This window comes from Dufourea novaeangliae, unplaced genomic scaffold (assembly GCF_001272555.1).
Source record: "Dufourea novaeangliae isolate 0120121106 unplaced genomic scaffold, ASM127255v1 scaffold50, whole genome shotgun sequence".
Classification (NCBI taxonomy): Eukaryota; Metazoa; Arthropoda; class Insecta; order Hymenoptera; family Halictidae; genus Dufourea; species Dufourea novaeangliae.
Genome location: NW_015373927.1, coordinates 503,328 through 575,416, shown reverse-complemented (window position 1 = coordinate 575,416; position 72,089 = coordinate 503,328). Strand labels below are relative to the sequence as shown.

Sequence of the window (72,089 nt, the reverse complement as noted above, 5' to 3'; positions counted from 1 at the left end):
TAAAAGTATTAAGTAAAATTGTATTAGAATTAAGCTGTTTAATGTTAATATTCTACTGTAACTAATAATCCTGTAACTTCAATTGAAGGTTCGGATGCAATAAGGGGACTATGTAGTCCTCGAGATTGTGAAAAATATTTTCACCGAAAAAACCAGCAAAATGAAGCTTATACATATATGATAGATTTTAACTATAGGTATCTGCTCACAATATACTCTTGCTTTTAATCAATCTCACATTTTTTTATTTTTAAGAATTATGTCCATCGCATCTTTCTATTCATAGTTTTGATGTTAAATAAAAATGTAAATAACTATTTTAAATTGTGTAATTTTATTTTCTGCAACCCACGTACATGGTATAAAATACGTAGAGAAAATCCTAGTTACGCCAATGGTGCTTACCCGTTGTATTAACTGTAGAGCGTTAAATTACATACACGTAAGTGACGTCTTCTTAATTTAATTAACAAGCACTAGTAAACACTTTGTGGAACTGAAAAGTAGGTAACATCCAACTGTAATAAATGTCAATATCTAAAACAAACTCTTTATTTAGGAGAGAAGATAGGGGTTGCCTCCTTTATTCCTTGGTGGTACTACTGTTAGATGGTTAAGGCCATGTCCTTGTCCATTTCCGTCTCTTCTCGCAGCAGGAAGAACTGCCTGGGGATGCTGAAGCGTTTAGGATGGTCATTGTGTCTCTCGGCGCGAGACGCTCATATACCCTAAAATTCCGCATAACGCAACGCCCTGAGGTTGACCATTTTTTTGCTTTCTTCGCGATCGGTGGTCCTGGTAACCGTCCGTTTCCTGACGCAGCAGGGTCGCGCAGAGTTGACGTCTCTACTATAGACAGGATAGGGAACGCCTCCTTCTGTGGACATCTCGATTATTGCACTTGACACGCGCCTTGGACACTTTTTCTCCCGTTGATCCGTTGATTCGAATCCGAATTGCGAGAGGACGAACCTGACGACACGAGGTGTTTCTGCGAATGGTTCAAACTTCAATCAGAACAATAACCATACATGTAAAATAGTGAGTGACATAATTCGGATAATTGAAGAATCACGTTTCTGCAGAATGGCAATGCAGATGGGCAAATTCATTATCTAGATCTAGATAAAGAGTTTCGAATAACGAATAAAAGACGAAATAGTACTTCGTTATTTTTAACTGATCGATCTGGCAGTCTACCTATGTATATGTTAATGTTTTCCTAATTTAACTACCTTAGTATAATCATTTTATTATTTCAGTGACGAATCTAAATTTAACATTTTGAATTCAGACAGAAGACTTGAGAAACATTGAACATTCTATTCTTTGTAACACGTAACATGGCAAACATCTAAAAGCTAACTAATTAGTAAATAACTTTTCTTATAACATTTCGAACTGTTTCCGATCCTACCTGTATATTATAATTAGCTTTTATCATTTCCGCCAATCGTGAGGTACTTTTGTGCGGATTACCTACACCCAATTGTACGTAAAATGACACGTTTATACTGTGTGAGTTCAAATTGTGCGGACGGTTTTGTATATATTTTTTAATACTATCCAGAATCGAAAATCGAGATTGTTTTCCCCTTTTAAATAATTATTCTAATCGAGTGACTTTCTTTCCTCAATTTCACAATCAACTCAAGAATCGCAATTGGCAAATCAATTTTGGGGAAAATTTTGATTTCGCCTTTGAAACTTTCCCCTGAGCCTTGTTTGTAATCATTCTGCGGAATTCTTAGACAATGTACGACGACATTCTTGACCGTAATTTTGGTAAGTTTAATATGGAAATAAACTTATTAACCAACTATGCGTCGGATTAAAACCAAATTTAATATAATCTTATAGGATACATAAACAATTGAATATACTATACCTATGCATGCTTTATTAATATTTATTTGAATCATACGACACAGGATTAAAATATTGGAAATGTAACTATGAAAAATTAATACGTGTGGAAACAGATAAGTAAAAATATATTCTTAGAGATTTTCGAGTTGATTGTATAGGTACTTTCATCGTACAATCAATTCAGAAAGCAAGTTGAATAGAAAAGTAGAACTGTCCCTGAGAAGAAGATGACAACAGCTTAAGAATTGAGTATGAAAGATTCACCGAATGTATAACAATATTTCGAAAAAGCAGTCAGTCGCAAGAGTTGGTTCCCAGGATGTAGATATTCTTCGATTCAAAGGCAATCACATGGTATTCATGCCAGGCTCGCATGCAAATCTCGCTAACAAAGCTCTCTTTTTCTTTCTTAAAATCTCTTCAATAGGGTCATTCGATGATCCATCACCTCTATAGCAAGAAAGTCTTGAAAATCCCTCTATTGAAAATTTTACTCTGATTTCACTGTACTATACTTTACTTGTATCATTCTTCTATAATTAATTCTGCGCATACTCGGAATTTGTTAGACTAATTAAAGTAAATTAAAAGGTTGAGTGAAATTGACACATTAATGCTATGCATTATCACAAAACGTAAACGTTTATTGATTTTTTATATCCCAAAGAGCGTATATACCTACACCATTTGTTTGCCATTTTCAAAATTATTATTTTTTTTAGTAACATTTTTACATTTTCCGTCTGTATATCAAAGATTATTATTATTATTATTGTTGAATTTAATTTAGTTTTTGTGAAATTTCAGCGAAATTCTATATAAATTATTAAAATATTAATCTTAACATGCGAGATATGTCTTAATATGTACATATACATATAATTCATATTTGCCTGGCATATTAACATTTACACGCCTATTTAACATTCTATAGAATGTGTATTCTTAATTGAAGATAATAGGTAATTCAGTAGTGACTAGAATTGCGAAATTTCACAAAAACGTGTGTATGTAATTATACATATAAATTGTACGTTTAATTCTAAAATAAGCCACAACGTAGGTATGTATCAATGTATTTCCATTCCTTTCTCTAAGTGTTCTATAGTATTTATTTAGTTGTTCGTTTTATAGGCAATTTTAAGATCTGGAGAAACAATCATAAATAAACTCCAACACAAACCTAAGAATTTATTGCGATCTATGAATTTTACAACGCATTTTAATTTATTTGCATTGGCTCTAGACATTTTTAATGTGTAGAGCCAATTATTTATAATGAATAATTATAATTATCTTCTCTGTGACATCACGAAGTCGTATGCATAACAAACGAAGGAAAGTAATTTGTCAATGCAATGTCATTGTTGAAAGTAAACCGAACCGGAACCAATATATAATCAACCCTCCTCAGATGTGTTTCACATTTCGTCGGTAACTCGACAGATCCCTTAGATCTACGACCGGGGCCGTAGCTGGGACGACATTTTCCACCTTGCGTGAAAAACGAAACGCCTGGTTCTCTAGCAGTTTTTACAAATAGACTTCCTAGGAGGTGATTATACACCCAGAAGGTTAATCCTTCCGAGAGAAACCAACGGATACACTTTCCCTCCGTTAGCGTTTACTAACTCTTCCAACTAATTCCTTTCTTACTATTATTAGAGCTTGTACAACTATCTGACGACTTAATTCCAATATACGCGTAACATTGCTTCTGTAATGCTGTTTGTACATCAATCTTTAACATTTTCGAGATGGTGGCATATAATAACAATAAGATGCGACAACCTTAATATTACAGCAGTAGGTACCTATAATGTAAATTTAATATTTCAATTTCCACAATTTAAATTCTTTGTAATTTAAATAAGTATAACAGTTTGTAATTTAAATTTCTGTATTTGAAAAGTCAATTTTCAAAAATACTCACAAATATTTCAAAAATATTGCGTTCAAAATTTCCGTAGTATTAAAATTGTAATACACACGCGTTACTGAAATATTTATCCTAATAATATTTCTGGTATTACCCTCCTTAGAATTAAATTGTTAAGGTTCTTATTTAATGTGAACAAGAAGTTAAATTATTTATAAGTATATTATAAACATTTGACGAACTCTCACGAAAAAAATGTACAATTCCATTTTCTTAATAATCTATGTCTTGTCCAGCAATATTTTTAATATTCGATTGAAGACCCAATTCTATCGTTTGTTAATACTGTAAATTCATTGCTCCAATATTAAACTGATTGATTTTTAACATATCTTCCAACAGAAATTAATGGACATTCACTTGTTTATAATATTATTTTTACTGCTCCAGAACACTGTGAAATTTAACAGCACAGAAGTTTGAACTACACAGATTATTAATGTAATCTGAGTTTACCTGTGTAGTAGGTACTTCAACGCAAAGAACAAATGTATTAATTAATTTTTCAAAAATAACGTATATATCTATAATATAATTAAACTCCTTACAGATCTCAGGCTTGCAATTATTAAGCATACAGATATAATAAATGATAATACTAAATATCACAATCTATCGATTGTATCATTCCCACTCATTATACATGTAACATCAGTGCTAAAGATACGTATCAACAGTACTGTTCCTGTAAACATTAATCTTATATAATCGAAATGTATAATAATTAAAAAAAATTGATACAATTATATGATCAACCAATTTTTTTTATCATAATTATTGTATTGTTATACTATATTATATTACATACACATAAAATATAATATACCATAATATAAATGTAAAATACCACATAAAAATACCATAATATAAATAAATATATTAATGTAGTATGTATATAAATCGAATATAACAATACTATGTACATTATAATTGTTTGTATTTTATTATTATATTTGTATATAGGTACATGACTAATTAATTTTAGATTGTAATGAAATTAATTTTATTGATATATGTCCACTGGTTTTCAAAATGTGCCCCCATGAAATCTATCGAAAACAAAAAGAATAGAACAAAAAGATTGAAAGACGGAGAGATGGTATGCTTCTTTAAGCACACGAGTTTCGATATAAATAAATACTTCAGTCTCTTCACGCAGCCTAATTAGTTTACACAAGCCCATTCCAACGAATAAAGTGATATCATGTGACATGATTCGATCATTTCGTTTGCATATTTATTTTCGTTTAATTGGTCCTTCAAATTAATCTTAATACACGAATATATCCGTTAAATATAGTACCGATAATAGTACAGATTCCTAGTTTCTTATATTATCATTCAATATATCAAAATTATAATAATAAAAGTGTAAAATGAAGGAGAAAGACTAAAAAAGATATAAGGTTTTATTTCGTATAAAAATACAGATTGGAAGACACAGACAGTTCATAAAATCTCAAAACGGAGCATCTTTATCAGGTTAAACTGTTTTCGAATGTTCTTAAAAAATGTACAAACTCGTAAAATATTCTCGTAAATATTGATAATAAATACAACGAACATTAATAAGCATTTCAGTTATTACATTTTATTTAAATAAAAACAGCTTTGACGCGTTGTTTTTCTTTAATACTGACAGGGCATTGTTGTAATTAAACATGCGCAAACTCATTATCTAGATAAAAAGTTTCGAATAACAAATAAAAGATAAAAAAAACTATTTCGTCATTTCTAATTGTTTAAACGTGGAAATTTCAATTTTTATAATAAAATAATACTTCTTTATGAATGAATCGACATTCGTGGAACAATTATTTAATCTCATTGACTCTTTAAAGCTCAGAACGACACCCTTAGATACTGCTGCTTTTCACGGTGTATTATTCGAATAAAATTCTGCCCAACTCTGGTTGTAACTAAAGCAAAAAACAATAATGTAGCATATGGGTAAAATGATTCTTGGGATCATTTTATCCTAGTAGAGAGGGATCATATGACCCCAAAAAACCCAACTCATATTCACAGTGGTTGAATATAATATCAACTTATTAAATGCGGTAACGAAACATTAATTAACTTATTATTGAATTGTGGTTAAATCCGCGCAAGAAGCATCTGTCACATTAAACCGTTTATGCCAAAAGTTACACAACATTGAAAAAGACCTTATCTGAGATAAATTGTAGTAATTTTAAATTTTTCTTGTGGACAACAGACAGAGCACTGATATTCACATGGCACTTCGAGCAACGACTAGTGACGTGCGGGGAGAACTATGTAGTGTAGAACGACATTACGATATAGCACCACTAATAACCACAGGGCAGCCAGAAATCATTTCACCCCGAGGGATCGTTTTAGACACCTTTCCCCTAATTCTGGCCGTTTCTTCCTTATTTCTGTCCTTGACATTCATAGCCGTAAGGTCTTATATTACATATAACGTACGTTTTTCTCGAAACTGTTCAATTAAACGAGCACGCTCAATTTTTTGCTCCTTTCGATTTTGTAATAATTGTAAAAAACACTATTCCATGAAACGGTAATAGGAAATACTTTCCGGTCAAAGGTTTCAATTCAACAGAGGTGACAAATAATCACCTGCATACGGAAAATAACAAATTTTTGACAACCCCTTTACACTGGTTTGGACCGACTGGTAAAATGTTGTACATTATACAGGAATGTTTTCTATCTTTCTTTGATCTTTACTGACGCTTCATGGATAACATAGAACTTACTATAAGTACAACACGAAAAATATTACTTAACATAACGTTACATAACATTTGTATTTTTATTTTTTAACTAACTTTATAACTTTCTTATATAACAATGTTTCGTTATATAATGTAGACCCAGCTTTATACTGGCCTGCCCCCTTAAAGGACTCGTTTCTGAATGGTAGTTTTGAGAAAGTCCTGGTGACGAGTGACGCTTTTAGTGGTCGACGTCGGTGTGTGTCGCGTGCTCGCATTTCTCGTGGAGAGACCACGCGGTGAGCTTACACCCTCGTCGCATAATGTAAGCATCGGTCTCGTTAAGGGGATCAGCTGCGACGCATTGTCGGTGCTAACAAGCGCTAAATAGAGTACCGGGTGAAATCCTGCGGCGACACCGAATTCTCCGTGCCAGATAGACGTATTATAAATCGTTACCAGACAAACGACGGATTTAATTAACGAAATTTCTTTTCAGTAGCTTAGCTATTTCTTTGCAAAACGGAATCGAAGACTTTGGCACCGTTTTAACAAGTAAAATAGCTCATTAATGTGTATGTATATCTCTAACGTGTAACATGACGTACAAACGAATAGAATGAAATTTAACTTTTCAAAATACTATCAATAACAATGTTATTTATAATATTGTAGTAATAGAAGAAGAACTCAAATAAATATGCTTCGTAATTCAATAGAACGTCGGTTATCCAAGGTATCCTAATTAGGGTAATAAATTCGTTCTGATAAGCAATTTTTCGAATAATTCATGGTAACATGTATAGGAAAAAGTTGTTCAGAACGATGACCTTGACAATATATTTCAAGGTCGTTGAAATCAACGAGAATGAATATATTTTTGAACGAAGTTATCTTTATTATGTCTAACACACTTTCAACAATCTTACCTATTTTAAAGCATTTGTTCTTTTCAACCGAGTGGTCTTTTATCGGAAATAAAAATCAACGTAATAATTACGTAAATATAGTCAAGTATAAGTCATACATACTTCAGATTGTATGTATTCACAAACAATTACATTTCGTATAAGGAATTGTTTAACTTTATACAATAGGTGACATCTCCACGCTTCTGAATTTGTATTGTCCCTGTATCGCTCGTTACGAACTTAATAATACATATGTATATTCGTGCAGTAGCCCTTATTTGTCGGCGAAAAGAGGGAAATAAAAAGAAAAAAAAGGTGAAGAAAAAGCCACGGGGTGTCTCAGGCGTGTATCAACCCTGCAGTGCTACAGTATAAAAAGGGCGGCGGGGCAGGGGGGGCTGGAAGGAGAGCTGACAAAGGGAGGGTAGTTGTTAAGTTGTCCAACAGATGCCTCGCCACATGAATCCGCCATCTAAATACCTAACTTCCCCTCCCCCATACATTTGTACTTTCACTCCTACAAATTTAATTTCGCTCTGTATGACTGGACCCCTTACCGTCGAGGCTGGCGATACATACAATCTTACGATATTTATCCCACAAACGAAAATACTAGTAAACCTATTTATTCTTAGGCAACAAGCAGCATAATATGTGCGTAGAATATATTTTTGCAAAAATACAGAATTCATTGTTTACAGTCCATTTTACGTATTTATATATTTATATTGTGTAAAACATGTTATTTAGGGAAATATGTTCTACATTTTAAGAAACATATTGGAGTACTTCTAGTTCATACTCTATTTCGAAATATTGATTTGGGACAGAATGGCGAATGTTTTATGTTTTTAAGGTGAAGTTACGATTTTTGGTCAATAAAAAGAAATGCAACGGAAAAGAAGTCCTTCGTCCAAAGACTAGATAATTATTTAATATATATATACAACAATGGTCACCGCAAAGCATCTACTTATATGTATTTTGAGAGGATCTCCAGGAGATAGATGACAACATCGTTATTGATAAATATTTTTGGATACAAAAATTATAAGATACCCTCTAAAATACACAATTTCCAATAAGACAATATTTTTTGCAATCTCGAGAAAAAGTCTCCTGATTGAGCATAACCCCTTAAATAAATGAAGACTTTGGTATCCGAAAAGTGTTTCATTATCCAAACACTTGTGTCTCCTTATTAGTTCGGATACGAAAGGCCTCTACTCTATAAATTTCTTGTCTTCGATCCGGAAGGTGTTAAAATACCCCCTCACAGGGTACAAAGAAGGTTAAATAGAAAATAAGTGCCTGAGGCCTGTATAGATGGTCGAGGAAGAGTGTCGGACAGGTTAAAAGCGGCCCGAAAAGCGCATCACCTGGTGCCGTTTATTAAGACGTCATTTCCCGGACGGTGGTGTTAAAAACTTCCTGGTGATCCTTTACACTTCTCTGTCCACGATTCTGGGCACGCTTCGTGAAAGAAGAAGGCAAAAGGGAGAAGGGAGAGGAAAGGAGCAACCGAAGGTAGGAGACCCGTAAGAATAGAGGCGCGCACGCCCCATTTATATATATACAGCAGACAGCGCAAATCTGTTCGGCCTTTGAGCGATCTGTAACAAACGGACTTTTATGCCGCGTCGGATGGATGAAACTTCTTTTTCACCTGCCCTCCCGACAACAATCCTCATCGGGAAACCCGCCACTAACGAGCCTTTGAAGCAAAACCGTTCCTCCACACGGTGAATATCATTTTCGGCAGAGCCGATCGAGAGTGTACGTGACTTTGCGAGGGCAGGGGCCTGATCGACCCTTTTTACAACCCTGTATACTGGTCGTTCGTTTAACTCTCAACTAATTTGCGCCTCTCCTATAATCGTTTTTTACCGGCTACATAATTTGCTGTGTCCATCGATGGGTGTGCTATTGTATTAATGTCACGATTACGCATAAAAGGCTTATAAATTAGAAGAAATCGCTAATTGTGAGAAGGTCATTAACAAATTACTCGTATAAATAGCTGAATAGAAATTTATACAAAGTGATAGAAGAAATAATCTAAAATTTTAAAGCCTTATACAGTAAATCTCATAACTATAAAATTATCTTGAAATTTTCGATCCTTGTATTTTATACAGTGGACTATATTGCCACTAAGCATATTACCATACTAGGCACTTCCTCTTCACACGTACTTTCAAGCACTTAAATTTGCTCTCCCACAGGCGCTGAGGTTCAGGCTATGACGATAGGACTTACCATAAAGGGGGCTTTGGACTCATTGCCATTTTATTCCCCTATAACCCCGACCGTGGCAATATAGTGAGAGTCTAATGTATTATCGTGTATTGCAGTGTATTGGAAAGCAGTACTTCGCTACAAAGAGAATTTAAATAAAACTATGTAAAATATTCTTCATTGTTCCTCTTATATTCCTTTCGTTTAAATAGATATTGTGTTAAGTTACAGGACTCACTATTTTTACAAGATATTTACGTGCAAATTAGAAAGGTATTGTACATATATTTATATGTATGCGTAATGCGAATTTTACAGTATTCAAATGTTATTATCTTACAAATGTATGGGAGTACGAAAAAGTTATATAGGAAGAAATTATAGAAAATTTAACATTCTTTTAATGGTATTTGAACAAAATTTCAATAAAATGTACCATTTTTTAAAAATTTTTTGTAAACTCCAAAAATATCGACAAATTCAATAGTTTAAGGCCTGGTCTGCACGCTTTCCTGTTGTCCGATTGAAATAAATTTTTTCTGGGATCATGTTTTTATAAAATGGAATCGTACTAAGGGGTAGAGCAAAAGACATCGGATGTTGAAAATTAAGGGCCACGCTAGTATGCAAATGCTTTTTGTATTCACTGCAGGTAAGGAATTGACTATCTATCAACGGAAAACTTCATTTTGTTCCCCAAAATAGTATTATGAAAATACAAGATTTTCATTAATTACTTTAATTAACTGACATCAACTTCCTTGGCCGTTTCTAAGACATATTGGAATATTAAATTAAACATTGATCAAATTACGTTTACTTACATTACACTATTCTATAAAAACAAATTAATGCATGGAAAATTATATAGGTACTATATAACTTTATTTATCTTACAAAAAATCTTTCCAGTTTCGTACTAGACTTCAATCGACGTAATAAACCATAAAATCGAATTTCGTGACATGGATTTGATTTTCGGGGTTTCTGTGAACATGGCAGTCGTTCTCGAACTTCGGATCAAATTTTACGATCGATTTCCTGTTAGCCGGAAAATAACTAGACCGACGTTGATTTATTGGAAGTAGAAGAACGCTTGAAATGCCTCGTAAATAGCCAAGAAAGTCATAGAAAACACGTCGTAAACGTTCAAAGATTAACACATTGTGTTCTATTCCACGGATCATGTGAACTTTTCGTGTTTTCTTAAGCTGCGTCTACACTATTATGTATAACATAACACGTTATGTATATGGCAAAGTTATAGAACTTGTTAGAAAAACAGAAGAAAAATGTTACATAATATTTTTCGGGTTATATATGGAGCAAATTATATGTTATTCAACAATCTGTTATATAATATTGTTTCGCTGTATAGTGTAGGCGCAGCTCAGATTCGGTCCAAAACAAATACATATCGAACAGTCAAGTTTAGTAAAATTGTAACAAAAGCCTGTAGTAATCAAATAGTAGTCGTAATGGAATATTTGTTACATTCTGTATTTAGTAAAAGTGTTTGATCAAAAAATTAAACAATAGTTTAAAAATTAACAATAGAAGTTGTTCCTTTATGGGATATAAAAAAGTGTCACTGGCAGTGACTGAATTAAAATTCGGTAGTAGTCACAATGTAAGGTAAAATATTAATGAACATAATCTTTTTGTTCGGGAAATTAAGTATTTTGTAATACTACAACGTGCCCCTACGTACGCAGTTTTCCGTAATTTTTACGTTGCAATGAACATTGCATTATCTTAGGTAGGCATTTAGTAAACAGATCTGTATATCTATCACTGATAGACTATCAGTTTATTTCCTTGAGGTATAGTTAAATCTTCTAGTCTATTTCTTTGAAAAATACGTATCCAATAATTTTTTCCATTCTTAAGATATGTATAAATAAATAATTTAGTTACTATACAAGAATATTTTATCGAAAAATGTTAGAAATATAGACATTATTTGGGTTCAGTTCAGATTCTTAGAAAATCTAATGGCCACTGAGAAATTTTTCGAAGGGGTCACTACCTACTGAAATAAATGCTCGTTTCACGCCTTTATTCGGTCGAGAATGTTGTCTGATATGAGGTTTAAAATTCCCATTAAAATTTCCCAAACATTGAAATGTGGGTGGGCGTAGTGTCGTAAAAGTAATTCGAGAAGACGTATAGATTTTTTAGAGTTGTTCAGTTATCAACTTAACCGTCAATAAAAGTCTTATGATTAAGATAAAATGACCATACAAACGGCCAATGTAATTACGTTGAATTGTAAATGACCGATTATAAAAATAGGGGAGAAAACTAAAAGAAGTGCACTGTACTAAAACTACTAAAAGTATCACGAAGAACAAATAAAAATTAATGTTAAAAACTCTATTAAATAATTCACATTTGTGATAATGTCATTTTCTTCAAAATTGATTTTAGTTAGTCTCATGTTATTGATTTTCCAATTGTTAGACTTGCGATGCACAATTTGCTTCCGATCAATACATATGTAGGAAAGATCAATTATGAACATTTAATCCGGTTAAAATAAGCGAAGGTCATTTAATAAGAATACATAATATCTAAATATGAACTATGATACTTTCAGAATTGAAAATTATTATTTCCATTTTTCATTCTTTTATTGATTCAGAATCTAAATAATATTATTTTAGATATTAAAATCTAGTCTCTCAACAAAGAATTTCATTTTTGAATTCTTAGTTTGGTCGAAAAGTGAACATTTTTTTAAAATGAATATCGGTCGTTTAACTTTCAACGTCCGCTATTTTGTCTTAAACGATTTTTTCTTAAATGTTTCTATTAAAGACGAGATAAACTAATATGTTAAGTAGATTTTTTCCCTTTTTAAAAAGACCTTCCGGGAAATCATGCATAATCCTTAAACAAATCAATATTTTTGCATGAAAATTTAACAAAGTATTGTTTGAATGTACCTTTATTAAATATTTCCCTACAACCACAGATGACCCCCGTAAATTATAAATCGCACGATTACTGAATCACGTAGAACAACGTTGTACTTACGCTACCGATCACATTTTCGGCAACTGGATAGAATATTCTGCATAGAGGAACGCTGTGTCCACCAATACAGTTAATACCATAATCAACATGCCACGATAAAGAAAGCCGTGTAAACCGAGCGAAGGTGATTTTAATAGAAAAATAAAGGGGGAGACTCGTGGACGTTAACGACCTGGACAAGCACGCACCGTTGGCTCGCATCCTCTACTCGTGTCACTTGGATCGTGTGCCTATTTTAACTACCGTAAGAGCCGCGTGTCTCTCGTCCATCTTTTTACTGTTTTAACCACGGGGGACCGGAATATTGTTACGTCGGACACGTGCCCCTTTTTTCAAACTAACGTCATCGCAACGGATTTCTAACCAATTTGTAGCTACGAGGAGATCACGCTACGTTACTCTTCGGGAGATCGAAGTTCACACATGTTTGAACCAGTGAAAACAACATGCGAAGGGAACAGAGTAGGTAGATTCTTACGTTCTTAGTCACTAAAACCTACGAAGCGTTCGAAACAATTCGGCAGACATGAATGCATCGATACACGCGAACTTTCGAATAATAGTATGCACTTACTTTTCTGAGATTGATCTATAGAGGCTATAATGAAAATTCAATAAATACGTATCGAAGATTTATATTAGTTACATACATACTGAAACTTTCATTGAAATCGGTTAATACAGAAACGAGTAACAGGCATCGAAAGATGTAAGAATTTTTCGATATACTACAGCTGTAGGTCAAAAATCGCGAAAAACTGTGATTTTCAACACTTTTAATCGTATTTATCTCGTAGCAACGTTAACCGATTTTCATGAAATTTTCAACATGTATACATATAACTAACATTCGATATGTATTTATTAAATGTTCATTATAGCCTCAGTTTAAAAAGAGTTGTGAAAAACGACCTTTACTATTTTCTTCGCGATTCAGACCAATTGCAACTTTTTCAAATTTTTCTTACGCATTATTTAGTAAACTACATAATGTCTCTAACTTCACAAAAGAACTCGAGTCATTTGGACCAATTTTAAAAAGGTTGTTCCGTTCTAAAGGGTGTACGAATACTTTTGACACCCTCTGTATTCGGTCGTTCGATAAGTAATGTCGTATTTTTGAACATTCTTTTCTTATGAAAGTTACATGTATGATTTCACTTTATAACAAAATGTAATTTCCACCGTGATTTATAACTTTTTGCCATCCTAAGGGCAAATTTTCAATTCCCTTTCGACAAAGAGTCTTCTTGTTTTGAGTTTATGAACACTTGTATATCGTTTTTTTACTGCCTGTACGAAATTTTGAACACCATCTTTGGGCTTTTCTTACGTTTATTATATCATTACGGAACACATTACACAAGTTTTCATTTGCTTTTGTTGCATTATTGCCTTTTTCATATTCATAAAGTAAATAATGACGTAAATGTTCTTCGCTCTTATACAATACATTTCCCCGCAATGAATTATTATTTTAAACAATTTTTTCACTGTTGAAACTATAACACTTCAAAAAGTATACGTCTGCATTCAACGGAGGAAGCATTGCGACTAAAAACATGTGACAGAACTGTATCAGCACAACAAAAATGTAAACACAAAAAGTATACGACATTACTTATCGAACGACCCAATGCGTAAGAAAATATCAGTAACATTAAATGAAAGTAAAGACTAATTTAATTGTCACATTAATTGTTACCTCATTATAATTATAAGATCACATTATTTTTTATGTTTTATGTGATCTATATTGAAAACTATCCATTCTTTACCTGTAGAATTAAATCAACATACGTACATGAAAAATGATAATATAAAACCATACATATATTGGTGGACTAAATTATTATTGATTAGAATATAACGAACATTATTCACATTAATAATAACGAACATTATTGAATAAATGCTACTTTGAATGAACAATTTATTCCCACTGTCTGACCCAAACCGCCCCCCCCTCCATAAGGGAAGTATAGGTCAAACAACTAGTTTTAGAACTAGTATATTTTTAAAGACTGCTTTGGAATAATAAAATGAAATCGTGATGGAACATCGATGGTAAGACCTTAGGACCTTATTAATTATAATTCTTCAGATTTAAAGAGTGTTTCTCTTTCGTTTTAACCATTATTACAAATTAATTGAAAACTGACCGAAACTTTGTAACTACTTAGTCTACTGCAGTGTAATTTTAAACAAAACCCACCGTCATAACTTGCAGAAAAGAACAAAAGATGATCTTATTGTTACACAATCATTACGCCAAAGCTCACACCTCTCCCATTACTGTGCCTTCCAGTTTAGCCTCCGCGTGGGACGTAACTGAATAGAAAAAGAGCGTTCGATCACACGGATGAGTTATGAATACAGTGGACTCTAACTATATTGCCATGGTCGGGGTTGTAGGGGAGTAAAATGGCAATGAGTTCAGAGCCCCCTCCATGCAAAGTTCTATCGTCATAGTCTCGGCTTCAACGCCTGCGCAAAAGCTGGGTCGTCCTGGTACGCTTGCGTACGCAACGTGGTGGGAGAGCAAATTTATGTGCTCGCGTAGAAGTAGCAGTATAGTTAGAGTCCACTGTATACATATAATTGTCCCCTGAAAATGTATACATATAAGGTCAATGTCCCTATTTCCAATCATGTAAGAGTTTTGCTGTCGCAGAGATTGATTTTTATTATTTATTTATACGACAATCGACAGAAAAACATATTAGATACCAAATTTAAACTACCCCCTTTAAAAAACATTTTAACTTAATAATAGTTAATTTAATATGAAGTATAAAATGTCCCTTCTGTTTTCTGCTCAGCGAAAATTGGAAGTGCCAAAACTTCACACTTATCAAATTTATTTCTATTAAAATGCTGCCATCTATTGAACAGCGGGCTGTAGCATTTTGTACGGAAATACTGAACGAATTTAAATAATCTTTTGTATAACTAATTTATTATTTAACTTTTTACATTATATAAAAACTATACGTACTGAGCAGAAATCGGGACGTGATTAGAAATAGGGACATTGACCTCGGTAACACGTGACCCGAGATAAATTTTGTACACCGATAGACGCGGATACATCAAAATAGAGAAGAGAGAGAAACTTTCCCCCGCCTGACATTCACGTGTCCCCGACGTGGACGTCGGCGATGTCATTAAACTCCTCGTTACGGGGAGCCGAACCTAAACCAACTCGTACCGAGTATAACCGAACTACATAACACCGAGGGTACACGACCCAACGCCCCGACGGTACCAAGCTTTAAAACCAGACAGACTCGTCCCGATGATTGGTTACATTACCGATACGCGCGTCTCTCGTCACGGCGATGCTGTTACAGCAATCGCGGTGAAACTCTCTGTCCTGTCCTTTCCACGACGAAAACAACACCATGGAAACCCGTCTATGGACAACCTTACGAATTTACTCATCGTTTTTTTTTCTTCTTTTGTCGTTTACTTCAATCGTCGCCGCCGTCTTTATTTCATTTTTTTCGTCGACTTGGAACGAATGTTATTCTCTTCTCTGAAGTCTGAAACTTTTCTTAAGATGGTGGAACCAACCGTTTGATGGCCCCAAAACGGGCCTTTTCTTCAGACGCAAATTGTGAAGTGGTAAATAACGGTAGAATGAACTTTTTTTATATTTTTAATCGTTCTTCAAGGATTTTTAATATAGAAAAAGTCTGTAAACCAAATATATATGTCAGTCTAGAAAAGTTCTGACTGTTTTTTGCATCTATCGTTAAATTTTTATCCAAATCGTTGGAGCGGTTAGTGAAATTTTGTGTTCACCGTCATGAAAAAAAAATTCTTCTTGGGAAATCGCGTTTAGTTCACATGTTTAGTTGGCATTTCGTCAGTTTGTGGAATTTCGAAGTCTGGTTACGCCTCAAATACACGGAAAAGATGTAAAAATCGGAATATGTAAAAACTTTACAGGTGTCCTAATTCCTTAAATTTAATTTCTTAGGCAATGCATGCAAGCAAACTGAAACTTCCGTTTCTGTAACTAGGATAACGACATGAAGCCATTACTCGAGCGTAAAATGCGAATTTTTAGATTTACATAGGACGTAGTCCTTTGAAGAACGTATTTTTTATTCCCTCTGTACATTTAAGAAAAATTTGTTGTTTAATAACTGAACAAAGTAGATAAGCAATTTTTCAAAATATTTAGTTATGAAGGAAGTGCAACAAATATTAGTAACTGTTTACATATTTTCTTTATAGATTATTATGTTTCATAAATTTGTTAATATGAACTACAGACCAATATATTAATATTGTTCTATTTTTGCCACCGTTAAGCATTAAGAAATCAATTATACTGAATCAAATTATGACTACATCATTACGAGAAATGGATTTTTCACATAGTATTTTATGCAAACATTTTTCTGAACACCGAATAGTTTCTCAGATGTTTCGGGGAAATAATTTTTGTTTTTCTTAACTTTGGAATTGTTAAAATGATCGCGCTTCAAAAATATTTTTCAACGAACTTCATACGTAAATTTCATAATGATCGACAAGACAAGCATAAACGATGTCCCTAGCAAAATGGTCAAAGAATCATAAAAATCCCAAACACTCGAAATTTCCGTTTTAAATCTGAAGAAAGATTTTAGCAAACGCTAATGTTTATTTCACACTTATAAATCTAGTAAAACAAATATCTAGCAAAAGAAATTCACAGTGAAATTGCATTGATTCGTGGAAGAAAGAACATAATTACGAAAGAAAAATCAATTTCCTTGTCACAATGGGTACATCGAATGATAGACGAGGACACCATAGGGGAGGCGTGAAGTAAATACTCCCCTGCTCTCTCGGAAACCTTGGGAGTCTTGGGACTATTTATAATTGGTATATTTTTACGTAACTAGATAATTATAATTTTAAAATAAATTAACACTCTGAAACCAAACACCACCTCATTTCGCATCTATGTAATTATTAATAATAACGTTACACTTGATGGATAAAATATTATATAGCATTTTTCTTGCTGTTTTTCTAATAAGTTTTATAACTTTGTTATACATATGTATAACGTGTTATGTTATATAGTATAGACGCAACTTTATATGTATACGAAACTCTGTTTGAATGGTACAAATTCGCACTTGTGTGGTGTCAAAGGGTTGAATATCATAAGAAATCGAAATTGAATTTATCCAATCGACCTAAAACTGAAATCGAACTGTTTCTGAAAATTGAATTTGTTCCAAGTAACAAGTAAACAAGAAAACCAAGTGTACAGACAATCATGTACTATTATAGACATTAAATTCTAGTAATTAATATTAATTTAACACTGACATGTCTAATACAACGAGACACACAATAAAACAATATTATGTAATTGCAAAATAAATTCATAGTAAAATTGCATTGATTCGTAGAAGAAAGGACATAATTACGGAAGTAAAATGAATTTCCTTTTCACAAAGACTAGAATGATACACGAGGACACCATACGGAGGGAGTAAGGTATCCGATGCTCTCTCGGAAACCTTGGGAATTGACCGATCCGGATGTCACATTTTGTCTGTGCGGCATGTTCTCACCCTTGTTGTTAGGGTTTCGTGCCCCGTTTGCACTCGATACGCGCGCAACAGACGCACGTGCGTCAAACGTACATAATTCCCCTTCCAGCAACCCCCGTGTTGCCGGTCCCCCTTTGCTTTTCTTCTCCTCTCCTACTATTCTCTGCCCTCTTTCATCGAATGATTTGTCCCCGCGGCTTCCAAAGCAACATTGGTTACAACTTCATCCACGTATGATTACCATTCGTCATCCTTGACTATTGTTCGGCGACAATGAGATTAACCATTGGTAAGGGCAATTGCGGTTGCGCGTCTACATTATACTTGGTGATAACGATAGAGTTGTAGGCCACTCGTCAGGCTCTTTTGAATGCTTAAAACGACGCGTCGACTTCATTCGTACGAGAGGACCGGCTGCTATGTGTTACGTATCAAATCTATGGGAATGCATTGAATAGGTGCGTACGAACTGTACGATTTTTAGTAGCACTTTATAATTAATACAACATTCTAAATGTTAGTTTTAAATGAAAAAAGAAACGTACTATAGAAGAGAAATATGTACTTGTGTGGAGTCAAAGGGTTGAATATTATAAGAAATCGAAATTGAATTTATCCAATCGACCTAAAACTGAAATCGAACTGTGTCTGAAAATTGAATTTGTTCAAAGTAACAAGTAAACAAGAAAACCAAGTGTATAGACAATCATGTACTATTATAGACATTAAATTTTAGTAATTTTAAATATGTAGGTAATAATAGACTATTCTTCGACAACAGTATCGTCCGATAGAAATATTACAATTAATACAATATTGTATATGTTAGTTTTAAATGAAAAAAAAAAAAATGTATTTCCACGAATTTCGAATATTAGTAGCAACGATACGAATGTACATGTCTGTGTTTCATCGATAAACGTAAATAATCTCTCAGCTAATAAAATTTACTAAGAGATTACTTACGTTTATCGCTGAAACACAGGTACATTCATATCGTTGCTTGGGTTTTACTTAAAACATATATGTATATACATATGTAAGAATCTCTGGAACTTAAATTAAGTAATTTCTAAGATGCTGTCTGTCGAAACAAACAGTGCCAGTGTCATAATTTCATTTATAAAAATTTCTGCTTGTAGGTGAAATCGACACTTCAAATACAGCGATATAATATTCCTCGTGTATTTATATTATGTATTTATATGTACATAATATCTACTAAATATGTAATATATGTATACGTCAAAAACACAGAATACTATGGTATGGTACTATTATTCACACGAATTGAAAACAATTTTTTTCGAAATAGTAAACACACGCAACTTGATGTCCAAATTACTGATTGTAAAGCTGCGTCTACACTATGAGTATAACATGACATGTTATACAACAAAGTTATAAAACTTGTTAGAAAAACAGAAAGAAAAATGTTATATAACAATTTGTTGTGTAACACTGTTTTGCTATTCATATCGTGTAGACGCAGCTTAAAACAGAGTGCTTCGAGAAATTAGGAATTGCTTTTGGACGAATTACTTACGTCATCCTCTTGATTGTTTCTTTATTATTACTATACATTTTTGAATCTATATAATTGCAGCTGTAAAAATTTAATCTCGATATATATGTATTCAGAATTCTAATCGACCCACATATTTCTTGTTATCTCTCAAGTCCGCCAAATACATGCACTTACCGTGAACGTAAAGACTAAGTGTACACCTTAGAAAGGTGAGGTTCGTATAATAATTCTGTAGCACCCTACTATTGTAACATCATGGCAGTAATACAGTTGGCTATGATTTTCTTAACACTTTCGGGATTAATAGGCAACCAAAAAATTCAAGAAAATAAATTCGAAGCTATAGCCACAAAATGTTGTAAATATCGTTAAATATGGTGAATATATAATTATGATTTGGGGCAACATGGCAACCTCTGATGTAGGACAGCTGGGTTTTTATTCATAGTACATACTGTAGACAAATTTCGATGTTTAAATATTTTAAAATGAAATTCAGCTGTAAGTGCATTTATGGGCCTTCTAATCGGATCGGGACCCAAAATATACAGCCAAGGTAGTAAAAAATGATTTGCTGGGAAACACTTTCAATCGATTAAACCATCCCGCACAGTCACCACATCTCAATGTAACAGAGCATCTAAAGCGAAATGTTAGATACTAAATTGAGACAAATAAATATCTATGAATCCCATATTTTCCAAGTGTATACTCACTGTTGACTCTCACTGTATGTATTTAACAGACTTGGACGATCAGAAGAAATATCTGGATCGATCAGAATTCTAAATAACGAGTGCGCCAGCTTTGGCAAGCATTAACGTAATGTTTTCGCTGTAACGTTTTTTCAAAGAAAGACTGGACGAGACACGACCCTGTTTCCCTGGATCGGTGCTTTCGTGAAACAGCTGTTTCTATCGCTGTCGCGCCTCGTTACCGACCTTTTTTCTCCATCGTGAAACAAGAAGTTGGCATCAGAACGTCGTTATAACGCGAAGCGTCCACTTTTACACACAGCTCTCTATGGGCTTCACCCTCGTGCCCGCCCCTCCCGCCACCCTCGGGCCCGCCGCTGTCGTTCGTGGTCCTTGTGTGCTGCAAATAAAGCTCTCCTGGAAACAAACAGGGACAAACTACACTTCCAGTGGACAAATTGACACCCCTAACGGACATGTACGAAGCCGGTGCCGCCGTAACTCTCTTGTTTTCATGATTTCAACATGCTGATCCACTTTTCTCGGTTATTTAACCAGTTAACTGCGTTCGACCTGTATACACGTCAATTCAAAACTTTATTTCGGTGCGGTTGACGTATATACTCGTCGTGTAAAATAAAAAATTGCCATTTACTGCAAAAACTCAAAATTTCAGTATGAAGTAATAAAAATGTCATTTAGTTCCCTTTTTATTACCAGTTTGATTATTCTATTTGGTATATCGGTTATACCCTGTAGGTACAATGTATTGCTTTTTACAAACCGAGTTGACTATTTTCCCCAATGCATGTGGTACTCCCCGAACTGGTTTCTGTAAAATGTGTTGCTCGGAATTATTTTTTTCTTTAACTTTTCTTATTTTTTGACAATTTTCAAGTTTCTAATAACAATAACCTTTTAAACATTACATTGTTAATTTTTTATCGAATAAAAATGTAGTCCTTCATCGTTTTGCTTTACTTTTTTCGTCAAATTTATAACAGGAGCATTTTCCCTGCGATCGACGTATATACTCGTCATTGCTTGATTTTAATTACGCATCCCGTGAGGGATTTTCAAAATTAAATTCCGCAGTTAACTGGTTAAGGACCAAATGGCGCGCGCATACATATGTATGTATAATGTCTAATGTATTAGATAATTATAATTGGCGAGTTGAGAATCACAGTGGTATAAGACCAAATTTTGAAAATTTGAGATAATACTATGTATCTTTTAAATCTTAAAGGCATCATCTGTTTACCTAAAAATACGCCAAACAGAATGGTTTATACATTTGTCGTAATTGTGATACAGAGTAATCCTTAATTTGTTACAAATCCTCTATACTTTAAATAGTTTAATTTCTTTTTTACTTTTTTTTTAAATTCACAAACGTAAATATTTTACTTTCCTTTCATTTAGTATAATCTAGTTGAATATATATTTTGACTTTTTAAAATTAAAATTCTATTACTAACGACACCATTCAGTGTTATAAGTTATAGACTGCAGATTTTTATGCAAAATATAATTTTCTAAAGTATTTTATAAAAACAGGAGCAAATGTAGAAATTAATTTTTCCTCTTAAGTATGTTATTGGGTTCAGACTAAAATAGAAAAATCATTAGATCCGATGAAAATTTTCTCTTTTATTGTATTTCACAGAGCCCTATAGGCTATAAATGCATAAAATCCGCAATCTAAATAGTTAAAACCGAACCAGGGTAGATAGCTGTCGGTCGTGACATTTCCCTTGTTCCCATTTTTGATTGTTAATTTTGATACCACATATTAATTACAAAGCTAATCTGTTATGACGTCAATAATATCAGATAAGTATCTAAGCTTGGGGTATACTAAACACTTGTATTGTAACTGTAATTGACAAATTGTTACTACCCTATATGCCTCAATGCAGTAAACCCTTTTACCTATAATAATATTTGTTATGCACTGCACTCTTCTTATAAAGTAAGTTTTAAACCATTTGTTAAAAATATTCTTAATTAATAAACATACGTCGAGCTTTCAGATATTCTACGATATCCAAGCTGTATTTGATCCATACACCTTCTACGATACCACCAACTGAGCGTGATACGATATATGTATGTACTTATAAAGTGATAGTCACGTGGCAGACAGTGATACAATATCAGAGCGCGATTCGCCACGTGTCGCGCGACGTGAGTACTATAACAGCGCACTCGTTTTATTATAATTCGCTCACCCTTGTTCATGTCCCCAGCGATCATAATCGCATTTGGCTTCTGCCTTTCATAGAAAAATCACGTACAAACACAAATCACGTTACACACTCGTTCTCTGTACGGTAAAACAGCCCGAGGTACATTGGGAAAAAGTAGACCCCAACGCGTCAACCATTGTTTATAATTGTCTTCATTATTATTTTTGACAGGGGTTACTGATATCTATATATTTCGATTCTCGTCGGGGTGAAATCTGCATATATGATCTCGGTTGATGGGAATTCGAATTGATATTTTTCCAAAAAAAAATTCCACAAAGCCATCTAGGTACATTTTTTACTTTGCATGACGAAAATATTCTGAATGAAGTGAAATGTTTTTCTGTTTCAGTTCAGTTTATGGAACAATTTATAATACAACCGACAAATTTTTTAAATTATTTGTCGGTTACCATAAAATTTACTGCTAAAATAAACTGAAGTTCACCATTGGTTTCTTAATTCGTCATCATTTTAACGTATAATACCTGCCTAAGGCAATAGTTTATAATCAATTATTTTACAGAAACGGAAAATATGCGTAAAATTTTTTTCATATTTTTGTTCTATAATGTACCTAATTAAATTATTACGTAAAAGTTGTATTATTTTTGTTTAATACGTTGATTGTTAGACGTATACTGGAGTTACATGTTATCGTTGTTATTATGAATAAACCGACAACAAGGAAGACTTATTCTGTTCTGTCAAATGTAAAATAATAACTTCACCAATTTTACTTAATGTTTCTATTGTAGTTGTATACTTCACTGCACATCGCTGTATAATATAGATACATAAAGTGTTCAGTATTTGTTACTAGCTGCGGACATTTATAAAAAATGTATGTTTCTATGGATTAATTTATGAAAATAAAAATTCAATAGATACCTATATAAATAGTTTACTTGACACAAACGGAGATTATTAAATAATATTCATTTTAAAATATGAATATATTTATTTCCCCAACTAGATGTCTTCTTATGTTGAAAATAATATGTAAATATCATCAAGTTTTATTGAAGTCTATATTCTAGAATAATTTATTTTGTAAATGCAATATTTTATTGCATTTTACATGTTAAAATTTGCTATAAATGCATAAACATCCGCAGTCTACTTATAAACGTGACTACATATCCTATATGTATAAAGGGTATTAATTTTAACTCGAGAACCGAAATTATTACCGCTACTATTGAAAGTAAGAAAAAATGACCAAACAGTATGTATGGTGATAAAAAAATCCTGTGAAGGGCATTTTACGGTTTTTTCAAGGTCATCGTATTTTTTTGCACATTAACATGTATGTTTTATAACGCGATGTGGTAGTCGGCGTCAAGATGAGTTCAACGACCCACACGTCATGACCTTGAAGTGACCTTGAAGGCGAAGAAATCAGCTTCAGTTTCAAGAATACAGAAGTAAATAAGCGTAATAAGAAGTGAAAAAGATTTTATCACCGTCAGATGCACGCCTTAAAATCATGTACATCCTATTTAGTCATTTTTTCTTACTTTAAATAGTAACGGAAATAATTTAGATGTTCGTATTAACATTGACAACCTGTATAATCACGTTTATTGGCCGGAATTGCATTTGCACCGAAGATTTCTCGCCGAAAGTGAACAGAGAAGAAGGATACTAGTGCAAGGTTCTTCGAGCAATTTGTGCAAGGTCCTCATGAAAAGTGGTCGAAACGTCGAAACATAGAGAACGCGGCAGTGAAAGAGGCACCGGCAAGGAGAAAGCGCCAAATGGCCAACTCTACCTTCCGGCCACACGGAATTGACCCATAAATCCGTATTCCATGATTTACAGTCCTTACGAATAGCAGACCAAAGGAAACATTCGGCACGAATACTCGGTTGACTTTCAATGCTACTGCGGCCGCAGATTCCAAAAACATCGTAGAACCGCGGCAATTGCAACGCCGAATATTGGTTTGAACATGGTACGGTTCTACGGTCAATTCTTATGACTCTCCAGGATGGCCATCATAAATTTTACTTAATTTTTACCAAATGTTCCGGAGGATCGTTCCATGTCACTCATTCCGACCGAAGGAACGTGTATGTATACAGGGTGTCCCAACTAACTCTACCACCCTTAATTATTCCCTTGTTTGTCACGATACGAAAAAATGGTTCGGGAGAAAGTTAGTGTATATTAGGGGGAAATTAGGCTATGAGATTGAAGGTCATCTCAAGGTCATATTTTCTGACATTTCTCTAATGGTAACGTTTTTTTTTAAATGGAATGCCGTATTTTTTTGTTTGCCATTACAAAGAGGAGATCAAAACGTATCCAACAATGTATCACGGTATGACCTTGAGATGACCTTCGGCTGAAAATATCGCACGTAACTGGTTGAGGTGAAAGCTCACAGAAAATGAATTACAGAAACAAAGTAAACGCCATAATCGCATTATTTATTATTTTAGTGTATGTTCAAAGTGTTGTCACTCCATAGTGTTAGATATTATCAACTATAACATCATTATTACAAGAACCATACGTTAGTTTTGTAGTTATATGTAGAATAAAATGTTCATTTTAAATAAAACCATTTCGTCTTGAACGGTCTTTGTTTCAATTTTATGAAAATAGAATTTATAAAATATCTCTTTTGCATGAATGATAACTGTTAGAAAAAGCTATGTATATGGAGTAAAACTACTTAAACATACTTTTATATAGATATAGACATAAAGACACAGCAGTAATTAAATAATATTAAATTAATAAACACGGGCATATTATTTTTGCACCGGGCGGTCAACAACCTAGGGACGGCCCTGCATATTGCTATATATGTATGTATAGGAAGGTATACATATATAATTTATCGAATTACCGGTAAAAAAAAGATGTCGAACCACCGGTAAAAAATTCAGGGTATTTTTCGCGATTTACGAATGTTTTTGATCTAATAAATCCCTTAACGCAGCAATAACGTTCATTCTCTTCCGCCTTCTTATTCACAAATTAATCCGTAGAAGTTCCCATAAACGCGTGTAGCGTAGTCATTAAGTGTGATTTTCTAAAAGTCCAGACCGAATTGATCTGTCTGGCATCGATTAAGGGGACTCTGTTCCACATTCTAATAATTTGTAAGCGGCCGCACTCGAGAGATCCCACGACCACCCGAATGAGACCCGCATCTTGACATCCGCCGGTACACCATTTAGCAATAATTTACTCGAGGTCGCCACCGGAATACCATCGAAAAATTCAGAATGGTGTGGTCATTGACACCAAAATCGGGCTTCAGATCCCACGGGTATATTGTTGTCCAATGACACGTTTGTATTTACACGTCGCGCGCCAAAATTGCATGTCTCGCCCGGTGTAAATACGCCCGTATGAGCCTACGGGCCCGGTGAATAATATTGATAAGTGGTTTTTTTTTCTTCTCCGGCGTCATTTATGCAATACAATTCCGGTAACACGATTTGTATTTCTCGGATATCTCATGACCCCTCACGCCTCATTGAATTTTATTCAAGATCTATCACGAAACAGGTTGACGATCGATACACGAACTTTTAACGAACCATATGTATACAGTGGGTCAAAAAAGTATTCGTACACACTTTAAAACAGAACAACTCTTTCAAAATTGGACCAAGTGATTTGAGTTTCTTTGTGATGTTAGAAGGATTAGTTAACTAAATGACGTGTTAAAGAAATTTTGAAAAATTCTGTACAGTCTGAGACTATAATGAAAAGTTAATAAATACATTTCGAAGATTTATGTCTGTTATATACATGCTGCAACTTTTATTGGAATCGGTTAATACAGAAACGAATAATAAGCATCGAAATATCTAAGAATTTTTAGATATACTACAGTTGTAGGTCAAAAGTTGCGAAAAACTGCGACTTTCAACATTTTTAACCGTTTGTATCTCATAACAACGTTAACCGATTTCGATGAAATTTTCAGCATGCATATAACTAACATAAATCTAAGCAATGTATTCGTTAGATTTTCATTACAATCTCAGATAAAAAAGTGATTCCGACCAATTGCAACTTTTCCAAGAAAAGTTTTTTTTTTAAAAGAGTTGTTCTGTTGTAAAGGGTGTACAAATACTTTTTTGGACTCACTGTAGGAGAAAGGTGTCTAAAACGATCCCTCGGGGTACAATGATTCCTGGCTGCCCTGTGGTTATTAGTGGTCCTAAATCGTAATATCGTTCTACAATAGTTCTCCCCGCACATCACTAGTCCTTGCTCGAAGTGCCATGTGAATATCAGTGCTCTGTGTGTTGTCCACAAGAAAAATTTAAAATTACTGCAATTTATCTCAGATAAGGTCTTTTTTAATGTTATGTAACTTTTGTCATAAACGGTTTAATGTGATAGCTACTTCTTGCGCGGATTTAACCACAATTCAATAATAAGTTAATTGATGTTTCGTTATCGCATGTAATAAGTTGGTGTTATATTCAACCACTGAATGTGAGTTGGGTGTTTGGGGTCATATGATCCCTCTCTAGTAGGATAAAATGATCCCAGAAATCATTTTACTCATATGCTATATTATTGTTTTTTGTTTTATTAAAATAAAATGTAATAACTGAAAGGCTTTTTAATGTTTGTTATATTCACTATCAGTAGATATAAAATGATCTCCGGGGATCATTTTATACACATACCTACATTACAAAATGATCCTTAAGTATGCCTTCAAAGGAATGTGAATAACAAATATAATTGATCACGTAGCTGAATTTTATTTAAGTCAATGTTAAGATAGATAGACTAATTTACAAAAACTACTTTACTTTTATTTAAATAATGAGCATTTATATTTTTTATATAAATTACGCCTTAAAGGAATCGTTTTAGACACCTTTCCCCTACGTGTATTGAGTTGTTGATTGTTGCACGTGAAACGATCGTTTATTACCGGCATTTGATATTATATTTGTTGGTCTTTTATCTGCAGTGGAGTTATTTTAACGTAGCACGTGCGCGTCTTTATTATTTTTACTAGGTAGGAGGTTTATAATTTTGTTAAATTTAATTAAATTTAATATTGAACGATAAAACCCGAATTTCTTCTTAGTGAACTTACAATTTATTTTACTCATCAAAGTAAGTTTATATATTATTTTCCTTATGTTAAGAAGATTATTATCAAGAACTTGATTTCTTAAGACTAAATAAATTTTCGAATTTATAATTAATATTAACAAGAGTGTAGATGTCGGATTTCCATCGAAATATTTTTAACATTTTTAATTTATAGAAACAGAAATTTGTTTACGTTATTCAGAGTTTTATCAGGCTTCAAGTAATGTAAAATCCTCATTACACGTTATTAATTATAATCTTTTTATTGAATGATTTTTTTTTTTAATGAATAAAAAAATAAATATACAGTAATGAAATAAGTATTCATATGGAGTAATCTATCAATAGGATTAGTATTCTGTAATTTAATTATCTAGTTGATGATTTAAAAAAAACGGATCTGTGTAAATCTGTGTTTACCCAATATGCATACGATGTTGAAAAGCATCTACACGAAAAAAGACAGTTTAACAATAATGCCACTTTTTTTATTAAAACGAAGAAAATACAAATTGGCAAATCATTCAAGTAGGTAACAATCCAATAGAAAAATTAAATAGCATGTGTAATTCAGTTTTTCAAAATTATCAATAGGGTTTTATTGATTCCCTGTGATTTGTCTTAGAGTCTTAGAGCCTTTGACGGAAATAGATATTTCTCTCCTTCTATTATCCTCACTTTCGAGAAATTCTGAAGCTAGAAGCTTATTAATCGCACCTTACAATATGTGAAAGATTTTCTCAGGGTTGAATCACCTTTTAGGAAACGAATAAAGAAGAGACGTTATTCAAGCGCGGGACATTAACAAATACGTCAGGGAAATCATATTAAACCGGAGCACCTGAAAAATCGTAGGATTAGTTCGTAATCCTCTACAGGATTTCAAATGATTTATTCTAGCCTTTGATGTAGATAAACTTTTTTCCATTCCTCTGTACGTTTCTTCCTATTATGGCAATTGTGATGTCAGAAATTTTCAAAAAATCGATTTTTCACTTTCTACATTTTCTTTAAGTACAACATCTCGAGAATAGTCTGTGCAAGTTTCAAGGTAATCTAATTAAAAATGACAAAGTTACAGACGTTAAAAGATGAACATTTTGTATAAGTGTAAGCTTGACTTGAAACTTTAAACGCGTTTTTCTCGAAACTACATTTTTCAAATTGGTGATCAATATTTCTCGAAAACTACTGTGTCGATTTACATGAAATCTTTACGCCTTCTTTCAAATCAGAAAAACTTTTTTTTTAATTGACCAAAAACGAGTGATTTTTAGGTGAAAATCGCACTTTTTCAGGAAAATGTCCGCCATTTTGTTCCTAATCAACATTTTGAAAAACCCCACGTTCAAGGATAACATTGGTTCTTCCATTACATAAATCTTACTGAATTTTTAATTTCAAATGAACCGTTACGAAGTTACAGTGATCACGGCAGACCACTTTTTCTGAAGAGACATCCGGGAGATCACTCACCATTTATTTACTAATAAATATTTTCAAATAAAAAAATTACCTTATAATCTAGAAACTGCAATCTTTGAAACACAAACACATTTTTTGAAACAGGTCTTACAGTTTTTGAGAAAAAAATTCCCAAAGAACTCTCTTTTTTCGGCCTCCTGAGTGAGCATGACCCCTTAATCTACTGTCATGTTGCATAAAAATACTCTTTATTTTTGCGCAACTTTGACTTTAATATTACGGCAAGCACGCATACATGAAAATCAGTCTCGAAAAATGTGGGTATTAATTTCTTCGTACTGCCAAACTCCAGGTACTGTCAGTACAATTTTTTAAGTTCCAAGTTTACTTACTAATATAAACGATTACCAATGACAAATGATAAGCGTCATCAATTTACAAGTAAAAACTTTGAAAAACCTGTGGTAATTTATTATAATTCGAATTACAACAAATAGAAAAAACATTATACATAAATCACACTGTATTTCGTGTATATCCTGCATATATTGCGAGGTATTTTACTTGCAGAAACTTCCATAGCCTGGTGATAAATATGAAACAATACACGGGAATATAGTATCACAGAATATATCCCCCGTATGTAATACTAAAGTACGATCACTTGTTCGGTAAAAGATTAATAAAGTCAAATAAATTATCCTGTAAAATTTGTAAAAACTTAATCTGAAGAAGCTTGCCCAATTGAAAGGTAAATTGAAACTGTACCATTTACTTGTATGTCGAAAGGCAAACGGACGAAAAGAGGCGAGAAAATGGAATTTCCAGGTCCGGACATCTCCTTCGACCCGATTCGTGACTAATCGCGCGGTCTGCTACCGGAATTTTCGAACACTGACGACCGAGTAATCCGGATACTTTACGGACGGCTATTTTTTCTATTATCCCTTAGTTTCTCCTCCGATGCTCCATCCTCTACCGGACTTTCTCGAACCTCGTGCAGAGAACCGAGAACCGAGAATCGGCTACCGAATTTTTCAATATTCGCCTTTCTACTATGATTTACGAATCCCTCGGACTCCGGAGTCGGCCGCCGCGTGCATCTTCCAGGTCAGTGTGAAACAGGAGAGAAAGAACGTGTCCGTTGACCAACAAGAGTTAAAGTGACAGAGGAAGAGAGAAAGATAGATGGTGGAAAAGCGGTTGAGACAGAGGTAGAGGTTGCGGGGAACAACGAAGAACCTTTGGGAAATACCTCGAGCTCATCGGAGATGGAGGTCCCTCAAGGTGATGACTCTTGTACCAAGGCGTTTTTCCTTTTCCCAGCAACCAAGATTCTCCACGAGGCAAAGGCCACCCTATCGAGGCTTGCCACAACAATTTATCTGTTCACGATGTAGGTTACCGAGACGATGCTTTCAGCAGACCTTTTAGCCTACTGCTTTACTGCCCTACAATAAATCAATTGCTACCGGCTGACCGCCGAATCCGCATGCTAGCCCTTCAAGGATCTTTTCGAAAGTTCATCGACTGGGTGCCAGCAGACTTCCTTGACACCGGCAAAGCAAGTTTTCCGGGTCACCGAGAATCCACCGGTAAGGTAAATGGTTTAAGGCGAACATTGTGGTTACGAAGACTTATTATACATATATTAAAATAATATGTATGGTATAGATTGCCAGCAAAAGTACATTCAATCGATAGAGCAGAACTTCTTCCTTCAGACAAGTCGTTATAATCTATAAGCGTTCATTTGGCCGATTGATTGGACGGAATTTACGGCATGTACGAGTGATTAAATTTAGCTATCCCAGTGTTTGGACATAACATTCAATAAATTATTCATAGCTGATTTTTAATAGTGGAACATAATACTTTTCTTTTATCTTGTTAAAATTCAAATAAAAACGTAACAAATTTCATTTTCTGACCGTACACTGTCCACCAGGTTGGTTTTTTGTAACAGAAAATCCACTCTTATGTTAAAAAAAATAATGAAATGAATGACAAAATGACGTGTCATATGTATATAGTACTTACCTATCCTCTCATTATTTTGGGATACTGAAAATACGTTACGTGGTGTTCACATTTGTGTTATCCGATCTGTCATGCAATAAAAATCCATTTTTCAAAATTATTTAATATATCACTGTTTCACAATATACCTAGTATTATATATGGAACTGTAATCCTGCAGAACCAATTATCAACAAAATTGCTCCTGATTGTCCTGACATTCAGCACTCTATACATAATAGTAAAAATAAACTTAAAAATGGAAAATGTATAAATCAGAAGTAGTGTATAATAATAAATAGTCCGTATTAGTAGTACATAACGAATGTTTACGACTTCAAAACTCACTCTACCTTCAAACGCATACATCGAATGGCAATTACGAAAATAAGAACAGACCACTTTAAATAAATCTAATTTGCACATTCTAAAGAATAAACTATCTGCTACACGTGATGTGTACAATTTATGACAAACGATAAACCATATAATGACCGAATCAACACTGACATCAATCACGTACCAAGAAAGATTAATTGAATTCTGTAAAAATATATAAAAAGACATACTTAATAATATTTAAGCATGTCGTGCTTAAACAACGATACACAACTGTTTATACCTTTATCATAAGTCTTTCGCGATCTCTGTTGTCGATGCAACTTTAAATAGTAACGAATATTAATAATAAGAAAATATAAACATTCATTTCAAACTACCAAAAATTTGCTACTTCGTTAAATTAGATTTTTCATCAGAATTCATGAAATTATTTTAAACATATATTTTCGAATTGTCTTTTCGAGCGGGCGTTTATAAGAACATATACATACTTGCATAAAATATTTTATAAACACCACACTTACATCATCAAATCTACCATGAAATTCAATAAGCTCAAAACAAAATTATATAACTTCCTGAATCTTGATTGAACTGCTTTGTCTTACAGGGTTTCACACATTTCTATACGCCATAAATACATAAAACCTGTAATATAATATAAAAAATAAAATCTTCAAGACAACGTTTTATATATCATTAGGAAAAGATACATAAATAACTCTAAATATACGTATACTTATGTTCAATTACGCTTATATTATATTAATTAATTAATTATGGATAATATACATATAATGTTATAAACAGGACTCAACAAATCGCGGAAAATTGTACTCGCCAGATAAAAGCGGTACTCGCCCGCCCGAAACAGACATAATTTTTAATAATAACATAAATGCTTTACCTTACCCATACATTATCCAAATATAGGCATAATAAGTTTTTAAGAATCAAACTGAGAAACTCTGTAGCTTTTAGTCGCCAGGTGAGAAAACCAGTTGAATCCTGGTTATAAGTATATTTACAATTATGTAATATATAATAAAATTTCAATAAATACAGTCAGTGTGTCTCACAAACTCTGTCCACTTAAATATCTTGGTTATTTAAAAGAATACGAGAAAATGTTACTTACAGAAGTTGTAGGCTTTAAGAAATTACGTAATATGCTATAAATGGTATTCTTCCAACCGAAGGTGTAGAAAAGATCTAGAGGTCACCTTTGTTTTTTTTAAATGGAATGTCCAATTTTTTATGCTCGATTTCAATAGATTGGCATATTCTGAGTATAAAAGTACTAATGTACATTTGTCCTAAAACTTACCGTTGCTGAGATATTTGACTGCTTTCATTCTATTACTTTCATTATGGAAAATCGCTGCAGATGGCTGACATTTCGAACATGCTTCATGAAAACAGTCAACTATCTCAGCAACGCTAAGTTTTAGGACAAATGCACCTTAGTATTTTTATACTCAGAATACGCCAGACTATCAAAATCGAACATAAAAAATTAGACATTCCATTTAAAAAAACCATTGACTTCTAGATCTTCTATACGCCTCCATATGAAAGAATACCATTTATAACATATTATGTAGTTTCTTAAACCCTACAACTTCTGCACGTAATATTTTCTCGTAATCTTTGAAATAACCAAGATATTTACTTAATCTGTACACTTGCACAAATGGGAGCACCTAAATATCTCTCAGGACAAAGATAAACTATTCACCATAAATAGACTGAGAATTGGGCACACGAATTTAAGCCACATACACATTATAACAAAAGGAAACCCAACATGTGCGACAATTGCAACATCCCACTAACAGTGCAACACTTAATTATCGACTGCCCTCTATTTCAAGAACAAAGAAGAAAGCATCACATACCCGAAGACCTTAACACAAGTCTCAACGATAAAGCTTCATCTGAAAACACCTTAGCCTTCCTAAAAGAAATCAATTTTCTACACCGCATCTAGACTCAAAAGTATAAAAATAGCAGTAACGTATATGTAATCAAATATATGTAACGTAGTCTTAAGTCGCTAATGACCCACAAGAGGTTGATGCGACAATAAATAAACAAATTAAAAAAAATTAAAAAAAAAGAAAAGATAAACTATTTCAAGGGGCACATGCCGCATATGCAACGGTGGAAAGAATTTTTTCTCAAGGTCATTTTTTTACAAGACACCAAAGTCGTCGTTACTTTTTTAAGTAGAGTCCTATACGTTTATTCAACATCCTTACAGAACATAAAAAACAAATTCAACTACCAATAATCACACGTTTCAATGATTTAATCTGTAGATATTTGCGCCTGTAGATAATTAAAATTTGCTATGTAAAGACTCACGCGCAGCTAATTTTTACGTTTAAGCGTTTTTCTTCATGAAATTTTAAGTACCCCTAGACGCGAATATCTCAAGATTAAATTATAGTTGCATTTGTGTTTTTATGCTATGTATAAGAATATGAAGAAAAAAAGTATAGGATTCCATAGAAAAAAATTACGACGACCTTAGAATCTCTTTAAAAAATAATTCTAACTATCTGAACTCTTTGCACCGTTACATGTGTCCCTTGAAATGGTTCACGTTCTTCATGAGAAGTTTTTTCATAATAAAAGTAAATAAGATAGATGATTATTTACTTTAATAAATGACCATTCAACTGAGACACCCTGTATGTAATGTTATAATATGTACTATAATATTTATATAAGAAGAATTTATATAAGCTTGAACACAAAAATGATATAATACAAGTATGAGTAGTATTTGTATAAGGAAGTTCTAATAACTGAATTGGCGTATTCCACATTTTCGCGTTGAAAAAACTCGGTTCAGTCGAAGTAACCTCTTTCGTTCATGACTGGTATCATTTTCTTCGCTAGTTTCACCGCGTCCGGATTTCTGAAAACGTCCATTTTAGTCTCACCGCCACAGTTCTTAACCACTTCGGTGAAGTCTTCGATATCCTCCTTGTTAGCCATCATTCGCAAATAAAGCACGACCCCAGCAAAAACCGCGTACACTCTCCTTTTGTGTATCGCTTCTTTCAATTCTTTCATCGTCGGCGGCTTTGTCTTACAACCGATGCTTTTCATTGTTTCTTTCAAGGTGCTTAAATATAATTCCAAAAAGTAGTCATCGTTGTCGTATTTCACAGAGAATTCGGGACATATGTTAAGAAAGTACAACAAATCGATAGCTGGAGAACTATAAACAGACATTTGGTAGTCGACCTGAAAATTTCAAATCGTAAAAATTACGCATTGTAAAACACGAAAGTCTATATTATTACCGCATACAGTTAAAAAATAAAATTTCCCTAATTTTCTGAACCTTTTATGCGAATTTCCTTCATTTAATATTTGTTCACCTCTTCGATATAAAAAACAGTGATAAATGTAGGGAACTCGAAAAATATTATTCAGAATAATAACTATTGTATAAGTTTATTCATTTTGTTCAGTCCAGAACACACGGGACAAAAGTAAAAGTATTCGATCTAATTTTGGAATATCAAAATTTAATAAAAATATTAAACTTTTTGCACTTTATAAAGATAGGTTTTACGTAGTTAATCCTCGGACGGCCATGCATGAGTCATTTATAATAACTAAATTTTATACATTTATACATAACTACATTTTATAATAACAAAATTATTTGTGTCTAATCTATAGGTGTTGTTGATTATATAGGACTTGTTTGTTATAGATACACTTTACATAAACCGTCTAGTTGCGGAAAAGATTAACCTCCAAAAAATTATCAAGGAAATTCACTTTAAATACAAAAAGAGTTCAGCACCAGTTCAGTACTTTGGCACTAAAATTTGAAAAAGCTCAACAAATGACGTTAGCTACTTTGGCTGATGAACAGCTTATATTTTGTTACTTATTTATATTAAAAATAATTTATACTGTTCAAAACATCAATTATTCTAGGCGAAAGAAATTACGTTTCGAAGTGATCGAAAAAGAAAAAAATATTCGTACACAGTCTGAGACTTACAAGGAGAGAACTCCAAATGTATAATATATATCTTCTCTCTTAAAGTATAAACTATGCACAAACAAACCCTAGTGGGGTTTCGCCACATAGGCCTTTGTTATTGAGAAAATTAACAATAAACATTTTGTAAAAGTATACGTTATAGGTACATATAATGTAAAAATATAATATATATTACCAGGCGCACATCGACAGATTTTCCCTGCTCAGTGTCTTTAAACATAACGTTATTAATCCAACAGTCTCCGTGATTTAACACGCAGAATTCATCGGAATCATATTTATAGACGTTAATACATTTCGTTCCAATAGATTCTGCCAGTTTAATTATCTTGGGAGCCGCTTTAGCACAGGATTCAACATCCGTCCAATTTTTCAACTGGTCACCTATCCGCAAGAGGCTTACTTGCATCATTCGGAAGCAATTTTGTGGACATTTCTTTGACACAATGCCACCGTTTTCGAACGATTCCAGGATTCCAGGATTCTACAAAATTCATCGAAGTTATCGTTATTGTCGCAACATGAATGGTTCAAGTGTAATGAAAAAAGTATGGCTGTATGGTCGTATTGTGGAAGACTCGCTGGAAAGATCGACATATAATTAAAGAATGCATGGCGTAGCTAAAACTTGTATTAGAGCGTTTCAATAGTAGCAGGGCCGTTCAGCGACAGTCGAACCCCTGCGCTTGCCGCCTTTGAGTACCACTGCTAGCGTCGCAGATTTTACGAAACTATTGGAAGGAAACTATTTCGCTTCTGTATTGAACACAAAATATGTCTTACCATTTCTGTGATTGCTTTCCGCAAAAAAAAAAATGTTGACGGTATCTGCTGACGCAGTCAGATTATGTCCTGCACCCTTACTTTTTGAAATAAATTGAAAAATATCTGTAAAAATTGGTGCATTTCGGGTGTCCTTTTCCCTTTGATCGTTATTTAAATATGTTTAAATGTTGATAATGCGATAACAACGTATACCATTTTATTCGGGAGAGTTTACAGAATAATTTGACGCAACAATCAACTGAATAACTATAATTAATGTTTGAACACAGGAAATATTCAAAGTTGAAAATTTGCATTTTTTTTTTAAATCAAATTTCTCAGAAACTGAGGGTGATGGCAAAAAACTGTTTACGGACTCGTATTCAGCACAAAAAAAACTATAAGTATCAGCATAAATGTTCTTTGGGACAAAAATCATGTTGACCAGTGTTATTAGAGCCACAATACGAAAAATATGTTTTTTGTGTTTGTGTAGAAATATAATTACAATATCAAGGTTTTTACACTGCATAATTTTTAATTCACAATTGTCCACAAAGAAATACACAAAAAATTAATTATAGAAAATACAGTTAACATCGTGACATCGTCAATTATACAGTTGGGTCTAGTAATTTGATCACCCACAGTATGTACACCCACGAGCAAACTCGGCTTTCACTGGAAGAGAAAGCAATGTAGGGGTTAGGGCCTCCTACTACTTGGTAAATTTATTTCAAATACTGAGATAAATGTTAAACCGAATATTAATTTCGCATAAGTTTCAATAATTCAGGGACCAAGTGGTAGGAGGTCTTTCCCTTATATCACTTTTTCCCGTAGCGGTAGCCGAGTTTGCTCGTGGGTGTACCAGTGTAGTATCGTATGCTTAATGCTTACCCTCTCGTGAACAGCAACGGAACCTGCATGAAATTTCGCGATGGTCTGTATAACTAAGCAACATTGTTCAAAGCTCAATGCTTTCTGGCGACATTTCATGACAAATCCTTGCTTGTTTAAATCTTCCATAATAAAAACATAAGGATTGTCGCAGCTATACCATAAACATGGTCCTATTGGATGATCGACCAGATCTGCTATCTTCGGTAAAACATCGCGTAAAACTTTCAATTCAATTTGAAAAAGATCCTGCTGTTGAACTATCTCCCGTGCAAATTCTTTGAACGGTTCCAATTTAATAATTAAATCCGTCGAACGTTCCAGTTTCGAGTGTTCATTTTTGGACGCTACCCGGTACTTTACAGAAACTTTGAAGAGATCGCTTAAAAAATTGAATCCTCGGGCTGAGATGCAACGACTCGTAATGTTCAGTATTTTTATTGTACCAGTCGATAATTGCTGTTGCACTGCCTCCTCCAACATATGTTGCTCGATCCTCAAACTTTTCACTTCCATTCTGTAAAACCGTAATTGTTGAACATTTAGAATAAAGACAAGCTACTCGAAGACCAACAGCTTATTACGGAAACGACTAAACTTTCTCCCAGTTTATGCGACTGACAATCCAAAAAAAAAAGCAATTAAACATATGGATATACAATATACGTACACATATTTACTGCCATAATCAATTTCTATTTTTATAACCAAAGATAATGCATATCTTTTTCGCATACGTTCTACAAAACGTTAATGCTATACATTGTTTACAGGGAACATTTTTGTAACATGTGTACATGGTTTTAAAAGTAAAAACCACTACATGACTTTCAAAATTAAAATTTATATTAGATGTACATAATAACACCAGTAATAAACGCTAATAAGGATTTCTTTGTGTCCTTTTGAATTTACAATTAACTATTAATCTTGACTTGTTTAGAATTATTACAAAAACCTAAATTGTATTATTCCAAAATAACTAATACGTACACATTTAAATAAAAGAATATAACCCAACGCAGGGACAATTTCGAAATGTCCTTCAAGAAAAAGTATCAGAAATATTTTCAGAGTTTGTATAATACTTTTTCGGAATGAAAATATTATATGTTCATTACATAATTCATAGAATTGTACGCAGTAATAAGTAATACACTATTTCCCTCTCAAATCCATAACTAAATTTCCAAAAAATAAAACATACATGATCTCTTAATAATAATCCAACAACCATTTGTGTCAAATATAAAGGCAGAACTATGTGTTATATTAAAATTATGTTACCATCACGATAGAAAAAGAATACATTACTCAATGGTACACCGAATAAGAACCATCAATATTATACAAAAGATTGGTGCATTAATTTATTTATAGAAGACATATTTAAATAAATTGTATGTAGATTAACTCAACTTAAAAAAGCATCAAACAATTGACTCATCAAAGCGGCAAACGCACAAATAAAAGGAGCAATTAGTGATAAGTTATCTCTGATAAACATGCTTAATTGTAATTGATCGACGTTATTCTTGTAAATGAGCGCATATCAACCATTGATACTCCGTCTATTTGTATTATGCATTTTACTTCGCTCACTTTTTTCCATGTAACATTCATTTTTTACCGTGTTTCTTTTTCATAATAAATGGAAGTTTGTGTTACTTTATTGTTATTTATATTTACTATTAACCCCCTTTCAATGTCCCATCACTTCAATGTTTATATGATAGTATTTTACAGTTCTAAAGTAAGAATATTCTCACAAAGGAAGGCATGGAAGTGTCCCCCTCCGATTTTGATGAAGCTTCGTATGTCTGTTAAGCAGTCAAAAATAAGGAGTACGTATTTCTTTTTATCGGCTGAGGCGCGATTTTAAGTGGTGTAACGTGTAACCACCCCTCGAAGTTTCAACCCGAAAGTACTACCTACCTATCTCGAAAACCAGAGGAGTTAAATGAAAACTTCTAATGGGCGAGGTTTGCGATTTTTTTATGTAGAATATTGTACTAACAAGTTGTCCAAAATATAATTTGTTTATAACAAAAAAATTTCGGATCGAAACTTCGAGGGGTGGTTTCCCCCCTTAAAGTCGTGTCTTAGCCGATAAAAAGCAATACGTACTCTTTATTTTTGACTGCTTAACTGACATACGAAGCTTCATCAAAATCGGAGGGGGACACTTCCGTGCCTTCCCTTGTCAATAAATTTCCTATTAATGCGTGTTATCGGAAACTTTTTGCGGTCAAACTGAAGAAAAGCTGCCTACCCTCCAATTTCGACAATTTTTGGACATGTTGTAAAAGTCGACATTTTGAACAACTTTTTCCTATACATATAACGGGGGAGTTACTTAGTTTCCGAGATATACGCGACAAACTGCCGGTACTAGCACACTGAATTTATTTCACTGCAACAGAGTTGAACAGAGTAACGATTCATTCTTAAGGGGACTTTCCCATTCAAAAATGAAAAAAAAGACACTTTTTTAATATTTCTTTATAAAAAAACTATTATATTTAGAAACATAATTCCTTTTGGACGCTATTATATATATTATTAAGAACAAAAAGAAATTTTTTCTAGCACTTTTAGTTCACCACGACCACTGTAGAGGGCGTCTTCCAAAAAGTCACGTTTTAATCGGTGCGACACTTTGCAGACGTCCTGTAAAAAATTAAGTAAAAATTCAAACGGGATTCTATTCGTGACACTTAAAACTAGACAATAAACCTCTAAAAGTTCATAAAACTACCCCCCCCTTTTTTTATACAGGGGTGAATTGCCCCCAAAAAAGAGTGATTTTTCGAATTTTTCGGAAAAATATGTATAAAACGATAAAAAATACAAAAAATAAAATATTTTAGAGGTTTATTGTCTAGTTTTAAGTCTCACGAATAGAATCCCGTTTGAATTTTTACTTAATTTTTTACAGGACGTCTGCAAAGTGTCGCACCGATTAAAACGTGGCTTTTTGGAAGACGCCCTCTACAGCGGTCGTGGTGAACTAAAAGTGCTAGGAAAAAATTTCTTTATGTCCTTAATAATATATATAATAGCGTCCAAAAAGAATTATGTTTCTAAATATAATAGTTTTTTTATAAAGAAATATTAAAAAGGTGTCTTTTTTTTCAATTTTGAATGGGAAAGTCCCCTTAACAGAGTTATTAATTATGAATGGACGTTTAGTTTCATAGAATTACAAAGCAATTAGTATAATGCTTCAGAGTTGGTTAGAGACAGTTCAAGAAAAAAAAGTAATTCAAAGTTGGTTAAAGACAGTTATTTTTTTCCTGAACTGTTTCTAACCAACTCTGACGAGTATAATGATTCAGAGTTGATTAGAAACAGTTATTTTTTTCTTGATCTGTGTCTAATCAACTTTGAAGCATTATACTAATCGATTTGCAATTCTATGAAACTAAACGTCCGTTTACGTTAATACCTCTGTTAAGTAAAAACGAATCGTTACTCTGTATCAGTCAAATAAACGAAAGCTAAGGTTAAGCTAAACGAAGCTAATTCAATGCGCTAATACCGGCAATTTGTCGCGAATATCTCGGAAACTATGCAACTCCCCCCGTTATATGTATGGAAAAAAGTTGTTCAAAGTGTCGAGTTTTACGACATATTCAAAAGTCATCCAAATCGGAGGGTAGGTAGCTTTTCTACATTACGTTATATTATCATCGTTCAAGTATCTGAAAAATCCGATCAAGGTTTCACTCTACGTGTTATTACATTGTATGTATATGTACTATACAATATACACCCTTACATATATTGTTGTCCTATTGCTTTTTCATACCCTAATACTTGTAAATTATATCCGTATATGTTCTACTACACACCCGCAGCCTGTCACTCGTTATTCAATGTCTTTATATAAATTGAATAAATAAAACGTCCTACACAAAATAACACAACACATAAACTTGGTTACGAATCACTTTTTATGTTTCTACCTGGACAACTTTTCCCGTAATAACACAAAACTACACAACTGTTTACGACAGTCAGATGACATGGAATACGTGAAGTGTGCATTAAAAGTCGAGATACCTTTATCCCTACTTCTTGATTACTGATACACAAGTATTACGTACCCAAAGCTCGATTTACGCATCACTTTTAAATGATAATATGATCATCCGTCTTTTTTTATGTCGCGTCAATGGAAGGTGTGCATCAGCGTTCTGATAACCTTGGAAACAGCAAACACAGCTTTTTGCGATGCGAATGTGTCGGAGAGAATGACGATAGAGTGACTGCACTTGTAAGCACATAGTACCATGTCTCGTGGCTCTTGTGTCGCTAATTCACAGCCGTATATGTATTATTCAATTTGCTCTATGTAAAAAGTTAAATACAAAAATTGTTTTCAGGGCTGTACATACTACAGTACCTGGAACCCTGTCGTTACGTCTGGTCTTAAGGGGGTACTCTACTGTGACATGTTATTTTTTAAAACTTTCATCAGAAATTTTTATTAATTACTTAATGAAAGATTTTCATGCTGAATATTTCTCTTGTATATGTATTATATCTTAAATTATAAATACAAATTTGGTTTACTTGTAAATATGAAATAAAAATCGCGCTGCAACCCATGAAAGTGGATCATCTCAAAAAATATTGCTCGATTGGTTACCATGATTCTGGTTGTTCTGTTCATCTGAAATAAAAAAATTTTTTAAATTCTTAAATTACACTGTTCAACAAATTTGAACTTTTTTTCGTTTTTATAACCTCTAATAAGCATGTCTAATAGACCTTCATGAGCTGAATACAAATCTGCAAACAGTTTCTTTTCAGCACGCCCAGTTTTTGAAAATATCAATTAAAAAGAAAATTGCAAATTTTCAACTTTGGAACTGTGTGTGCTTTTACAGTAATAGTTATGCAATTTCTTTGACTCTAGACTCTTCCAAACAAAATGATATAAATTGTTATTATATTATAAACATCTAAATATGTTAAAATAATGTTTAAAGTGAAAAGGACACCGAAAACGCACCAGTTTTTGCTGATATTCTTTAATTTATTTCGAAAACTAAAAGTCTTGGAGAAAATCAAACCATAGCACGCGATAGAGCAGACCTTTCTGCTCAATAAAGTGTCAAGGAAAGTTACAAAATCTGTTTTGTTTTAAACAGAGAAGCGAAATGGTTCAGCAAAACACACGGCTGCGACGGTGGTACTCAATGATGGCGGTCGCCTTGCCTGCCGTTCAGCGTAACGGAAGCACTAGACGCGCATAGCCCCCACTGTCGGCGCCGCGTGTTTTGTTGAACTATTTCGCTTCTCTGTTTAAAACAAAACAGATTTTGTAACTTTCCTTGACACTTTACTGAGCAGAAAGGTCTGCTCTATCACGTGCTATGGTTAGATTTTCTCCAAGACTTTTATTTTTCGAAATAAATTAAAGAAGATCAGTAAAAACTGGTGCGTTTTCGGTATCCTTTTCACTTTAAACATTATTTAAACATATTTAGATGTCTATAATATAATAATAATTTATGTTATTTTGTTCGGAAGAGTCCAGAGAATTATTTCGTGTCAAAAGAAACTGAATAACTTCTTTTACTGTAAAAACACAACACTGTTCCAAAGTTAAAAATTTGCAATTTTCTTTTCAATTGATTTTTTCAAACACTGGACGTGCTAGCAAGAAACGATTCGCAGATTCGTATTCAGCTCATAAAGGTCTGTCAGAAACGCTTATTAAAAAGTGCAACAATTTTTAGGTGTTGAACAGTGAATTATTGGGGCATGACTGTCGAGGGTACCAGGTTTGGGTTGAAGTGTTCCAAATTTTAAAAATGGCTGCAATTTGAAAATTGAATGATTTGAAAAATCTGATGAAAATCATATCAAACAGATCAGACTTCAATAAGAGACGACAGAATTTGCCCTTTTTTGCCACGTCGGGAGATGTCGCATATTCTTCTTTTTGTTAATAGTGTAGTTATAAATTAATTAACAAACAATATAATTCAGAAATTTGGCTTTTTTCGGCTGTAACAATGCTTCGCTTAGTTTAGATATTTTAATGTTGATGCATATACAACAACATTTTCAGCTTTTTTTATATTGTTTTACATTGAGCTCGAGTGATTAGGAAATACGGACACGGGGTAATCCCAAACACGGTGATATTCGCTTGTTCCACACACTATCTACGCGTCGTGGTTGTTTTTCCCGGAAAAAACATGACACAAAGAAAGGGGGAATAGGAAATATCGCTATGTTCGAGATTGCTCTCTTAGTGTTCTCTAATTTATTGAAAATATAACACCTCAGGTATTTATTTCATGTTTTTGTGATTTCAAGCCACTGTGCGACGTAAAGAATCAAAACTTCGTGAACTTATAAGGAAATCTATCTACTAATTAATTCTAATCGATGATATCGACGTTGTTGCAAAAAAAAAACGTTTAATCCAGAAAAACGTAGCTCCCGAGGAGGTACCGAGAGAATAAAGGCGAAACCACGGTGAGGTCAAATCAGAGAGGTCTCACAAATCATTCAAGGACGTGAAATTTTCCGAACGCTATGACGGTTCGGCACCCATCGTATAACTTTTATAGGGGGGCCACAAAGCGGCTACCGTACCTCTCATCTCGCCATCGCTTTTCCTTTTTTTTTCTCATCTCTATCCCTCTCTTCTCCATTTTCTGAGACTTCCTCCAAATTTTCGGGAACGTAAAAACTTTTACGACACATGCGGTAAGCCAAGAATCGTTTCGCTACTCACCGCAGCACGGCGGACTGGAACGCTTTTTCGATGGGCATCCCGAGAAAATTCAAAAACCTTCGCCGGGGATAATAAATCATCTTCGACCTTTTTTCGGTACTTTGTTTTTACTTTTATGGTCGCCCTTGCTTTATTCAAGCAACCACTAGTCGGTTGTGATGTCGAATTGAAACCCAACTCTCTGGTTTTACATCAAAAGAGTTTTACGTTTCTTTTCCTGCACTTTTTTTTTTTTGCTAGTAACTAGAAATATGTGTATTTGCATTGAAAACTAATCAAGCGTAGGGCACAAACATTCATTCTTGTGTACAAATATTAGATACGATGAAATATGACGTTATAAACGAAAGAAGATTTGAACCGGTCATGCTGATCAAAGGAATATAAAGCAATTTTTTATGCACTTAGCATGTTAAACTTCAATAGATGTGATAATTAAAATATTGAGGTAAATACAATACAATATTTAAACGTGGCGATTATATGTTTATGAGGAATATAACTGAGGTAAAGTAAAAAATGCTAATAGTGCAATGTCGACGAATAAAGTCACATAAACAGTGTTATTCCACATTATGGTCTTTATCGCGTCTACAAAAGACACGGGATAACACAATATTAACGAGTATGTACATATTCATTTAGTCTCATAATAAAAAATTTTTTTGCAAAATACTATTGTATAACGTAAATCGTAAAGACAAGAACAAAAGTAGGAATTTCTTTCCTGCTTCAAGTATCTTATTGGTTTACGAATAAAGTAGAGAGCTCGTTGCATCCGATAAAAGTTTTCTCTTTTGTTGTATTTTACAAAGTCCTACAATGTATAAAATTTACAGTCTAAGTAATTATAAGCTACAGAAATAACACAACTTTGAATGCTTGAATAAATTACTTTTATATTTACAATTATATTACATATTCTCGTTCTTACATTAGGCGTACCATTGTTTTCGCAGACTTTTCTCATGACCATAAAATATTCACTTTTCTCATAAATTTTTTCATTTCTCCGTTCGTATAATTATTATTAATATGATTATCATTAGTAGTATATTTTGTTTATATAATTATTAATAATAATCTATTATGAACAATCTATCGCTTCAGTATGAAACTATTTTCATACCTGCTGATAGAAAGCGCGAAAAACACACGAAAATTGCTGTTTAACTTCAATTCGGAAACTTTTCGGACAAACTGTGTAGATTTGTATATCCCGATATATATATGTACATAATTCGCAAATTCAATGTATCCAACAACGGTTCCATAATTATCGAGACGTCTCACAGTGTTTTACAAAAAAGCCATCTGATCTGGAAAAACTATATTTCATCTTAAACGTATGTATATAAATCATCCAGAACAAGTAAGATCAATAAAAATTACGACTTTTTAAATTTATTTTCTTTATAAATTCGAAATATTTAACACTAAAACAGACTTATTTAGCTAAAAAACAAAGATTCAGAAATTGTGCTATAAGTATTTTATTTATAATTGTCATTTCAGTTTCACATGAAATTATGCTTTAAATATACCTACCTTACTCGCTATACGAAACACTTTGAATTATTATATTGTGATTGTACCTAAATTAACCAGATTTATCGGAAGAATTATTAGTAGTATCACTAACAATATAAGTGAACCAATTACTTTGTAACTCTACATTTCTTAGTAAAACTAATGCATACATCTCCTGGAAATTGTCCAATTTTTTTCTTTTGAAGACACTATTTAGAAGCATGTGTACCTACCAAATCCTCCATAGATTCTTTTGGTCAAATTTAAATTACAAAAAAATTACAAAAACTAACACATGATTTTCACAAAAAAACCAAAGAACTGAACCCGAAGTACAAGATAATGACAATGGGTTGACCAATCCGAACCAACCTATATCGTTTAACTCAAAAAATTGAGACACATGCAGTTAAAAATTAGTTATATATGTACGTTCGAGAGAGTCTATTCTGAAATGTCATCAAATTCTTTTGATCTTTCTATTGCAAAACTATACTATGCACTTTCCTGTACACAACAAACGACCCGTAACGGAGAAGAAGAAACATCAACCGTCGAATGGTATTCTCGAAGACTGTCGAGATTACAGATTTCCGTGTACCTATAACCGAGTTTAAACAATTTTCATGGATAAATAACATTTTAATTAAGGATCCTTAGGGATTCAGGATGTTACAGAAACTGAGAATCAACTAGGAGAGACCAGGGACAAACGTAACAAGTTTTAAGTTCCAAAGTAAACAAGTTACAACAAATTTTTCCTTCAATTAAACGTATTAAATAATAATAAATACAAATAACAATTTATATTTTTGGTCAGTTAATACAAAAATTATGCAAAATGTCAGTGTTATTTCTAAAAAAGTCAGTAATTGGATCTTTTATCTTAGCACTGTCTCTCATAAACACATTACTATAAACAAATTATCATGAAAAATGTTATATCTACCTGAAAATACATTAATTATTTAATATAACGCAAAGACTTTTGGTATATTCCCAGATAGCACATGACGCCTTAAAGACGTCCATTTTACGGCTATTTTAGATCAAAGGCGCCTTTAAGCCGTCTTCAGGCCGTCATTAGACATGTGCTATGTGGGTTATTTCAATAGGGTAATCGTATTAGGAAAACCGCTTACTGCTTCGTGTTGGCGACGACTGAGATGGATGACAGATGGAATTTGTGTATAGAGATGGGAGGAGAGGACTGTCGGTCAATTGGCAAAGTTACGTTTGTCCCTGGTATTCCCTAAAGCTGCGTCTACACTATATAACATAACATTTCATATAGCAAAGTTATAAAACTTGTTAGGAAAACAGAAAGCAAAATGTTATATAACGTGATGTTGCATTACATTTTTGGTGTTATATGTATAGCAAGTTATATGTTATCCATCTAGAGTGACGGCGTTATTAATATTCAGACGCGAAATGTTATACAAACTTGTTACAGACTTGTCTGAAAAGTATAGTCTAGCAACAGGTTATAAAAACATGTTGTATAGCAAGGTTATAGAACACTGTTTTGCTATATACGTAGTGTAAACGCAGCTTAAGGGGACTTTCTCATTCAAAATTGAAAAAAAAGACACTTTTTTAATATTTCTTTATAAAAAAACTATTATATTTAGAAACATAATTCCTTTTGGACGCTATTATATATATTATTAAGAACATAAAGAAATTTTTTCCTAGCACTTTTAGTTCACCACGACCGCTGTAGAGGGCGTCTTCCAAAAAGCCACGTTTTAAACGGTGCGACACTTTGCAGACGTCTTGTAAAAAATTAAGTAAAAATTCAAACGGGATTCTATTCGTGAGACGTAAAACTAGACAATAAACCTCTAAAAGTTCATAAAACTACCCCCCCCCTTTTTTATACAGGGGTGAATTGCCCCCAAAAAAGAGTGATTTTTCGAATTAATCGGAAAAATATGTATGAAACGATAAAAAATACAAAAAATAAAATATTTTAGTGGTTTCTTGTCTAGTTTTAAGTCTCACGAATAGAATCCCGTTTGAATTGTTACTTAATTTTTTACAGGACGTCTGCAAAGTGTCTCACCGATTAAAACGTGCCTTTTGGAAGACGCCCTCTGCAGCGGTCGTGGTGAACTAAAAGTGCTAGAAAAAAATTGCTTTATGTTCTTAATAATGTATATAATAGCGTCCAAAAGAAATTATGTTTCTAAATATAATAGTTTTTTTATAAAGAAATATTAAAAAAGTGTCTTTTTTTTTCAATTTTGAATGGGAAAGTCCCCTTAACAGATAATGATCAAAATCAAATCAGGTTTTTCGCGATCAGACGTTTTAAAACACTGAGCGTCTCAGCGGGATAAGATTCGAAAGGGATGCAGACTTTCTCTAAGCATTGACGAAGGAACTGGGAGAGGTGACGGACATGTTGACGGGGTGGTGCGAGGTGGTGCGCGGCATGGCATGGCGTGGCGTGCGCGCGCGTCGAAAGTACCCCCTGTGGGTCGGTGGCACCCCTACCTCGCGAGAGCCGTTTGTTCGGTTCGGTGCGAGTTTACGACCCTGTTGGGCCACAAAATTTACGGTGCCCTCTTAAAAGCGATCCAAACACGTACCGGTCTATTCGGGGGCAGCGTTCAGGAGCGAGGCGCGCTTCGCCACGCGCTTTGCCTGCGAGCTGGAATTCAGGCTGCACCCTTCGACGCTCAAGCCTTAACCACCCCTTCCCATCAGCCTTTAACTTTACTTTACCCCTTACCTCCTCACAATCCTACTTTTACCTTTCTCTCTTCCGCGATATACAAATACAGTGGGTTAAAAAACTATTCGTAGACACTTTAAAACAAAACAACTCTTTCAAAATTGGACCAAGCGACTTGAGTTTCTTTGTGAAGTTAGAAAGATTAGTTTACTAAATGATATGTTAAACAAATTTTCAGAGTGTAATAAACATTTAATAAATTCATTTCGAAGATTTATGTCAGTTATTATATATGCTGCAACTTTTATTCAAATCGGTTAATACAGAAACGAATAACAGGCATCGAAAGATGTAAAAATCTTTAGATATACTACAGTTGTAGGTCAAAAGTCGCGAAAAACTGGGATTTTCAACATTTTTAACCGTTTGTATCTCATAACACCATTAACCGATTTCCATGAAATTTTTAGCATGCATATAACTAACATAAATCTAAGCAATGTTTTCGTTAAATTTTCTGTACAAACTTCGATAAAAAAGTCGCAAAAAGAAACGACATTTACTATTTACTTCGCGATTCTGACCAATTGCAACTTTCTCAACATTTTGTTAACACATCATTCAGTACACTAATCCTTCTAACTTCACAAAGAAACACAAATCACTTTGTCCAATTTTGAAAGGGTTGTGCTGTTTTAAAGGATGTACGAATAATTTTTGAACCCACTGTCCGTACACCTTTGTTACGCTTTTTAACCTTTTCGCTGGAGCAAACGCTCGTCCCTTCATCGATATCTCTTCTTCCCTAACCTTGGTGGAAACAATTGAGTTGATTTGCTTATTGAAAATATGTGGTCTTCGCTTGTTTCTGCAATATTAGCTTCTTTTATAGGAATAACGCGATGTATGAAAGGTGAGCAAAATGGTATTTGTCAAGAATCAAAATATACCATCTCTTGTAATAGATATGTATTGGATCATTTTGGGAAGTTTGTAGCATTTCGAACACAGTGTCTTTGTTACCTTTTTACTGGACAAAAGAAAAATTTTTGGCCTGGTGAACAGATACATTATTTTCCAAGCAATTGCCCCCCCCCCCCCGGACGGAAAAAAAGTGAGTTTTACACTACTTTAAAAGAAAAAAATTAGACTTTGCCCCCCACCCCCTGACTGATAGCCTGGCTACGCCCATGTTAAAAGATATATTATTCAATCAGCTACCGCAATGGGAGACCTACTATATGCAAGCTGCTTGTGTGTAATCAAGTTAAAAATTTATATAAAACATTGCCGGATGATCGTGAACGATGCGAGAGCGGAGTGACATAAACTCGGTTACATAAAATAAATGCACGTACACGCGAACGAGAAGCCCTTCTGCATCTCCGTAGCCGAACTGCCACAGAGGAAGCCCCTCCAAGAAATCTTTACATATGCATGGACCATCAGTGATACCATAGAAGATCCGCATCCCCTACATCGTCCAGCGTCGCCTTTCTTTTTTTGTCTTCTCTACGTCATAACACGTAAAGATACACAAAACTTGGACACCAACATTAAAGACCAACATTAGCAACACTAGTAACTCGCCAACATCGTTACGACTATTTTTCGTTTTCACACACATTAATAATTGATCGATAATCTAAAAATTAATGTCTTAACGGTATATTTTGGATATTTATGTAATTGTAGATTTAGAATAAGTATTTGTGTAAATATGAATTAGATTAGACCATTGCACATGAAATGAGCAATTTTACTGATAGGTATATGTGACGTTACTTTTATGAATGAAAATTATTAACATATTTAATTTCGTAATTATGTTAATTATGTTAAACATTGAAGTTAATTAAGCTAGAGAATCAATATCAATTAAATCTAAGATATTTTAGCCGAATTTATACATAAACTTTATAATGATGCATGTAAGTCCCCACGGTAATCGGGTAATCACGAACACCGAAGGTTTCGTTTTCTGACTAAAAAGTTGATTTTTATAAGAATTTTTCCAAAAGTAGATTTTGCAGTTTCTAGACGAATAGTTTAAGTATGATTATAAGTAATAAATAAATTCGTTTCTCACTCGGCTTTCGTTCTGTTTATTTTTTTGCTTAGGTTTTCGTAATTACCCCACTCTCCCCTACTTACCGAATTATATGTAAATGTATACAAACATATAACATTCGGTTAAGAGAATGTGCGAATGATAAAATCCGCGGGTAGTGCAGCGTTCGGATAAGAATGTTTCTACTATCATTCTGAAAAATATTCACCGTTAAAAAATATCCATATCGATCTTAAGAGAATTCTTTGAAAGTATTTATCAGAAACACGAAACAGTGTTCCAAGATTATGGAAACGATTTCCGATAAATGAGATACACATATGTATATCCGTAACATCCGGCGTGAAACGCTTGTCCCAATATAATCCTTCCCGCGAAATTCGCTGGCTTACCACGAAAATTCTGACCCATTGAGTTCCGGCCAACTGTTCTATAGAGCAAGATCCGTTCTGTGCAAGACAGTTCGAGAAACAGAAATACGACCGACGACAATAAATTCGAAAGCGGAGGACTTTCACCCTGAAAACCTTCTTGGCCAAACTGACCGACCTTATGGCCTGGGGTGAAACGAGTAGCGTCGCAGGATTTATTGAACGTACTTACGTTTCCTCGAGATAATAGTGGTCATCGGTCGAGTATCCAGAATCGTAAAATGAAATCGACAAGTCTCTTCTTTGCCGCGGTGGACGACCATTGTCCCATTAATATCGTTTACAAACAATCGTTGTTTCCGGTGGGACGTGGAAATATTCCCGAGGAAATATTATACGAGGAGCGACTGGGTCACGATCGTGAGCGGTAAAGGCCTTATTACGCTATACAGGGTGTCCCACCTAACTCTGCCACCCGTAATAATTCTCTTATTTATCACGGTACAAAGAAATGGTTCGGGAGAAAGTTAGTGTATTTTAGGGGGGAAATTAGGCTATGAGATTGAAGATCATCTCAAGGTTGTATCTTCTGAGATTTCTCTACTGGTAACGTTTTTTAAATGGAATACCCTATTTATTTTTTTATTGCCATTACAAAGAAGAGACCAAAACGTATCCAACAATGTATCACACTATGACCTTGAAATGACCTTGGGCTGAAAATTTCGCACGTAACTGGTTGAGGTGAAAGCTCACAGAAAATGAATTACAGGAACACAATAAACGTCATAATCGCATTATTTATTATTTTAGTGTATGTTCAAAGTATTGTCACCCCATAGTGTGATACATTGTTGGATACATATGGATCTCCTCTTTGTAACGGCAAACACAAAAATAGGACATTCCATTTAAAAAAAACGTTATCATTAGAGAAATCTCAGAAGATATAACCTTGAGATGATCTTCAATCTCATAGCCTAATTTCCACCCTAAAATACACTAACTTTCTCCCGAACCATTTCTTTGTACCGTGACAAATAAGAGAATAATTAAGGGTGGCAGAGTTAGGTGGGACACCCTGTATATCTCGAACCTGTACGACTCTCGGCCAACTGTCGGTAGGCCAAAATCATAATTACACCCCATTTCAGTCCCGCAAGCATTCTGTCGGGATTATCTTCTGGTCGAGATGCGGGATGGAATGATAAGACACTTCGTATGGACTACGATGATATTGTGATACGACCGTAATTGGCTACAGTAAAATCACGATTATCGAGGCTAGTAGGAAAACGAAAGTGTCGGATAACAGAATTTTTTGATAACCGGGCGGCAACATTTTTAAGTGAAATTTCATTACTTTAAGCATATTAGTACAAATGAATAAAAAAAGGACACGCTGCATAATAATTTTTGAGTACGTGTGAAGGGGAAGTGCTTCGCGTGGTAATATGTTTAGTGGCAATATAGTTAGAGTCCACTGTAATTGTAAACCCATTTCAAGGACATTGTAAATTGTAACGGTACTGTAATCACGTAGAATGTAATTTTCACCCTGAATTACTGTGAAGAGACTTTGTTTTGATCTTTACGTAAGTATGTACATACATACATATACATATATACAGGGTATCCCATTTAAATCGATCCCCTCGAATATCTCTGAAACTGTTTATGATACCGGCAAGTGTTTCAAACAAAAGTTGAATGGTATCGAGGGAGACATAATTTCACGTTAATAGTTTCTTTGTCGGTGGAGGCGTAGAGGACATACGAAGATCAACTTTATTTTTTTAAATGGGATCACATATTTCTTAATACACTGTTAGATTCGATGCAACTCGTCATTCCCTGTAAACAAATATATTATTAAAACCGTTTGGTTTGGAGATATTTGAACTTTTATTACAAAATTAAAGTAAACTTAAATTAAAGTAAATACGATTAGTCGGTGCTATTTAAATGAAAGAAACGTCAAGTAAAATAAATATTCAGCAACCTACCGTCCTCTTCAAGTAGAATCTTGTAAATTTTACTTATTTCGGAAAAAAATATTATTTCACGATATATTCAGTAAGAACGCGTTAAATTCATAATTGTTATGTAACGTTTTAATGAATAATTATGCGAGGTATCCTCTAACTATGTGCGTGAATGAGTGTGTGCCACCATGTAATCGTAGGAATTACTGAAATCTAATGAAAATTTACTGATTTTTCGAAAAATTTTATTTTGATTATTAAATTACTATATGTACCTATATGTATATAAATAAGAAACTTTTTGCCAGGGAAAACATTCCTTCTCCATTTTTAGAAATCAGCTTGATTATTACTACAAATCGATACGAAAAGATTTACAAAAACCCTCATGAATCTTCGCGACATTTTTACAATATGTATAACGTTACATGAGCATAGGTCTACATATTTATGTATATACGTTCAGAATTAGTTAATTAAAATACAATACCATCTGTATTTATAAACACACTAGTGGGCATGGTTCAATTAACACTAATCCAGGATAATCCAGATAGAGAGGGTGATTGAATTCTAATTATTACAGCTACAATACGAAAAACATGTTTTTTGTATTTGTATAGAAATAAAATGACAACATCGAGGTTTTTATACTGGATAATTTTTAACTAGCAATTGTTTAAAGAAATACACCAAAAACGTAGCTTGTGTAATTAAACAACAATACAGTTAAAATCATTAATTTGTGAAGGTGATTCTAATAATTTTATCGTCCAATGTTCGTTTTCTATCGAACCTGTCTCTGTCAATGGAATTTATCGAATATTTCAATTCCTTCATGGATTTTTTCCATCTGCACCCACGTATTATTCACAACAGTCTACTGTGTTTGCTATATAAACCACATCTGGTTTAAAAACGATAAACGAATAAATAAAATAAAAATAAAATTCACAAAGAAAGCTATGTATGATCCCTAAACACATAGGAAGTATGTAATTTAAAAATCAATCATGTCCCATTTTTCTTTTACGTGAAGAATCAAAATTCTCGTCTTCGACTGTCATGGTGAGGACATAATGATTTATAATGTTTAAAATTGTTGAATTTTGGCATATTTTTTATGCAAAATATCCAGAAGGATCCTACAGAAATTGATAAATGGAGGTATTGGGTAGTTTCTGTGTATTAAATAACGTTTTGTAATGGGTTTATGCTATGTAATTCCAACACAATGTCTATAAAATAGCTCAGCAGCAAAATTGTTGACTCTTTCTCCTCCATTAGTTCGGTTTCTTGTACTTAATGACGATTAGAAATGATTTCTTAGACATATGGAGCCATATTATTTCGCACGTTTGATGTTGTTCGCAACAGTTTTTTTATAAAAAGATGCAAGTCATTTTCGTACGTATTACCAACGATACTGAAATTCAATCTCCATAAAATAATGTACAAGATTATTCGATAGAGTTGTTTTATTACACTTCATATCGGCAATCGTTCAACTAAAATGTAATTTTTCAAATAGGTAAAGGCAGAAATAGAACAAATTTCTTATTTTTATTATTAATTTCATTACCGACCTACCGTCTATCCACAGATCAGAAAATTAAATTTTTAATTTCTTTACAAATAATAAATATTGGAAGAAACGGTCGGATATGGGTGTTTTTATTTTTGCTCTAGATTCACCAGAAAAAGTTTTATTCCAAAATTTATGTATGTCTCGTTATGTATTCCAAAACGAGAGACAGACTATTTATACAGAATTAACAAATTCCATGTATTATTTCGTCAGTCTTTGTAATCAATTTTTTATTACTATATTTTCTATAGTATAACTAAATTCTTTATTATTGTACTAAAATTTAAGCTAGTTTTAAAGTGCAAAGAATATTCCGTGTTACTATTTCAGTGATTACTTGCGAAACAATATTAGGCGTGCCTACTAGTAAATAATCCATTATTTTTTTTGTTAAATTTAACACTTATTTATAAAGAAATAAAAAGCAAATACCACTTCTACAATACTCATCCTCGTTTTCCGGAAAATACATGGGTACATTTAACATGGTTTAAATTTGAGCTACGCTGCCAATTTATTAAAACAACACTGAATCATTTTTAGTACCCCTAATATAATTGGAGTAGTTACTTAAACAGACCTATAGTTCACCAATAAACTTGAATCGAAGGAAACCGTAATATCGTGTTTAATCCGAAGTTGGTGTTCCGAAGTTCTAGTTGCCCTAACACTTCGAAGAGTAGCAGAACTATGAACGTGTCATCGAAACGACGCGACGGTGCATCGTGCAAAACTGTCAATTAAGAATCTGTTGGTCGCTTTCAATATCTGCTGAATCGATCCTTTCGAAACCACTCGCAAAGTGTCAGAAGTAATTGTTACGAAATTTCCTCGGTTCTACATACGACATGTGATGTCTTGGTATCGGAACATGTATGTACCTAAAAAATAAACAGTTCTATTATTATACGAAAGCAAAATCAATTATAAATTATTCGAATGTAAGTTAATACGCTTGATTACAATATTCCACTGATTTCGCAGGACCTTCCTTGACGTATTCATATTTGATTGGTATTGTTTTTCTGCACGAATCACTAAAAAGAATGCAATAAAAATAGAAAATTCATTTGTTTTATCAAAGGGCTTCCATAACAACTGGTGTAATTGTTAAATATATCGAATCAAATTATTATATGTTTTTATCAAAACTGTTTTACAATGATAGATTTATATACTCTTTTTGATCGTTAGTTAATATTTGTTGCTGTTTGAAATTCGCCTAAGTCGTTCGCGCAGCGTAGCACGGCCGAGGTTTCCCGAGTTTCGACGAAGTTTCGCGAGCGATTCCTTCGCACTCCTTGTTCCGAGAAATATTACGCGAATTCGGCGAAACCAATCATAACACACACCTGTATCGCGGGATGACTCACCGCCAATCACCGAGGTGAGCAAGACAGGACTTTCGGTGTTCGAGCAGTGTCCTACACCGACAGCCCGCAGCTAGAGCAGAACAGGAATAAAACCGGTACTGTTGTCACGCGACAATTTGCACGTGCATCGCGTAGTTGTCGTACAGTTTTCGACAAACAAACGCGTTCTAAGTGTTCGGTCAGTTATCGTAATTTCTCGTGTGTTTCACTGGACTCGCGCAAGAGTCCTCCTTCAACCTCCACGCTCAGCGCTGAACGATCCCAGCGATTTTCTATCGAAATTTGCGGCAAGCAGCCCGTTTCGAAATTGTTACCTAGAGTTATAATTAAAATGATCTCTTTATCTGTTCATACTTTATAGGTACTTGTAATATCTGAATGAAAAATATAAATTTTACAAGGGAAGTATTTAAAACATTCCAATTGATTAATATTTTTTACATTTTTCTTAGTCTCGGTTGATACAAAATGATCAATGCACATTTCAATTTTCAAAATTAAAAAGAAATTTTACAATTATTCCCAGGCTCCTTTTATTTTTTTCGAAAACCGTTTGTCGCACGAAAAAAGTAGTAGAATATAAAACATGCTCCTTATCTAGATCTACAACTTTTATCGGACACGTTTTTTTTATACAATCAATAATTTAGAAGATAATCGAATAAAGTCGATTTTGAGTGGGTGTAGGTACAATACTTATTTAAGAGGACTTTCTCATTCAAAATTGAAAAAAAAGACACTTTTTTAATATTTCTTTATACAAAAACTATTATATTTAGAAACATAATTCCTTTTGGACGCTATTATATATATTATTAAGAACATAAAGAAATTTTTTCTAGCACTTTTAGTTCACCACGACCGCTGTAGAGGGCGTCTTCCAAAAAGCCACGTTTTAATCGGTGAGACACTTTGCAGACGTCCTGTAAAAAATTAAGTAAAAATTCAAACGGGATTCTATTTGTGAGACTTAAAACTAGACAAGAAACCACTAAAATATTTTATTTTTTGTATTTTTTATCGTTTTATACATATTTTTTCGAAAAATTCGAAAAATCACTCTTTTTTGGGGGCAATTCACCCCTGCATGCACTCCCCTTATCCTTATCCGATCGAGCTAAAACTTCACACAGATTATTTTTTTACGAATGTAACTACTTTGAGGGGTACCGCGAAAAATATCTTAAAAATAATCTTCATCAAAAATAAATAATGGTCACAGTAGATATTTTACTATATTCCTGTTATTTATTTAAACTACACATACATCTCACGGCTATCGATCATTTCCAAGATGTGGCAAGTATAATTATTACTTGTAAAAGTATAATTTCAGTGTATTTATATTACGCGCCACTTCCATAGTACTCACCTGACGAGATCATTTTTAAATATTACTGAAACGAGCCTAGTTAATATTTTACAAGCATATCAAATAGAGAAATTTTTAGTAGATACGTTTCAAATACACACATACATAATCTTTACACCTATCTCTTTCAGAAAAATCATTTAAGCAACTGTCTTTTTCCATCGTAATTTATTTTAAATCTCCCACAAGAATACTTAGATTTGCCAAATTTTAACTGCAAAATTATAAGTATTTTTTTCCATGTGCGTATTTAAAAAGTATACCTAATACGTAAGGAAAAAATGTCTTTTTTTGTAGATCCTTCTTGAAACTTGCTCGTTTTTCACATGCTTGATGCAAATTATTCCGCTCACCTTATACAGACGGAGCAGAGGAGATTATGGCAATCCTGTAGCAAGGTAGCGATGCTATTATTTAACAAACAAGCCGGATGAAGGGCTTACGGGAGTACTGTTACCAGTAATCTTTGCAACGACTGTGTGGCACGATCGCATGCGAACCTATTTCTTGGTAATTAAGAGATTAAACGCTGTTGCCTGACACTTCTCAACCTACATGCCTCCCTTCCGCTGTTCTTCCCTATCTTTCCACTTCGTTAGATCACATATATCCGTTATCTAGATCACATTACTCATTGTATTCTTCATCTAACCAAGTACATTCTTATTAAATAACATGTTTTTTTTAAATAGAAATTAAGATCTTCATTAGTTGGGATCGTTAGCTGCGAAATAACGGCGGCCTAAATAGTTAACGAGATATTTACAAAATAATCACTATATTGAAGTTGAGAGGCATCAGTTCGAGCACCTACATACATATGTATAGTTTCCAGATAGTAAGTACGTATTAAAAATTATTTTGTAAATATCTCGTTAACTAATAGGTTTAGGACGTATGAAGGTCAACAGATTTGTGCTTAGAATTTAATACTTTTTCGACTTGTGGTACAAAAAATAGGTAATTCCGTTAACAAAAAATCAAGGGGACCTTGAAATCTCCGAAATGTCTCAATCCACAAAAAAAGCACGCACCTTATAAGATAAGCCCCTGGATGCCATTTAAGTTCCGTACCTCAAACTTTTCATAAAGTGTGCCGTTAAGTCATTATTCGAGGTAATCAAACCCCTGACTCTATTTTCACAAAATGTCAAATGTCAAACGTGTTGCGCGACAGTAAGAAATTATGAGTACAATATTCATAAATAAGAGAACAAAAAAATCAATTTGAAATATAATAACAAGTTTTTGATTGAACAACATTCCTGACGTCTTTGAAACGATATTTAAATGGTGACAAATTATTGGTGGGCCATTGTTGTATTATCATTGTAAATTTCTTGTTGATTAACCAATTATAATAATTGTAGGCCCAACATTGGATATTCGTTGGCAAATTGTCTATTGGGGGTCAAATTGGCTATTTTGGGAATCTAGGCAAAAGCACTGACTACAGGGTATTTCACGTAACTTAACCACCTTAAATATATCGCTTATTTTGTATGATAGAAAAAGTATCAGGGGAGAAAAATATTCTGTTCGAATGCGCCAATACGGTGATGCGCCGAATTTTTTTCTCAAGGTCATTTTTTTTCGAGATTTCAAGGTCATCGAATTTTTTTTAAATGGGACTACATATTTTCACTACAATACTCTTATAGCATATAAAAAAACAAATCCAACGAGGTGCAAAATGTTGACCTTCACGTGACCTTTAACGAAAAAATCATGAAATGTTTGTCAGTAAGCTCAGTACGCGTTCGGGGACGGAAAATGAAGGAATTTCAATTTCATTGGAACAGTGTACCGTGTAATTGTCCCTGGTGTTTGTAAACAGACATTCGTTTTCTCCTTTCATCGGCAGCAAATATGCGACAAAGGGTTCTACATGAATGTAGATCAATTACTGCAGAGCAACTTAAAAATGTAGAGCAAGAATTTATTTACCGCCTCCAAAAATGTATCCAGGTTCATGGTGCACATTTTGAACACCTTCTAAAATAAAGATTTAACTAAAGACTGTTCCAATGAAATTGAAATTCCTTCATTTACCGTCCCCGAACGCGTACTGAGCTTACTGACAAACATTTCATGATTTTTTCGCTAAAGGTCACGTGAAGGTGAACATATTGCACCTCGTTGGATTTGTTTTTTTATATGCTATAAGAGTGTTGTAGTGAAAATATGTAGTTCCACTAAAAACAAATTCGATGACCTTGAAATCTCGAAAAAAATGACCTTGAGAAAAAAATTCGACCCATAACCGTATTGGCGCCTTCGAACAGAATATTTTTCTCCCCTGATATTTTTTCTATCATACAAAATAAGCGAAATATTTAAGGTGGTCAAGTTACGTGAAATACCCTGTATATCCCAACTACATAACTCCCAACTCTTGGATACCGTTGGCCAACCATAAATGCTACTAGGGGTCTAGGGTAGTGACTACAATATTTCCAAAATAGATTAATCACGAGAGTTGGGTTAATAGCTATGTAGTATGTAATATGGTAGAGTTTTAAATACAATAATATGTTGTCTACAATATTTGGTTGTTACTCTGCAGAAAGGTAAAGCCGATTTTTCGAGGTCCACAAAGTCCGACAATTTTGCGAAAGCCGGCCATCATGTCGGCGTCTCGATGGGTATACGGATGTACGAGCACGCACATATGTATTCGCGGCACAAGACTGAAAGGACACGTCTCGAATATTTTACCCTGGGAGTTTTTCCTCTTTAATTGATTCAATCGGCGAAAAACACGGCAGGACCGCTTCACCCTCCGGGAGTTTTCATCTACCGCCTCACGCCACCTCCGCGTCATCCACGGTTTCAGCAACCAACCGCTGTAACGAGACGCCAGAACCAACCTTCCTTTTCGATGAAAACGGCAACCCCTCTTCGTGGTTACTCCCTCTTCCCTCTATTTCACTTTATCCCTGCCCCCTCTCTCTTCCAGTCTTATTTTCTCCATAATATTATATTCTTACATGTTCATACTTATACTCTACATGTTCTTTCACCGTACACTTCGCTCCTCCCCAATCTCTCGTTTTCATTTCTATATAATTTTTTTTCCCGGAATTCGTTTTATTCATATTATTCTCCTTCCTTGTTTGTTATCGCGATGAAATACAACATTTTTTTTCACTCTTCTCCTCCGTTTGTTCGCATGTTTTCCCTCCACTTCTTGCACCGTGTCGTGTTTCTCCACGTGTATTCACTGTTTCGTTCGTTCCTGCTCCTTTTAACGAAATTAGGACGTCGAGATCTCTTGTGACGACGCAACTCTACGATACAATATGGAAACATTTATATACAGAGGCGCAAACTGAAACGTTGTTATACCGTTTTCACGGTTTCGCCCCGGTTGTGGGTGTGTACGTACGCAACTGCTCGGGATACGCCCTTTGGAAACGGCACTTTCGATAAATCCAGGGAAACTCAGAAATTTTCCGTTTATTATTTTAATTAGAGCCTTCGGGCCACATTTAACGAGGAATCCGACTGCCTGCGTTTACACTATGTACCTTTCTGGAACGACAAGGGAATATGATATTATCGAGTTTCCGTGTAGCGTAATCCACAGTGAAATCGTGCAACAGAAAGATCCAAGTGTATTCCTTATTATGTACTTCCTATAACAAGCAACCTTTTCCGTTTATCTATTTTTTTTTTCTGCACGATACACACCTGTAAGATTAATGTAAATTATTATACAGTTAGAGTTAGAGAAATAGATTTTTTAATAGTAACATTTTTTGCTAGTTTGTCGTTAATAATAATTAACAGGGAAAATCGATAAATCGAATAAACTGCTACTATGGAATAGATATTCTTCGCCGTTAAATTTCGTTTCCTTGTTTACAACTGATTACCTTCACTTTCAATCAATTATTGTTGTATACGAAGAACATAAACATATCATTAGACTGCGGATGTTTACACGAATTCAGAATTTTAGACATTAATTTGTAAACATGAAAATCAGATAAAAATTTATATCCCGTACTAAATGTATTATTATGTTGATAGTAATATATACAATGTGTCATCAAGTTTTCCCAAAATCTTTATTTTACTGCATTTTGCATGTTAAAATTTGATGTAAATGCATGAACATACGCAGTCTACACTATCATATAGGTATGATATATCAAATAGTCTAGACACAAAAACAGAATTTTGTCAGCGTTAAGCTTAACGTATTGTTATACCCCGCCTATTAAAATATTTTTATTCATACACTTCGCACTTTCCTTCATATATTTTTCCCCTTCCTTTCTGTCTGTATTTGTGTAATAATGTTAAATTATTACTAGGGAAAATCGGGTACCTGAGTGAAACAGAGACGTGCTATTATTTTTAAAATAGCCTTAAATTTTTCCGTGTCAAATTAATCCGTTTCCGCATTGTTTCATCAACAAAAGATGATGGCATTACAGTCGTGCATATTAACGTTACTCCGTCTTGTGTGTTTTTGAAGACTGATTTAATTTTCAAAGTTATAAGATTTTTCCCCGGTTTCTCCTACTAGTCTGTGGATATTTAAGCAAATTGTTTTTCATAATCCATTGAACAGCAACCAAATCCAAAAAAATGTACTTCACGTATTAAAAGGCGTATTCAATTAAATTAACAGAGTGACATTATTAATTCTTGCTAAAAACTTCTTTTTTCCGTGTGTTTTGAATCAGCGAATTTCCTATAAATGTATAAAACCCCTATTGTAACTGCAGAACTTATTTGATTTAGAAATAGTTTTTTGCTTAATACATTTTACATTGTACTTAATGTATATTTCTTAATTGTTTCAAGTAAGTTTCGATCCCTTGGTAATCGAAAACACAAAATAATTTTTAATAAAATCCACCGTTACTTTTTCCGTTAAAAAAGGTTCCCCTTAAAAACGCAGCAACGAGAAAGAAAACTACGCGGAGGGAAGGGTGCCGTACGTTTTTTTCATACAATTTTTCGAGATGCCTGTCATAAAATTGTTCGTGCTGTCCAAAAATGTCCAGTTTTTTCCGTTACTGTGACAATACTAGTGGGACTGGTTTTTTCCGTTAGAATATACCGTTAAAAAAAGTCGCGGACGGATATAATTTACTGCGTTACCGTTTTTTACCCCGTCGGTGCACAAAGGTGGATGGAACGCGTACCCTTTGGCCGGCCATTTTTGTCCGAATATTATGCAAAAAATGCACGCGAGAAAATGAATGCTTTAGGCTTCGTATCCAATGTTTGCTCGAAAACGGGCAACCCTGCTATAAACCGGCGGAAATCCGTTACTTAAACAGCTGACTTTCGACTCCGTTCATCTCTCGACTTTCCTCGGACTACAGTTTTTTGGCCTTTAAAAATCCTCGTGAGACCAGTTTTTCGGGTCGAGGTACAGTGCATTTATGACACCTTTTTACCGAGCAAATGCTAACAGTTTTTTTATTTGAAAAACCGACGAAAAATTTAAAAAAGGCACTTGAATTTTCCGCGTATTTCCCGTCTGCTGCAGTATTTCCAGAAAATGCGGTTCTTAGCGACAAGAATAACTGCGGGAGGGAAACGAAAACTTTCAGACAAGCGCAAATGACAGTGCCATTCTTTTGTAGTATTAACATTAACATAGCATGTAATAAAATAAATTGTTCTATGGTATTTTTTCTGTAGCTTATCTAATTTGTCTTATTTTAACATAAATTACACTATTTATCGTATAGTTTATGTACAGATCACTTAAAAACAAGAATCAAGAATTTTTACATTGATTTTAATGACTACTCCGTTGTGTTCTACCAGTTGAACGATACGGTCTTATTCGAATTTTCTTAAAACCGCGATTTTGCAAAAAACTATAACTGATTATTGAATTATATCTATTGTATATTTTATAATATGTCTTACTTTGTGTCACTATACGAACATATTCAACCTAAGGCATCATTGTGATCCTGGGCAAGCCATTACATCGTAAGTAGGTATGTACACCAATTTGTCCAACTCCCTCCTACATGCATGTGTACATTATGAATATGATAACAATGAACATTTAGTTAAAGTGAACAACTTTTTACTTTCACAATTATCAGTTACAGGTTACAGCTGTGACACCGATAAAGAGAATAATAAATAAGATAAATAATAAAGTAACTATTTAACCCTAGCGCGCAGATGACGATAATAGCCTTTCAATTTTTAGTTTTGTACATTGTACACAATGGTTATAATTATCTACTTAATTGTCTGATAAAGGAAACAACAATAGTTTCTCTTCCAGAATGTGTATTTGTTTCAATAGTTCTCGTACAACATACACAACAGCTATCAATTGTTCTCATTGTTCTCAAACCTCACATTATAGCTTATGTCATAACAAAGTATAACAATCAATGGGATTTAATACTTATACACTCCATAGCCAGCATATTTGAACATTTTTTCTATTTATAAAAATAGGTATTTTACTGCTTTTATTATAGATGTGTTATGAAAGAAGAAACGAAAAATAAATGACGACAGTAGTACTTCGACAGTTATAGCCGTCATTACTTCGATAAAGAAACAAATAATTATCATAAACAAATAACAAGTATATTCTTCTATGTTTCGAAGAAATCTTTTTCAGAATAATCATTTAGATGCATTAAAAATATAAAAACTGTGATAGTTTTACAATTAATACTGTATCTTTATGTATGCCTGCAATACGATTAATGAATTCCTGTACATCGAAACACGTACATAGTTACTCACAGAAGTATGTATTCATTACAGAAGTAAGTACAACTGTAAAAATAATTAATCTTCTGTTTTAATAGTCTTTAAACTTTTTTTAACGTATTTTTGTTTCGTACAATTTAACAAAATATGTATGCAAAGGTACATTTAAAAAATTTCATTGTATATTTTCTTGAAATTAGAACCAATTCCTGTATTTCAAATATTCGAATGTGTAGTGTGAATCGCGCGATCAATTTCTGGCATTTCTTATTGGCACTCATCGAAACCTACATACCTGCATATCTATATAAAGCATATTAATCAAGATTTGCACCAATAGAACTTACAATTAATCTAATAATAATAATAGTAATAATAATAATAATAATTTATTTATTATTTGATATTATATACAGGGTATTTCACGTAACTTGACCACCTTAAATATATCGCTTATTTTGTATGATAGAAAAAATATCAGGGGAAAAAAATATTCTGTTCGAAGGCGCCAATACGGTTATGGGCCGAATTTTTTTTTCAAGGTCATTTTTTTCGAGATTTCAAGGTCATCGAATTTTTTTTAAATGGGACTACATATTTTCACTACAACACTCTTATAGCATATAAAAAAACAAATCCAACGAGGTGCAATATGTTGACCTTCACGTGACCTTTAGCGAAAAAATCATGAAATGTTTGTCAGTAAGCTCAGTACGCGTTCGGGGACGGTAAATGAAGGAATTTCAATTTCATTGGAACAGTTTTTAGTTAAATCTTTAGTATTGAGCTTACTGACAAACATTTCATGATTTTTTCGCCACCTCGTTGGATTTGTTTTTTTATATGCTATAAGAGTGTTGTAGTGAAAATATGTAGTCCCATTAAAAACAAATTCGATGACCTTGAAATCTCGAAAAAAATTACCTTGAGAAAAAAATTCGACCCATCACCGTATTGGCGCCTTCGAACAGAATATTTTTCTCCCCTGATATTTTTTCTATCATACAAAATAAGCGATATATTTAAGGTGGTCAAGTTACATGAAATACCCTGTATACATATACAGGGTGAGGCACTAACTATTGCCACCTAGAATAACTCCGAAAGTATGATAGTAGTAGAAAAGTTTTCGAAACAAAAGTTGCATGGGACAACGGGGGCTGTTGTATGACGTTAGTTTTTTGTTGCTAGGTGGAGTCGCTTCAGAGATTTAAAGGTCAACTTTGTTTTTGTAGATAGAATGCTATGTTTTGGTACTTATTTTCTGATAGCGGCTATCGAGACGAATCCAATGATGTGAAACATTAAGGTCTTTGAAGGTCAATGAAGGTCATTTAAGGCAAAAAGGTGAAATGAACTTACATTTACAGAAGGTGCTTTTGCCGGCTATTTTTCCGACCACTTAGCAACAAAAAACTAACGTCATGTAACAGCCTCCGTTGTCCCATGCAACTTTTGTTTCGAAAGCTTTTCTATTACTATCATACTTTCGGGGTTATTCTAGGTGGCAATAGTTAATGCCTCACCCTGTACATACATATAACTTCGTGATTGATGAAATACATAAAATATGTGACACACTTGATTCATACCTAGGCTGATAATTTTGTAAATACGATATACATACGCGATAAATTACTATATATGCATATTCATGTTTGTATTAAGATATTTGTGCTTCTTTCGCCGCATTTGTAGTAGAGAAATAATTCACAAGCAATTAGCAATAATACGTCGATTTCGATTAATTAACCGATAGAAGCTCCGTGAATTTATTAGAGAAATTGTAAGAGAGAACAATACCGTAGGGCTGCGCAAGGCACAGATGGGGCCAATATTGATAAAATACCGTGCGGAATATTTTGAAATCGGATATTTTAATTCGTAAATAGAGTATATTATTCCCATTGCAATGCATTGTTACGAGTGTGTTCGTAGGGTTCAGAAGAACCGCTTTTAATGACCCGGATACGGATGGTTCCACCTCGCAGTGTCGTATACAATTCCAGCCTCTGTATTTTTCGTAATCTCAAGGTAATTCTCCTCCCGATTCTTCGACCTCTTCCATCCACCCTTAAAAGTCCGTGTCATATTACCGTACCTTTGAGGTCTAGCGCCGATGCCTGCAGCTCACTTTTTTCAAATCGTCAAAGAGCGAAAGTAAAAAACGCTCCAGTAAATCAACCGAAATTATTAGCTTATAATTTTTCTGTTTGTAAATAAATTCAGTTTAATTGACTAAAAATTCAAAATGTTTAGATACAGTAAACGGGAAAGGATGGAAATTGTGGCTTTGTGTACGAATCGTACAAAATGATTTACTACAAATAATAGATACGTAAGGATGTTGAATCATATCTTTTGAAACTTGAAATTCCTTCAGTTTCCTTTGTAGTGACGGTTATCTAATGTTTTATCGGCATCTGCAATCACCATTTTTTTAGAAATTCCTCAAAAGATAGTCGGAAACTAAAATGCTTCTAAACGATTTTCTGTTGTGCAATTGAAAAAATCAGCACGATAGAAAATCGCATGTGCACGTTTAGCCCGACTTCTTAGTTTGACAAAGAAAATGCTACTCATTCCGGTATTATGATTCTTATTGCGTTCAATATTCACTGGCTCATATTATCTACAATAAACCTGTAAATTTTTAAAGAAAATGTCTTCAAAAAATATCGGATAGTTCTATAATAACGAAGATAAATTACACTGACCCACAACAAATTTTAATTTCTGGTCATATAACATATTACAAGTGACGCGTATGGAGTTGTTTGAATTGAATTCTAATACGTTTTCAATTCTTTTTTATCAAGTATGGTTTCTAAGTGCCACGAATGTCAAAATTTAAAATACTATACATTTACGTTGTTTTATAAATTGTTAGTTATTTCTTCTAATCGACATTTTTTCTAGAGCTACTGATATCTTTGTACCATACAAAAAACATCCGGATGAAATCATTCACTCTGCTCGTCTTTCACTGAACAACAATTTTTACGGAAGAGTCTATGCATACTAAGGTTTTATTCAGAAATTTTCGCTCCCAAAGAACTAAGAAATCCGAAATATTTTAAATTAAAAATTTTTAATACAGTTAATGAATTTGGTAATAAAAAATTATGGGTAATAGAAAAATTCTGATTGTAAATTTGAAAAATTAAACATATGTATAATGATCGCTGCTTATGTGATAACACTTTATTCTATAATGTTGCTTCTACATATAATCACTGACGAGGTATGTATAAGAATAGACCTTTCATCTTATGGGAGATGGTGGCCCACCTAAACTGTAGTACCGACTCCTTAAAAAGCCTATGGTTTTAACGACCTCTACATTTTGAGAACGGTGAATCTGCGGTAGGTAGTGACACTAAAATAGAAATGAGGTGACGTAATAACCGGAAAATACCTGACGCCGAATATTAACGTATCTTAACGATTTATATCTCAAAAAATTGCTCTCAATTTGCTCCTTCCGAATGTGAAATTGCTCCGACAACACCGTTTATAGTTAATGAGATATTCACAAATGAAAAAGCAAAAATTTGTTGTTTGTAAAATAGATATTACATACATGGTCTTTTTACACAAATCTTATGGTATCAAAAAATTGCTCCTGGTCTGTTTTATAATAATCAATAGTCAGATATCTCAATAACAACTTATTAATGAAGAGCAAACGAAATATTGTTGTTGTATAGAGGTTAGGTATTACATCATATTGTAGGCGCTCGTTTATTGCAGCCTCGAAGTGTAGAGGGCCAGAATTCCAGGAACTACAAGAACCGTGATTCAATCACTCGCGCCCCGCGACCTTCAGTTACGCGCGCACCTATATATAGGGTGGGTTGGATATACGCATTTTACGATCATCTTAATTATCTCCGTCATTTTTAAAGATATCAGAAAGGTTTATTCACAGAAGTTGTTTAGTATGGAAACGCTTATTATTTAGCAGCAATAATTTTTTCGTTGGTCAAGGACCTGAGTTTTCCATCGTAGTTGGTGACGAATATTAGTGTTTCTTAACAATTTATATCTTAAAAAATTGCTCCCGATTTTCTCTTTCCGAATCTGAAATTACTCCCATAGCACCGTTTATATTTAATGAGATATTGCAATATTTCTGGAATTCTGACCCTGTCAGCCACGAAGGCTGCAACAAACGAGCGCCTACCGTATGACGTAATATCCAACCTCTATGCAACAACAATATTTCGTTTGCTCCTCATTAATAAGTTGTTATTGAGATATCTGACTATTGATTATTATAAAACAGATCAGGAGGAATTTTTTGATACCATAAGATTTGTATAAAAAGACTTTGTAAAAATTTTTGCTTTTTCGTTTGCGAATATCTCATTAAATATAAACGGTGCGATGGGAGCAATTTTAGATTCCGAGGGAGTAAATTGGGAGCAATTTTTTAAGATATAAATTGTTGAGAAACATTAATATTCGGCGCCAACTATTTGTCGGTATGAAAAAGGACGATTACATTTATGTATATAGGACATAGAAAAGATTGCGCAACATTGACATTCATCAAGCCGGTTGGTGATCATCGACCAGAGACGAGTCAAATCTATAGTATTTCATTCCAACAAAAACAGTTGATTCATTGGTTCACACGTCGATAATCATACCATAGATGAACCTGCTTATAAATCGAGCCATTTTTCTTGGCGAGCGATCGTCATTTAGTTGTTTTGTGAAAGGATTTCGTACATCGTCCCAAAACATGGTTATCTCTGTGAGTTGGTTAGAAATAATTCGTTTGATTCTTAATTGATAGCAAAACAAATAATCACAGTGTATTATCATATTTATTACAGTTACGAAAATGTTATTATAGTCATTACTATGTATGTGTTTCAATAAATTACGCATTTGATTTACTCAGGTCGGTGACAAGCTCCCCGCCGTTGACCTTTTCGAAGATTCACCGGCAAATAAAGTGAATCTTGCAAAAATTGCATCTGGAAAGAAAATTGTTGTTTTTGCAGTACCAGGGGCTTTTACACCAGGATGTTCAAAGGTATATTGAATTTTCTGATGCATATTTCTTAATAATATCATCAGAAAGTAACTTCTAGTTTGCATTCAGTAGGAAAGCTGTAACTGTGACTAAATAACATTCGTTTAGATAAACATAAGTCTTTCACACATATATTCTAAATACTGTTAGTTAACTACTATATTAATTGAAAAGTATATTTTATAGTAATAATATTATAATTACTGTAAAAATTTTAATTCATATTATACCATATTAGATACCATTTACAAAAAAATGTGTAATGTAAATTCTCCAATTTTTACACTTTAATTTATTTTTGTTCTATATTTGTTAAAATTCTTTATACTTTTATACATTAGTTGTCAACAAAATTTTAGTTGCAATATCATTTTATTGTCAGAGGCGCAATAATATTAGTTGTTCTCTATGCATAAATGACATAATTGGCCTGCAGAAGGATATAAAATAATATGGTTACAAGTCAATGTAATACGTATAAATTAAAATCAAATATAACAAAATGTACAGAAATATCTTTTTTTTTTAAGTATATTATATTTTTCTAAATGAATTATATTCAAATAATGATTTATTTATAATAATATAACTAATCCGTATATTGTTTTAGACACACCTTCCAGGGTATATACAAAAAGCGGAAGCTTTAAGATCCAAAGGAATTGCAGAAATCTTTTGTATTGCTGTAAACGATCCATTTGTAATGGCTGCTTGGGGTAAAGAACATGGAGCAGAAGGGAAGGTATTAGAAATTCAGATGTATACATATACATAAAGTGCAAATAGAAGAAACTATTACTAATCGAAGTATGTTTTTTATACTTTTCCAAAATAGGTCCGTATGTTAGCAGATCCTACATGTCAGTTTACAGATGCATTAGAACTTTCTGTGGATTTGCCTGTATTGGGTGGAAAAAGAAGTAAACGATATTCAATGGTTCTTGAAAATGGTGTGGTTAAAGAATTGAACGTTGAACCGGATAACACAGGACTTTCTTGTTCTTTAGCTGATAAGATTAAACTTTAAACAGCATATTATTAAATGTCATGTAGTAGATTCACTGTGTTAATTTATTATATGCTGACACCTTAACTTATCAGTTTTGTTGTACCATTATCAGATATTTATCTAATATGTAAAAGAAATATTCTCTACTTAGTATGTACCTATAGTTTTCTTATTGTATTTCTTATAAACGTCAACCATTACACATCATACAATACTGAATATGAACATTGTTTTATACCTAACTAATAAGTATAAAGTAGGTATTTGTTATTATTACATTTCATTTGATAAGTTTTCTTTTTATGAACAGAAGAGACAAATGAACAAGAGAAATCAAATTTTCATAGAAGAAAGTAATAGCTTATGTTACATATTCGACTAACTATTAAATACTGTCTAAAACTAATAAAGATTATAAGGAAAATAAAATGTACAAATGATTACATTTCAATTTAATTTGTTCATTTGATATTGTTTTACATTATATTTACTTTTCTAAAATAAAAATTATACAGTGGTGTCATAAAAATATTGTTTATTCGTGTCAAAGATATAAGTAAGTATCTCGTCCAAGGAAAATCACGTGGTCTTAACAAACTTCGTATGGCAGTGAAATATTTGGTAAAAGGAGAAAACCTGTTCATTCTTCATCGAAAAAAAATATCTTTTCAATTTTACTTGATTATTATGATATTTACTAAAAGACAATGAAGTTTCATCAAATACTAAGCCACCAGAAGATGCAAAAATTTGGTATGATGTGTCATTGTAAAAACTGGTTATTCAAAAGGAAAATTTTATATTGGAAGTAGAGAGCTGTTAGAATTACTTAGATTCTCGAATATTCGAATACTCGGATACCCATAAAACTTATATTCAGATATTAGGATATTTGTTTGACTTATTATTAGATTCAAGTATTCGGATCCGGAGACGTGCTTCATTTATATTATTTGATTACTGCGTAAGTATAATAATGTTATTTAGTGAAAATTGTTTCAGATGAAAGTTGTTTTTACGTTTATGGTGGTCTATGGCGTCGAACAATCGCCATATTGTTGGTTGTATAGCGCGCTAATATTTAAATTCTGTAAAAGCAGCACCGACTAGGTATGGAATAGACCTATCATCCAATGCTTTTTTCTGTCCCACGTTCATAGGGTACGTAGCCCTGTTACCATTTTAGTGTCAATACCCGACGTTACCGATAAAGCATGAATTCTGAGTATTATTAGCACAAATGAAGTGTTATATATTCTATTCATATTACGTGTATCTATATGATTTCACGAGAATAAAAATATCCGATGCTTCAGGTTAAGGTTAAGGGATAAATATGACAGTCATGAAACATGAAACGGAAAAGTATATATTTTTTCACTTAACTTAACTACAAGACAATTTATTCTAAATGCATCGTTAATGGACATTTTACTAATGTTACTTTTTACATGTTCTTGTTTTATTCGTTTTTATATCTTGCTTTACATTTGTATATTTGTAACAGATAAATTCAGAATAGATGTAGTTTCATAAATAATTTATGAAATCTACCTTTTGGCTGGTGGCTTACAATTTCCCTTGCGGGAATGCCTTACCGTAATGAGCCATCTCGTAACCGCGGGATTCCGGGAATCGAGTGACGTTACGGCGTGCGAGCGAATCGCGGTATCGGTGCTCTCCTTCGGTGTTGACGCGTGCCGAAGAATTTCGGTGGTCTATTCCTTTTTAAATTTGATATTAGGTGTTCGCAATTTTAAATATGTTTATTAAATCTATTACATAATATACGTATATTATGTAATAAATTTAATAAACATGTTTAAAATTGCAAACAACTAACATAAAATTTATTATAACACAAATTTATCACACACGATCCCATACAGTAGCCGCCAGTCACTCACTGTCACGCTCAAAATTTTACATTATATAAAGATACACTATGTAATAAATATAATAAACAGATTTAAACTTTTAAACTAATATCAAATTTATTATAACATAAATTTATCATACACGATCCCACACAGTAGTCGTCAGTCACTCACTGTCATGCTCAAAATTTTACACAAAATACATACAACATGCAATAAATTTATAAAATATATTTAAAATTGCGAACATCTCATATTTAATTTATTATAAGACACATTCAAGTTTTCAAGCGGATCTTGATTAAAGTTTCTTAAATAGAGAAATTTGAAGCCTTCAGACTTGAAATTTCTCCACAAGTACTGTACGCCGCGGATCGTCCGTATCCAATTGTGC

At 33.4% G+C, this 72,089-nt stretch overlaps 2 protein-coding genes across 2 annotated transcripts; one reads left to right on the top strand and one right to left on the bottom strand.

Annotated features, from left to right (window-relative positions):
* Positions 1-34,467: 34,467 nt before the first annotated feature.
* On the bottom strand, positions 34,468-41,334 carry LOC107195073. Its single transcript, XM_015584842.1, has 4 exons — positions 41,281-41,334; positions 37,313-37,829; positions 35,823-36,131; positions 34,468-34,869 (listed from the first exon to the last, which is right to left on the bottom strand). The coding sequence occupies exons 2-4, from the start codon at positions 37,826-37,828 to the stop codon at positions 34,468-34,470; spliced, it is 1,227 nt and encodes a 408-aa protein (XP_015440328.1). The 5' UTR covers position 37,829; positions 41,281-41,334.
* Positions 41,335-68,320: 26,986 nt separating this feature from the next.
* Positions 68,321-69,924, top strand: LOC107195082 (peroxiredoxin-5, mitochondrial). Its single transcript, XM_015584854.1, has 4 exons — positions 68,321-68,524; positions 68,675-68,809; positions 69,420-69,551; positions 69,645-69,924. Exons 1-4 carry the CDS (start codon positions 68,423-68,425, stop codon positions 69,834-69,836), a joined length of 561 nt encoding a protein of 186 aa, XP_015440340.1. The 5' UTR covers positions 68,321-68,422; the 3' UTR covers positions 69,837-69,924.
* Positions 69,925-72,089: the final 2,165 nt, after the last annotated feature.

Bases quoted from the DNA above. Each gene is read 5' to 3' on its own strand.
- LOC107195082 (XM_015584854.1), top strand. From the start codon at position 68,423: ATGAACCTGCTTATAAATCGAGCCATTTTTCTTGGCGAGCGATCGTCA. The intron at 68,525-68,674 runs GTGAGTTGGTTA...TGATTTACTCAG, and splicing joins CCCAAAACATGGTTATCTCT to GTCGGTGACAAGCTCCCCGC. The intron at 69,552-69,644 runs GTATTAGAAATT...TTTCCAAAATAG, and splicing joins AACATGGAGCAGAAGGGAAG to GTCCGTATGTTAGCAGATCC.
- LOC107195073 (XM_015584842.1), bottom strand. From the start codon at position 37,828: ATGGAAGTGAAAAGTTTGAGGATCGAGCAACATATGTTGGAGGAGGCA. The intron at 36,132-37,312 runs GTAAGCATTAAG...TGAATTTTGTAG, and splicing joins CCGTTGCTGTTCACGAGAGG to AATCCTGGAATCCTGGAATC. The intron at 34,870-35,822 runs GTAATATATATT...TGAAATTTTCAG, and splicing joins AATCTGTCGATGTGCGCCTG to GTCGACTACCAAATGTCTGT.